This window comes from Arvicanthis niloticus, chromosome 11, assembly GCF_011762505.2.
Source record: "Arvicanthis niloticus isolate mArvNil1 chromosome 11, mArvNil1.pat.X, whole genome shotgun sequence".
Lineage (NCBI taxonomy): Eukaryota > Metazoa > Chordata > Mammalia > Rodentia > Muridae > Arvicanthis > Arvicanthis niloticus.
In genome coordinates, this window is record NC_047668.1 from 36,958,224 (window position 1) to 37,030,312 (window position 72,089).

The 72,089-nt window shown below is 46.4% G+C and overlaps 1 long non-coding RNA gene across 1 annotated transcript; it reads right to left on the minus strand.

Annotated features, from left to right (window-relative positions):
• Nucleotides 1-13,979: 13,979 nt before the first annotated feature.
• Nucleotides 13,980-22,474, minus strand: LOC143443871 (uncharacterized). The gene is made up of 3 exons (XR_013113194.1): nucleotides 22,302-22,474; nucleotides 21,600-21,710; nucleotides 13,980-14,800 (listed from the first exon to the last, which is right to left on the minus strand). It is a non-coding gene; the product is annotated as an uncharacterized LOC143443871 (long non-coding RNA).
• Between the last annotated feature and the right edge of the window lie 49,615 nt (nucleotides 22,475-72,089).

Below are 72,089 nucleotides of genomic sequence, written 5' to 3' on the forward strand. Positions count from 1 at the left end.
ACACTGACTCTCAAGGGGCAAGGAGACTAACTGTGACAATTAGCTGCGATATCCCCCAGTAAGAGTGAATCTACAGAGCACTGTTCACTTCAGCAGTGAATATTTAACAAGGGAAGATGTCATCAGGACAACCCCCACAGCAATGAAGTTAATATTAATGAGGCAAAAATTGAGTGTCCTTTGAACTCTTGGCAGGGACAGTGAGCCATTGACAGTGGAACTCAAGGAGTCTCCGAACTGACCCTCAGCTGGAAAACACTCTGCAGGAGCCTCAGGAAAATCCATTAAATATTCATTGTGGTTCTTCCCCTGGCCCAGCATACAGAGCTCAGGTGCTCCTCATGATGTGTTTCCAAGATGATCTGCTAAAAGGCTGACAGGTTAGGATGAGGGTCAGGAGTGGTTCTGGAAAACTGCAGGGTGCCCATAAGGCCAACACTGTCCCAGGGCCCCACATCCGGTTAGGAGCAGATGGAGCTGGAGGCTGCTGCAGGGAGGGTTCTGATGTGAGGCAAACACCGCTTCCCACAGCTCTGCCTTTTCTAGTGCAGAAGATAATGAGATAGAAAAATATATAATAGGTTGGAATTTTTCTCAACAATAACAAAAAAAAAGCAAGCATGAAAGGCAGATAAAAATAAGTGTGATAAAATTTAGTTAGGGTGTTGATGGAAGTCTCAATGAGATGGTAAAACTAAGCAAGATACCTAAAGGAAATGATAAAGAGGATATAGGGGCTGGTGGAGGGTCACCTGGTGAAGGGGGAGGATGCAGGTTCGTCTGAGTTGGAGAAAAGTGCTCATGGAGGGTTATCTAAGGAAGATGGGGAGGCTGGTGGAAAGTCTGCTTAAAGAGAGAGTGGATGATTGAGGGTCACCTGTGGGAGGAGGGAGTGGCTATGGAGGGTCACCTGAGTGGAGAAGGGAAGATAATTGAGGATCACCTGGGGGAGGAGGAGTATATGATTGAGGATCACCTAGTGGTGGAAGGATGGGTATGAAGAAGGACCACCTGAGGGAGGGAAGAGACTGGAGGGGAGTCACCTAGGGGAGGTGGGAGGGGCTGGTGGAAGGTTAGCTGGAGGAAATAGGGGGAAAGAGACAGACACATAATTGAAGCAGAGAAAAGCATGTGTGGAGATTCTGAATCAGGATACTGTCTGGCTAAGGGGGAGAGGGGGAGAGAGAGGGAGAGAGAGAGAAAGAGAGGGAAAGAGAGGGAGAGAGAGGGAGAGAGAGGAAGAAAGAGGGAGAGAGAGGAAGAGAGACAAAGAGAGGAACATGGAGAAGGAGAGGGGCAGAAGGGGAGAGGGAGAGGGGGAGAGAGGGAGGGAGGGGGAGGGGGAAGGGGGAGAGAGGAAGGGAGAGAGGGAGGGAGAAAGGGAAAAGGAGAGGGAGAGGGAGAAAGGGAGAGGGAGAAAGGGAGAGGGAGAGGGAGAAAGGGAGAGGGAGAAAGGGAGAGGGAGAGGGAGGAGAGGGAGGAGAGGGAGGAGAGGAGGGAGGAGAGGGAGGAGAGGGAGGAGAGGGAGGAGAGGGAGGAGAGGGAGGAGAGGGAGGAGAGGGAGGAGAGGGAGGAGAGGGAGAGGGAGAGGGAGAGGGAGAGGGAGAGGGAGAGGGAGAGAGGAGGGGGAGGAGAGGGGGAGGAGGAGGGAGGAGAGGAAGGGGGAGGGGAAGGGAGGAGAGGGAGGAGAGGGAAAGGGAGGGGGAGGGGAGGAGGAGGGAGGAGAGGAAGGGGGAGGGGGAGGGAGGAGAGGGAAAGGGAGGGGGAGGGGAAGGGGAGGGGGAGGAGGACAAAGACTTAAAATGAGCACAGGGGAGTGATACGAAAAGGAGTAGGAGAGATGATGAAAGCTACATCTCAAAGGACCCTCTTGCTGCAGATACTTTTTCTCTAAACACGCAAGATTTCCTTATCAACCATAGGTGTGACCAAGTCTTTTTTCTTTTTTCTTTTTTCTTTTCTTTTTTTTTTTTTTTTTTTTTTTGATTCCATGCTAGGAACTGATTGAGGTCCAAGGCAGCACTAGGAAGATGGCCCTGAGGCCATCTCCTTTCTCAGTGTAGAGATCCTGGCCTGAAGCTGCAGCTCAGTGAATGATGTAGGTTGCAGTCTGCAATGTGGCCCACAGGGTTTGGTGCTGAGTGGTGCTTTAAGAGAAAAGAAGTGAGTAGGACACTCAGGCTGAGTGACTCATAGGATGGCATTGCCATTGCCTGGGATTTTAGGAAGAGAAATATAAGTAAGGGAGAAACAAGGTATGGACAAGGGAGACCTGGGGTTTGGTTTGGGCATGGAATATTTAGTCCCTCTATGTTTAAGTGAGGCATCAATGAAATAGCTTGATGAATGGACCTGAAATTCACAGGAGGGCTAGGTTGGTGTATCTAGCCTAATGGTGACAGGACTCATTAATGCATGGGGGACTATATCTATAACCACCCAGGTCTGGATGGAATCAATCATATATGGCAGAGTAGAATTCATATGTCTGAAGACTCTGCCCCAATTTAAAGTTTTGAAAAGATGGGGAAGGGCTTACAATAGAGAAAGAACCACCATCAAAGTAGAAGGAAAAACAGGCAGTGAGGGCATGTACCAAGGGGCAGGTAACAAAAGAGCTTCAAGGAGGAAAGAGAAATCTACTGTTGCTATGACTAATGCCATGCCCAGAGAGACAGAGACAGGACTATTATTGAGTTCAATATGGTAGAGGTCATGGGTGACGTTAACAAGAGCAAGTTTTTGGAGATGTGCATTCAGGAGAGTGTGGAAGAGGAGAAGTGGTGGACATTAATGGATATGGGCTACTCTTTCAAGAGCCACTGTTCCAAAGCAAACCAGATAACCAGGATGACAACTTTAGGATGGAGAGATGCTAAGGGAAGTTCTTTGAGGGAGGTTTTTATAAAAAGTAAATCTCATTTTCTGCCATGGAAAGTGAGACAGCAAGAGCTGGAAACTTTATGATGCAGGAGATGGAGCAGAGAACGTGGAGAGAACAACGCCCTTCAGGAGAGCAATCTGTGATCTAAAGAACATGGAGGGTCATGCCTAACTGGAAGGTACCTCCTTAAAAGGAGACCTGAGTGGATGGGGGGATGGGAGAATGGGGGATGGCTAGCTGAATGGAGGATGGACAAATGGATGGATACATGGATGAATAAATGGGTAGCTGATAAACGAATGGAAAATAAATAAATGGGTGTGGACAAATGGATCTGTGAACATGTCACCAGATAGGGATATACATATACACCATATACATACACATCATATACATCATATACATATAATGTAGGCATATATATTTATATTAATGTATTACATACTTATGCACTATCTGGTGGCACCTAAGGCCATCGCTGATAGTTGTAACTTCTCTATCAGAGCACCCTAAATTGTCAAGGACCTAAACCCCAAGGCAGTTGATAAAACATAGCTAATTAATCCTTATCAGCTGACAGAGACAAAGAGGTCACCCACTGCTTTGTTGTGTTTCTGAGCCCTTCCCTTCAGACGTGGCAGATGCTATGGGCCTGCACTATCCCCTGTTTTTGTTGTGAGTAGTCATTTCTCTAAAGTTCTTCTCTTTTAAGGCTAAATCCCTTTAGAAATTTCTAAGGGACCAACATTGGAAATATGTGAAAGAATGACAGACAGTTGAGGAGAAAGCCCTCCATCAGCTGGATGAGTCTCCTCAGGAATTTTTCCTGGACTGGCCTACCTGTCCACAGGTCTTCTTGGCCCCATTCCACAGAGATGGCTAAGGCAGCAGGTCTTTATCTGAAATAAGGAAGACTTCAGGAATAGAACCTATTGGCAAAAACACACAGTTTGCATATCTTCTCTGATACATAACACTGATTTCTTAGAAAAATCAATGAATAAATAAACTACCTTGAAATAATCTAAGGTGGTTTTTGTTGTTGTTGTTGATGATGATGATGATGTTTTGTTGTAAAACAGATATTATTTCAAGTGTTGATGGCCTCAGTATGCCCGAGCCAGCTGGAAGCCTTGGCCCATCACCAAACTCCTGAGCCATAGCCTTTAAAAATAGGGCAGGTGTGCCTGTACCAAGGGGTCATAAGGAATGAACTAGAATGTACCCAGGTACCTAGGGAGGCTTCAGCATAGTGTCAATACTCAGCAAACACCAGTTGTTTCCATACACACACACACAAAGTACTTATTCAGCCCCCTTGTAAGTCCTGAACATGGAATACAGGCCCTTTCCAGAGGTCCTGAGGCCTGAAGGAATGTCCCTGAAATTTCCACCCAGCACTGGGTTTACCAGTGGAGCCAGCAGATCTCAGGGGGGGCAATACCACTAAAAACTAGTCAGATCTTATTACCCACAGATGAAAGATGGAGCAATAAGCAAGCCAGCTTCTGCAGTGGCCACTGGACCTGAGTTTAGGGTGACCAGGCTAATAGAGAAAAAGGAAACCTACAGCTAGAGTGGCCCTGGCCCTCCCCCTTCTCTGTCTTCCTTCCTCTCTCTCCTACCCCCTCTCCCCCATGCTCCCATTCCCTCTGTTAAAATTAAACAAGTTAGTACATGGTCAGTGTGACAGACAAGGTGTGTGGACTTGACACCTGTCCTGAGGCTGTGTACACCTGCATACTCAGAATGAGAATTTCTATCTTTGCTTTCCTGGACCCCCATGCCACAGACTCAGCCACCTGCCCTGTCTCACCCCAGCATCTCCTTTACCAGCATCTACCAGAATATGAGTGAAAAATGACCGTTAATAACCCGAAGCCCATTTTACCAAAGGTGGGACCATTCTGCATAGCATTTTGCTTCAGGAGTATCAACCAAAAACAGTGGCCGAGGACAGTTATCTAATGCAAGCAAGTGTGACCAAAGCTTGCTGAACACATCTTACCCTGGCTCAGACTGGAGTAGTGGGCTGTGTTCTGGGAAGCAGAAAGAAGCCAGAGGCAGCAGCAAAAAGGAAAGCCCCAGAAGTGAACTCTGGGAGGAAAAATTGAGACATGTTACTAAATCCAGAAGGTGCCTGTCAAGTACCACCCTGGCACACTGTGAGCTCTCAGAGTTAAGGCAGACAGGTAGGATGTGATCATCAGGTTGGAGTGAGGATTCAGTCTATGGGCGCTGATGGAATCACGGTCTCCAAAGGCCACAGATACCAAAGGATGTACCAAATCCAGAGGGAACCTGTTGTGACCTGTGGATACCGATGGAGACATGCAAGCAAAGGGTGCTGATGGTAGATGTTAACTATTAGGTAACTATTACGTCCAACTCTGCACTCTCAGCTCCATCTCCCTATAAATTTAAAACACCCCTGAGAAATGAATCAGTTGACTTAAAAGAAAATTGCATTGAGCAGGAGGATCTAACCTTCATTGATAAATTAAAGAATTCTTCGAGACAGGCATCCTGCCCTGGCGGAGGACCACAATCTAGGAAGGACATACTTCTGTGCAGTGGGAAGAGGCAGTTTTCGGTCATTCAGCTGTCCTCCTCCTCCATGTTCAGCTGGACTGCCTGAATCAGCACCTTTCCCGTGTGATGCTGGTCCTCCGATGCAAATATTAACTGCGTCATCAGCAAAGCCAAAACTCCCGTTATTATTATTTTTTTGTTTTGAGTTTTGTATTTACCAGAGAGGAGGCTGGCTCAGAGAATGTGGCAAAAAGTAATAAATAAAGATCAGGCTCCAGGCCCCAAAGTCCCTGTCTGATCTTCCCAGTACTAATTCCATCTTATACTCCACAAAATAAGCTAAGATCACGTGTGTGACACCCTCGTCCTCAATAGCAATGGGCATATAACAATGGGCTCTCTAGTCACCATTTTAAAGGTAACAGTACCTGATTCCCCTTCCACTGTGGCTTTTGGACTCCAATGCTCAAGTTGGTTCTTGACCCTCACCCTCAGCCCCAGAGCCACAGTATAGCCTCTGGACACCTTTCAGCCCCTCTGCTTGTCTTTCCTGCCTCTGCTTTCACCATCCCCTTTGCTGTAAGAGTTCTGGTTCAGCAAATACCTCTGCACTATATAATTAATATTCCATGCAATGCAGCAGCCTACAGCCCCTTGCAGACCTCCAGACTTGGATCTGTTCTTTTTCTCATCCATCCTGGCCACAATCACAGGATGCCTTAACTGTGACAACACCCAAGCCAGGTGCTCCAAGTGATAGAGATAGATGAAATTTGCCAGCCTCAAGGCGGAGGCCTTGGCAGGCCCTGAAATGCCGGACATTGTGTAGCCGTGCTGGCCAGCCAGTGGCTAGCACAGTAGGTCATCCCTGTGATGGCCAAGGCTGGATTATTAGCCAATAGGGGCGTGCTGATACCCAGTCCCAGATTGATGTCCCTTACACTGGCTCAGTTGATTCCTTCAGTTATCTATCGCTGCCTAGTAAATGACTCCATGCCTCGAAGGTTGAAAATGCCATCATTTACTCTATCACAGGACTTACAAGAACTTACTCAAGGCTCAGGTGACCATGGTGGCCATGCAATCTTCCAGGAGTCAGTATGGCCATCAGTCACTGTGTCTGGCATAGTGGGGGAGTGGAGAGAGATACAATGTTATCTCCTGATCATAGTACCCCAACCTCCAAGAGGCCATCCCAGCTGGGAAGAATTCTTTGATTAGGCCAGGAACTCCCACGTTCAAGCTTCCAGGAGGATCAGGGAGAAGTTCAAATTCATCTGAACTAATGTCAAAGGTCTCGTGGCTGGAACACAACTGTAATTGCAGCTTAGAGTCGAGGATGAAGGGATGACTGTGGGTGGTTAACGGTAGCTGCCTTACTTAGAGGGCCAGTCACAACACAATCCTGAGATCAACAAAGAGCAAGAACTCCAGGATTCCCAACGAGACAGGAGAGTGGGGGAGGGAGGACTCTAATATACGGTGATCCTTTACCACACATACAGTGTGGAACTGGCAGAGACTCCTCTATCTGTTCTGGAGCCATGTTGAGAAAAAGCTACAATGCATCGTTTCCTGAGTGGATTGGAGCATCTCACATTAGAGCTGCCTAGTTATGCCAGAGCCATGGACACAAAGCTGGGTAAACAAAGCTGGGGAAGGGAAGAGGAGGAGGAGGAAGAGGAGGAGGGAGGGATGGGGAGAAAATGGGGAAAAGAAGGGGAGGAGCCAGAAAAGGAGGGAGAGGGAGGAAGAAAGGAGAGGGAGAAAGAAAGGGAGGAAGGGAACGAGAGGGGTAGGGTAAAGACAAGGCCTACTGCTAAAACATCCCCTATTGAAATCAGATGATTTCAATTTTAAAACCTGAGGCGTGAACCATAAGGGCTTCATCTTCTACCAAAGTACCTAGAGACCCAGAAAGAAGCAGACCTTCTATGTGGTGTGCACCCCCACTTTGTGAAACCTGGCTTCAGCAAAAACAAGGGGGATATCCCACACAAAGCCAGCTAACCATGGAGAAACCATGAGACCATAGAGGAATGCAGCTTACACCCTGCCAGAGTGGCAGCCCCCTCCCAAGCCACCCAATACTGCTCTGGAGTGGAAGGCAGTTCACCTCCCTCATCTTTGCAATATACTGTGAATTTCAAACAAATCTTGTAGTAAAGACCTATAAAACTCATTGCTTCATTGATGGACTATTTGATGCCAGTTGGAAGCAGAGGGCAAGCTTGGACTAGCCTCTCATCGTTGTCGGGTAGACCACAGGCCACTGAAGATTCTCTCAAATCCCTAGAGTTGGGTAGGTGCACAAATGCCATCATGGTGATCAGAACCATTCCCACACTGACCTTGGATGTAGCTAAGCCCACCCTTGTCTTCCCATGGCAGTCTGAGAGGTGAAGTCTCCAGGAAAAGCAAAACAGCCCTTGTTCAGCTGCTGCTGCCCTTATTGTGGTCTAGTTGGTACTCCAGCTGGTGCTCCCACCCTGCCTCCACCTACCCAGGTGATCCTCCCACTTGGAAGGCGGAGCTTCAAACTCCAGCTCCAGAGCACCAAAAACCTATTTCTCTAGAGAGGAAGAAGTGACAAGTTTCTCTCATAAAATAGGTGCCATGGAACGCATATCCCAACCAATGAGACCTCAAGCGTCCTCAACATCTGAGGCCATTATGTCATGTTCCCAGACAGAATCCCATGAGTTTCCACAGTTCTCTGGGGCTTCTCTTAGGAACTGGCTTTGAAATATTTGTCCTCTAAGAGCTCCTGGCTACGGGCTTGGTTCCCAGTTCAGCAGGGGGCACAGGTGGGACTTTGGGGAGATGAATCCTGAGGGCTCTGAGCTCAACAGTGGGATAATAGATTGGACTTGGGGCGAGCAAGAGTTTTGTTGTAAAAGGAAGCTCTCTCCTGCGTCTGCATGAGGCAAGAACGTGGAGCAGAAACCATAGAGGCACACTGCTTACTGGCTTGCTCCTAGGCTCACCTGCCTAGGGGTGATACCCATGGTAAGCTGGACGTTCCTGTATCAATCAACAATCAAGAAAAGGCCCCACAAACATACTTATGGAGCAATCTGACAGAGGCAATTGCCAATCAAGGGGTCCCTCCTCTGAAGCATGTCAAGCTGGCATTCACGGTTTAGCATGAACAGCTGCTTACGCAGGCTGCCCATTTTTTGTCTCTGTGGGCCAAACGGGAATAAAGTAGGAAGAGGACATATGTGAGCCCAAGGAGAATGTGTGAGTCCTGATTGCTGCTTATGCTTTTGTGACATGTACTCAGGTGCATCGGTGAGCCTCAGTATTCTCATCTCCAAAATGGGGATAATGATGCTTCCCACGTGAGGTTTGTTATAGATACCGTCACGTGATGAGCACCACAGTGAGGCACCTGATGAATGTGGCATTTGTTGATTTCTGTAGCCTGGAAGCCACACCGGGTCATGGCAGTGCACTTGGGATCTATCACCTCCCTGTGGACACACTGTGGTTCACTGCTATATGGCTTCGTCTCTCAGATACATGGCACCATCAGCACCTGTGTCCCAGTGCTCACATTGAGAGATAGAGATGAGAGGGGCAGAGCCCTCTTGGTCTCCCTCTGCCAATCCCACAGAAGGCTTCTTACCAATTCATCAATCACACATACACACACACACCCAAAGTGCCAAGGTCAGAACCATCAGATGCTGGTACCACATAGGCTCAGTGAAATCAGCTCAGACTTGGGCACTAGCATGGGCTACTCACCTGGAAGGAGAGGCCAGTGCTGAATCAAATGTAGGACAAGGCCAGATACAGGGGATACAACAGGTGTATGGTGTGGTGTCAGGTGAGAGCAGGGTTGTCCCAACACTGATAGGAAAAAAGAAGGCACAGAGAGGGCACAGACCTGGCCAGGCAGAATCCGAGGACTAGGGGACAGCTAGAGTTCTAAGCATCTTCCTGAGATCTGTTAGACCTGGCCTCCTCTGTGTGAGATCACAAAGAGGCGTCCTTGGTCTGCTCTGGTGTGGGACTGGATGTAGACAGGAGACCTGAACTCACTGTCCTCTCCTGCCCAGTCAAAGGTGTGCAAGCAGCATCAGAGGCTACTCACATCTGCACACCAAGTGCCATGGTCAACCTGTAATCACAGCAAAAAGAGCTTTGGAGAAGCTGGAGACACGCAGGAAATTGACTCCATCATTTTCCACATTAGCATACAGAGAGATAAAGATGCTCTGCCTTTTCTCTACCATGAGAAAAGTATGTCAAAGCCGTGACTAATCACCTCTGATGATGGAGAAGCTTATCCTGGATGGCAACATTTGCCAAGTGTCTATGCAAAAAGCATCCTCATCAGTCATGATAACATTGTACAACTTGGGCTTTGAGTCCGACCTATGACATTGTACTATTCTAACAGCAAACATCACGTCAACCAGAATGATTTTTAACACGTGGCTCAAAATCGTCTTTGTATCACGTCACCGGGCTTATTGGCTACAAAGTCGAGTCTACCCAGTTTCATCACATGAAATGTAAATGATCAATTAAACAAGAACAACAACAACAACAAAAACCCTAACATTTCATATTCTCTAACCCCACTGCTTGCATCCCGTAAGCAAAACACCTTTTGTATCTCCCCCACTGTAAAGCCTGTCGTTCTCAGATGCATCACTGGTAACCACTTACCATGACTGTACCATGTGATGCCATACTTCCTTCACTGGTGCTAAATGGTTCTCGGTGGTGGTGCTGGTCCCTAAGAAAATGAGCCTTATTCAATACCAGCTCTGTGGGTCACCTGGAAGGAGGAACCATGGTGAAGGCCTCAGGAGAGGAGGCAGGGACAACTATTGCTGGTGAGAGGCAGGGGAGCCATAATGTAGGGTCCGTGGACCTCAGAAACTCACATTCTGTCTTGTTATGGTATGTGAGACGGAGCTCTCAGACAATAACTAACTGAAGAAGGGGAAGTTTGTTCACTTCCCTGAGACCTTCTGGAGACAGAACAGGGGGTGGGTGGCACCCAGGACATGGTGAAAAGATTGTGCAAGCTCTCCAGAATGACCAGGAGGACAAAGGGCCCCATGCAGCAGGGGAGGCAAGGTGCAGATGGGACTAAAACATGCTTCTTCCAGTTAGATCCTGCATAGACTCTTGAGTTCTAAATCCTTTAGGCTTGGACTCAGGATCCTCTGTCATTGTTCTCACTGAGAGCTCCTCCTCTGGGGTCTCTGTCCTCTTCAGTGTCTCTCCAGGCCCCATGTGCATGGCACAGCCTCACTCGAAAGCTACCCCTACTACTTTCTGTTCTCCAGTACCTTATGTCTAGCAGGTCTAGCTAGGCCAGCAGCTGGGTGGGGATGCCCTGTCACAGGCCCCGAAAGATAAACAAGAAGGCTCTTCCGGAAGACCCCTCTCTGGAGCATACCCTTTATGTGGCTGGAAAGAAGGCATTTTCCATTTGTTGATCCCAGGCCTGTTGGCCCTAAGACGTGGCTCTGTGAGGAGGCTCCCAATGATTCCCACCTCCCTTCATCCCATTGCCAGCAAGGTACCTGACGTAAAGTAGATGGGCTGATAGGGTGAGGTGGGGGTTGGGAGAAGTAGAGCCACTAGACCCAGGTAACCCAGCTACTGGTGAGCTGTGTGCCATAGGAAGCCAAATATAAGGGGGTGTTTCATGGCTCTTATTAGAGGCGTGTCCACTGGCTGACCATGATGAACTGACTGATGGAGGCAGCTGTGAGAAGCCAGCTCCACCCACAGGCAGAAGGCAAGACAAGGCTTCACCTGCTATGTTTGGGGTATGGGTGTTTGTGGTAGTGAGTGTAATGGACCTGCAGGCAGAAGAGTATCCTGAGTAGAGATGCAGACAGGCCCAGCTAGTGCTACAAGAGAGACCTGAGTTCCTGGATTCCAGTGAGAGTTTGAAGCAGGAGCCAAGGTGAGCTCAGGGGCACTTGGCTCTTCTGAGAGCCCCAGCAACAATAAGGACTCTCAAGACTTCAGTCTCTCTGTGTGGGGCTCTCTCCTGTCTCAGTGGCACAGTGTTCATTAGCCAGTGGTGTGGGGTCTGCTTTGAGCTGAACTCAACAGCAGTGGAATGCTGCATGAGTTCTTCTCTTGGACACAGGTCAACCTATTCATCCAGGAAAACCACCCTAATGACTGTAAAGACAGACCTCAGTGCTGTCAGAGCCTCACACATTACTACGTGGATCCCGGCAAGTCGCTGCCACAGTAGCAGCCTCAAATGGATGCCCATGGTCTCTTTGATCTCAACTGAGGCCTTCTGGGGAAGATACACAGACTGTGTTCCCACACCACCCTCGTCCACATGCTATGATGAGAAGGGACTACAAGAAAGGTGAGGCTGCAATCCTTTTATCTGTGGGGGAAGGTCTTCCCAACAGGCGAGGCTGGAATCCATGCCGTAAGACCTCTGCTGTGCCTCTTTTCTCAGTGAGAATGCCAATACTGGGTGAGATGATACATTGATCCATTTCTCATTGTGGCGCAGCCATCCATCAGTGCCTCTTTCCTGTTCACAGGGGGCATCTGGATGCCAGGCACACAACTGTTCCCCTTGAAAGCCAAGAGCAGTGGGTGGCTGGTTCAGGCCAACTCTCTATGTAAACAAACCTCCTCCCTGCTGGGCTGGACCCACACCTGTGTGCTCTGCCTCCTGAGAATTCTCCATCCTGGAGAAGGCTTCTGATCTCTGCCTTCCCTCCTGAATCAAGTCTAGGCCGTGGTCTTTGTTTCACGCAAAATGGGCAGATGTCCAAGGAGAAGATACCAGACACTTTGTGGAGGTTCCAGTAGAGATTTTTATTCTACTGTTCCAAGAATCCTTCCTTTAAATAAATAAATAAATAAATAAATAAATAAATAAATAAATAGATCAGTGCTATGGGGCTAGCTCGGTGCTCAGGTGGAAAACTAGCCTAATATGCTGTTGAATTGGCTCCTATTCTAGCACTGCAAAAGCTGATAGACATGGAGATCAAACTATCAGGAGTTTGTGGTACCTACACAGTCCCAGGTTGGCACTTTGGAGGCATTTTGTGCCTAGAATCAGGCAATATAAAAAATAAAAGCAGGTATGCTCCAGGAAGAAGCTGAGAGTATGACCTGAGCTGGACAGCCCAACTGCAGGATTAGGGTGCTGTTCTGGGTCGTGTTTGTCAATTTGACACAAGCTGGAGTTAACTGGAGAGAGAAAACACCGTTTAAGTATTTGCCTCCATCCGATTGGGTGTGCTTCTAGACTATTTTCTTGATTAATGATCACTCTGAAAGGGCCCAGCCCACTGGGGTGCTACCCCTGGGCATGTGGTTTTGGATAGGAAAGCCAACTAAGCGAGCCACAAGGACCAAACCAGTAAGCAGTAGCACACTCATCCATGGCCTCTGTCTTTGTTCCTGCTTTCTAGTTCCTGCCTCGAGTTCTTGCTCTAACTTTCCTTCATGGAGGACTGTAAGCTTTAAGCTGAAATAAATCTTTTCCTCCTTGTTCATGGCATTTACCACAGCAATAGAAAGCAAACTAGGACAGATGGTAGTGCCAGCTCCATCACCTCGTGGATGCTCTATGGAACTCTGAGGCCTTGAGACCCACAGTCACCTCTGTGGAGGGTCAGCCCATTGTACAACAAATGGTTCCATGAAAGAACCTTTGGGAGCAAACTAGAGCTGCCTCCTGGGAAGCCAAGCTTGTTTCTAATAGGCTAGGTGGGGAACTCCAATCCCCAAACATCCAGATCCACCCAGGTCTCTGTGACCACTTAGTCCAGCACCCAATATAGCCCCATCTACCTCTTCCACCAGCTGGGGTGACACAATGATGTTTCATCTACTGGTCATGAAAAGGACCAGGAATCCCTCCACCAGTTCATCCGGTCCATTCATGATGGTGCCCCACATTACACATAGGGAAGCTGAGGCTCCAGGTGGTCAAAGCTGGCTTCACCAGAACCTTGGCAGTCACAGTATAGGCACCTAGGGTCTCCACCCCGGGGACCTGTCTCTCACAAGAATCTATAATTATCTAACAACAAAAATTGAAGGTCCTGGGGTGTGGGTGGGGGGTACATGTGTCCATGTTCACTCCTAAAGCCGGAACCCAGGGCAGCACTGCAAGCTATTCATACTGTGCTGAAGGGCCCAGGGAACTGTGGGTAGGATGAAGGATTCCCAACATGTGCTGGCAAAGGGACAAGTCTAACAAAACCCAGGAGCAAGGGAGCCCTGTGCTTCCTTCAGACTGTTCCCACACACCAGAGTTATCTCCAGAGGGGACCCAGGTAGGCAGACAGCTCTACCCAGAAACAGGGTGAAGGCTTTGAAATGGAGACATGATCTAAAGACCCTGTCACTGGCCGGCTGGGCGGTGGTGGCACACGCCTTTAATCCCAGCACTTGGGAGACAGAGGCAGGCGGATTTCTGAGTTCAAGGCCAGCCTGGTCTACAGAGTGAGTTCCAGGACAGCCAGGATTACGCAGAGAAACCCTGTCTCGAAAAACCAAACAATAAATAAATAAATAAATAAATAAATACCCTGTTACCTGGGCTCACTCCCTTTACTCTAAAAAGAGCAGGTGTATGAACACCTGTGCCAGTGAGAGACCAGTCAGCTGGGAGGACAGAAAGATGGAGACATCTCCAGGCTCCCACAGCATGTCCCCCACATTGGCATGACAGACAAGACAAGCATGGCCTCACTTCAGAGATTTCACTGTCAGCACAGCATGCCTGAGGCTTGGAGACCCTCCTGTCTGGAGGCACTCAAAGAGCAGGGTGTGTCTATGCCTTCCTGTGATTGCCAATGTCTCACTTGTCTCTGACCCCAGCCAGACAAAAACAAGGAGCAGGGTCTGGGCCTGTGCTGGAAAAAAAAAAAAATCTCACATGAAAGAGCTCAAAGTGATCTGTGAGGCTCATATCCTCTCTAAAAATAAGGACAGACAGAGGGGCAGGCTGAGGAAGAAGCTGGGAAGGAGGGGAAAGGATGAAGGAGAAACGTGAGAAGAAGGGAGGGAGAGGATGAAGGGGAAGAGAAAGAGAAAGGGGGAACAGAAAGGAACAGGGGAGGGGTGAGGAAGGAAGAGGGAAAGATTAAAAGGGGGGGGGAGAGGAAATGAAGGTGGGAAAGGGGGAGCCCTGTCCTAGTCTGTCACGGAGCACATTTTGGATGCTAAGTTCTAGCAAGGAGCCTTTCCACCAGCTTTGAAGGCTAACTGTGATGAGCCAGTGAGGATCTTCTCCAGCCTCCTTCTCCAGGCCTCCAGTATGCTATGTGTTGATGCCTGCTTCTCCCCCAGTTCTCACGTATACTGTGTGTTGATGCCTGCTCATCCTTCTGCTCTTTCTTCCTGCACAGAGCACTGTGGGGAACAGAGAAAAAGGGAAGTGAGAGAAACCATGGTGGCATTGTTACTCTTATGTTCCACAAAGTCCCTTCCCACTGACACCAGGATATCGATATTTGTCTTTGGTACCTTTATGAGAACCAAGAGTTAGAGATCTCCAAGATGGTGGGCATGGGGCTATAACACAGCAGCTCTTCCAGCTCTGAAAGGCAGGCCTCTGCTACTAGTGTACTGAAAGTCCACAGATCCAGCCCCAGGGTCTCATCACCATGAGCTGGCTCACCCGACAGAAATGCTGATTGTCAGGCAAACAAGAAGCTCCCAGGTAACCAGAAGCATCCTTGAAGATCTTTGCCACCTGGCCTACTCTTGGCATTGGCATTCTATGCCTCATGCTGCCTGGCCTCCTCTGGGAAGGCTCTCTGCCCCAGTCCATGATAAATGGGAGTTTATAGGATAAATGAATGAGGGGTAGAATGTGGTAGCATTGGAAATTCCCCGTCTCCAGGACAGTTTGCATTTTAATATTTTGAGCATCTTAGATTCACCAAAGAGGAAGCAGCTTTGAGGACAATAGAGAAGGCAGCCTCTGAGGTGGCCCTGTATCCATATACAGCCACCTGGTCCAGGCAGGACTGAACTTTGACTGCACACCACATCCTTAGAAGATCTCAGTGGGTTGCCCCATAGACTTCTAACCTAGAGACCCTTGATGCCTTGGCTTGGAGGCAACCTAGACAATGTCTACCTATACAAGAGTCACACTTGCAGCCAAGGTTGAGCCACTGATCCAGGTTACCCTCTTAGAGATCTCCAACCCGATGATGCTGGTCCTGTAGATTTTGGTCCCCCAGGACCTCTTCCCTCAGGGTTCCTCACCCTTGGGTCTTCCTTGTCCTCTCTCTCCAGTTTCCTTTCCTTTTAACACTCCCCCAAGTTTAATAACCCTTCTTCCCACTAAGTCTCTCCTCCCCCTTCTAGGCTCCAGTCCCTGCTCAGGTTACCTTCCCATTGAGGGTCTCCCTCCCCAGCCAGGCTCCTTTCACTCTATCCCTGTCTTTGTACCTTCCCTTCATTTCACTCTTCCTCCCCGACCTCTATCTTCTCCCCCTTACACTTCCTTCCACCTTCTCTGCCTCCCTCTTCCAAAGTCCTTCCCAATTTGATGTGAAGCTGTGTCCCATCGGGTGTCTCACAGCCATAGGCAGGAAGTAGGAACAGTAGTCTTGTGCTACGTCAAGAAGGGAAGTAAGGAGGAACAAGGGATAATCTGGTCAGGAAACAAGGGAAGAGAAAGATGGCATCCTCCTCTAGCCCAGCTTCTCCCATCAATACAGCTTCCTTCAGCAGCTCCAAGAGGCTGAATCCTGTCTTCCAAGATTGGCTTCCAGCCACGTCCGTAGCTGAGAAGAGTGCTGTAATTAACAGCCCTCATTAATCAGGACTCAAACTGGGCAGAACAGGAGATGGGGGGGCTGGGAGGGGCATTACTGCATTGCACTGACAAAGCCATTGCCACCACCTGAGCCTCAGTGAGGGCCCTTGAAGTCAGGCCTAGGATCTAGTCAGAAAGAAACAGAGGCCAGGCCTGGACCTAAAGAAGAAGGCTACTCTAGGGTCCGGCCACTTTAAAACAGGCCTGTTTTCAGTTACCTTCCTTGTGGAAACTCCTTAGTCATTCTCCCACAGCCAACAGAAACTCCCGTTAGACAACAGAGATGACTAGGTCAGGTCTTCCAGCTCACAGCCCTGTTCTCGTGGCTAGAGCAGACCCACATTCCCAGCTCACTGTGGGCACCACACAATGGACCAACAATATAAAGAAAAAAAATTAAAGACAAGCTGAGTAAGTCCTGCACAGGACTAACTGGGTGCTTCTGGGTCATTCTGTAGAGCCTGCTCTGCCTGTTTTTTCCCAGAGCTCTCAGAACAGGTGGGTATCCCTGCCCCTCCCTCCACCCAAATGTAGGTCTTAGAACTTCCATGTGGGCGCAAGCAGTGTTTTTGTGTGTGTGTGTGTGTGTGTGTGTGTGTGTGTGTGTGTGTGTGTGTCTTTGAGAGGCAGTATCTGTCTTATTAACCCAGCTAGTTTTGAACTCATAATCACAAGCAACCCCCATTTTGTAGACTTTTGAGTAGCTGGGACCACAGCTGCATGGCCAGCACACCTCAACTATGCCACTTAGAATCTGACTTCAGCAGAGCCCTGAAGGCTCAGAGACCCTGCCTCCTTCATCCATGTCTGAACTTATTCCTGTGGCTGTGACCTTCTTCATGACTGTATGATGACCCTGGGCTCATTCAAGGGCTCAGCTTCAAGGGCCAGTTCCTCCTTGCACCTCAAGAAATGGAACATTGTCTCCTCCATTTGCTTGTGGAGAAATGTGGCATGTCCCACACTTACTGTCATCCAAAGAACACTTTCTCACACTCTGGCTGCCTTAAAGGCAAAGATTATTTGACAAGTCCACTGTGACCTCCCCATCCACCCACCCCAAACAATCAGATGCAAGTGAAAAAAAGTTCTATCAAAAAAAGGATTTGCCATTTTAACCAAATTGCCCTGTGCATGCCTGGTCTTATTTTCATAAACTAGAGAGAAGGTGACATTTGCTTATCGTAAATCTGATGATAACTTCAAATAAGTTCAGAATTGGGGGATTTTATAGGTAACTACAGGTAAGTCCAAATTAGCATTTTGGCTTTATTGGGGGGGGGGGGGGAAATCTGTCTTACAAAAGCCTATAATTGGTCTGAGCCAGTGCATCTGTGTGTCTGTTAGAAGCTTGGCCAAACTGGATTTGGACCCCCCTACTCCTGTTCCAGTCACTGTTTCCTATGACATGCACAGTGGGGTTTATCTAACACTGGGAAATTACTTGGGACTCGATATAACTTCATACACACATAATGTTCTCCCACATCTCCTACAAGTGGAGAGCAGCTTAAAGTACAGATTGGCTGGAATATCCTCTTACTTCTGGACAATGGGAGCTTCCATGTCCATCTTCTGCTCAGTGTTTATGTATCTATATCAGCTGGATTTGATGGAGTCCGAGAAAACAAGTCACATGGCTCTTCCGAGAATCACTTTAGCTGTGGAACCATGCAGGGCACCTTGTGATTCCAACCCTCAGCTGGAGACCTAGCTTTACTGGTATGAAGATCTCTCAATCCTTGTCATTTTGCAGGAAAATATTTTGTGAAGTGGCTTATACAGTTCAAACAGAAATCTACTTAGCAAAGAAAACACTCCAAAGAGTGATTAGGTAGGCTGCCTAAAGCAGGCAGCAGTGAGGTAGCTTCTGAATTGTGGATTCTAAAGTTTCTATAAATATTTCTGAGATGGGTAGCAAGTTCATGCTATAAGGTAACCATTTTTTTTTTTTTTTGCTCCCAAATCATGGTAGACCAGATCTCTCTTTTAAAATATTTCTTCTCATTGATCCCCACAAAAGAGGGGGTGCCAAAACTGCAAAGCATGAGGTATCATAATGACATCAGAGTTTTGAAGAGTCAGACACTTTGTTGGCACACATGTGGGAAAACGCCCTGATTACCTTGGTTTCTGATATAGTGGAACTGCCAAGCAGCATCCTCAAGGGGGTTTAACCACAAAGGGGGCTGACCATCAGGAGACACGGCTGCCAGGATACAGACATGGTGTTCCTCAGCTTCCTCATATATAAATCCTTGCCTAACCAGTATCACGACACTGCATTCACTAGACTCTGGAGGAGACAAGGCTTTGAATCGCCTTCCCTATCAGAAAGCTGGTTAGAGGTAGTCATCTCCTCATTCCACAAATCCTGGGACAGCATAAGAGAGACAAAGAGACTCCCTCTGCAGTAAACAGAGCAAGTCTCACCAAATGCCACCCAAAACACAGTGGGTCTCTTCTCCTCTGCTCCTTTTCTGTGAAACCTTCCTGAGTCAGCTTCAGGAGACAAGGTAGACTCTGGAGCCTCGAATCCTCCAGTCAAGCATGATCCCAGGAAAAACGGAACCCAGAGCACTTGGAGGACAACCATTCTTGAGAGAGGTACTTATTTATGTGCACGTATGTGCACGTGTGCATGTTTGTTTGTGTGCTGGTGCCCATGTATGAGGACATATGTGTGCACATAAGTGCCTATGCTGTAGAAGTCAGAAGTCGGCTGTACCTGGTTTTGTCTTTGTTTATTCTTAGATGACTCTAGGACTCTAGGGATCCTTTGCTTTCAGGGCAAGCACTTCACCAACAGCTCCCTCCCATTTCCCTGATTGCTGCCCCCTATTCAGTTGCCTGCTGAGCCTCAGCAACTTCTTTAGGCACAAGGATCATCTGGGAACCAGAGAAATGCAGGCCTGGTGAGACCAAATCCACAGCTCTGTATACTGAGGCCCAGCCACACTGCTTTCTCCTACCCTGTTCCTCAAGTGTTCTGGGAAAGCCTGCTGCAGCATACATTGCAACTGCCTGGGTCTGCATCTGCCATCCTCCTCCAATCTCCCGGGAGGTGTTCAAGCAGCTTCTCCTTGATGCCCATCTTCATTCTAATCCAAGAAAATTGGCTCATGGCTATCCTCACATCAAAATGAAAAAGAATCATAAGCCGTTGATCCTCCTGTGGTGAGGGCTAAGCTTTGAGATGACCATTTCTTGATTGTGCAAAATAGACATCGAGCTCTTTTATCCTTGGTGGTGGTTTTAATCCCCCATCAGTTGGCTCAGGTATTTTCTGAACTTTATTTGCTGCCTCCAGCCAAACACATAATTCGGCCAGGTTTCTGAATCAAAAATTGGGTCAGCAGTCTCTGTCTTCTTTAACCTTGCCATCCCATTGTAGTAAATGCAGGTTCTCTCTCTCTCTCTCTCTCTCTCTCTCTCTCTCTCTCTCTCTCTGTCTCTCTCTCACTCACACATACACACACATATATATATACACACACACATACACACACATATACACACATATACACATACACACATATACACACATACACACACATATACACACATACACACACATATATACACATACACACATATACATATGTACATACATACACACATATACACACACATACATATACATATATACATCATGCACATACACACACACACACACTCACCTCCTAGGTTTTGGAATTTCAGGGTAATGGAAGTACCCTTCATTATGCACTATTAGCCCCTCTCTACGTGTATTTATGCTAATGAGATAACAGAGTGGGGAAGGACTGGGGAGAGGCTTCAGGTCAGGGACCTGCAGATGGAAAAGGCTAGTTTATGATCAGAGGTTTGGACCTTTAGCTTCATTCTTCCACCTCCTTGGGTGGAAGTGAGAAGAATGGAACCCACTGGTAATGGCCAGTGATGTTTTCTGAACCTGTTCCAAGATGCAAAGCCAACAATCAACCAGCCATGCCTGAGAAATGCAACTTTATATGAACATCCTGCAACAGTGTCATTTGAAAAGCTTCTAGATAGAGAATATATCCAAGGACCTGGAGAGAGATGTGACCACAAACAGTGGGAGCTCCATCTCCTGCTTAGACCTGGCCCCATGCATCTCTTTAGTAGGCTGCTTGTTTATATATCCTTCATGATACAGTAGAACCAGAAGCACAGCATTTCTATATTCTTTTTTGAGTTGTTCTAGCAAATTATCAGACCCAAAGGCATCTGTGGCAAACGACATACTCAAAGCCAGCTGACTTTGCAACCAATGTCTGAAACAAGGGCAGTATTACAGGTTTAGGTCTTGACCTTATGAATCACACGAACTCCAAGATTATCCCAGTACTAAGTTTCTGGACACTCAGCCAGCATCCAATACGGACTGCTGAGAATTGTGCTTGTACATGTGTGTGGCTCAGATCCAAGCCCTACTCACCCAGCCTCAAGAGCCCTAGATTTCCTGCTTTGTCCATGGCAGCCCTTTATCTGCTGTGTCCAACAGTCAGTAAAGTCTCACAATATACACTATCCCATTGGGCTCAGCTCACCTTCCTCAACTCACAGCAGTTCAGTGGCTACCTCACAATAATAAGATTAATAACAAACCTCAACCCACACAGATTTCTTGTGTTTGGTCACAAGGTGTGACTTAGAGCTCTCCTGCCAGTGGGCCATAAGCAGAGACCTTCATTAGCTAGGCTGAAAGGGTCCAGATGGCTACATGATACCCAGGGCAATAAGAAACCTCTTCCATGCCCAGACACATGGCCACACCATAGAAAATCTTTTCCCAAAGCCCAAGTCACCACATGCAAGCTGATTTCCCATGATGAAGTTCAAACCACATAAATGGCATCTGCACGCTCAAGGAGATGAATGGACAAGATTGTAGGCTATGCCCTTCCCCCAGTGGCTTGGCCCAGGCTCTGGATGGGTTGGGGAAAGTGGAGGCAGATAGGATAGGGAAAGTGGAAGTGGACTAAACGGAGGTGTATGGATGCTGGCAGCCAGTTCTACCTGAATTAGTTCTTTTCTTATTGCTGTGACAAAATATGTGACAAAGGCAACTTGGGAGAGAAGGATTTAGGAGTACAGCCTACCACATAAGGAAGGTTTAGTGTGAGGACAGAGCCATATCTGCAGACAGGAAATGGGGGGTGGGGGTGGGCACTGGTGTTTCACTTCTTTCCTCCTTTTTATTCACTCTGGGAGCCCAGCCCTTGGCATGGTACTGGTCACATTTAAAGTAGGTATTTTAATCTCAGTTAACCCAGTCATAGAACTCCCTCAGACATCCCCAGGGGTGTTTTTTCATGGTGATTTTTAAATATATATAGTCAAGTTGACAAGATTAACAGCCAAGTTATCCAATACCTTGGTCTTGCCTCTTCAATCCCCTTGTTGAGCCTGGTTGGGGAGTCACGTGGGATAGCTTCACTGCCCAGCCAGGTAGAACTCAGCTAGCTCTCTACACCCATGTTTCTCCTGGTGGGACAAAGAAATGTCATTTATCACACTTGAACTTCAGGTTTTCCCTCCTGTCTGTAGCTTCTTGAGAGCAGAAACCACATATTCGCATGTTGGTAACAATGCCTGGGAAGCAGTTCTCTTCTAAGCCCTACCACCAAGCTTCTAGTTTGTATTCTTCCTGAAACCTCACCACTGTCCTCTTCTATAGACATTCTATACACAAAACATCCTAGGTGGGGAAGGGGGGCTTAGGAGGGGAAAGGGAAGGAAGAAGAGAGGGAGGGAGGCAGAGGAGGAAGGGAAGGAGGAAAAGAGGAAGAGAAGAAGGGAAGAAGGAGGAAGGGAGGTAGGAGAGAGAAACAGAGAGACAGAGACAGACCAGGAAACCACTCACCTAGAGTTTGAACCCAGGCAGAACCCTGACCCAGGGCAGAGACAAGTGAAGCCCCCATCCTTGGCACTAGATACCACTGAGGCAGTTATGACCAAAGCACTGATGGCATCAGCACTCCATCATCAGGGCTAAGCCCATATCTGGTGGCTGTTTCATTAAAAGAATGTCATTTATCATATTCTCAAATGAACTAGTGGCAGATTCACGAGTACCTTCTAGGTAGTAACTAATGAAGTCCAGTCCTTAAGGTCCATGTGAATGTAGAGGAAACGATCTTGCTTAGGGACTGATCCCCTGGTGGCATGTGGAAGAGGAAGAGAGATCGTGGGATTTGAATTCAGGCATGAGAATCTGATTCTGTGGTTCCCAGAAGAAACTTACCACCCTGCATAGAAAGAAGAAAAGTTGTTGTCAATTGAGCTACACTTTAGCTAAGAAAAGCCAAAAAGCAAGCTTTTCTCAGCTGTCAGAGAGAGAGAGAGAGAGAGAGAGAGAGAGAGAGAGAGAGAGAGAGAGAATGAGACGGGGCACAAGTACCTGTTAATTACAATATTTTTCCCTGAGTTTATTCTCATATGCAACTAATACCATCAGCTTCAGGTGGAGTAGAAATGTGTGGGATAGAGGCAGCAGATACAAGTCACAGAAATCTTGGTACATGGTAGGCATGGTACACTGAGGTGAAAATGAATAGCTGCCATGATCTACCAGAGTTGTGAGTGACAGAGCCATAATGAATGAAAATAATGATCCATGGAAGACACGATATTCACAAGAAGTTGTGGTGTTCAGAAGTCATGGTGCATTGTACAGAAATCGTAATGCACCTAAGTCTTTACGAAGAGCAGTCAATATGAACAGAAGCCATGAGGCACCAAATTCACAAGTCATGAAAATAGCAATGTATAGAATTCATGGTATATGGAAGACATGGAACATAGAAACTACGATGCACAGAAATCATAATACACATAGGTCATGATGAACAGAAGGCATAATTTATGAACATAGTGACATGTGGCAGTCATGATGTATAGAAGCCATGGTGTATGGAAGTCATGGTGGACATAAGTTATAGTGCATGCAAGCATGGAGTCATATTATACAGAAGTCATAGTGCACAGAAGTCACAAAGCATAGACATCATAAAGTATAGAAGCTGTAAAGAAGTCATTGTATATGGGAACCACAGTGCATAATTCATGCACGTCATGGTGCACTGAGAACTTTATACTTGGAAGTTTTGCCACACGGAAGTCCTGATTGATACACAGACGTCATGGTCCATAGAAGTCATGTACATGAAAATCACAGTTGTCTTGGTTAGGGTTTTACTGTTGTGAATAGACACCATAACCAAGGCAACTCTTATAAGGGCATTATTTAATTAGGGCTAATTTACAGGTTTAGAGGTTTAGTCAATTATCATCAAGGCAGGAGCATGGCAGCACCCAGGCAGGCATGGCTCAGGAGGAGCTGAGAATTCAACATCTTGTTTCGAAGGCAAACAGAAGTCTGGCTTCCAGGCAGCTAGGATGAGGGTCTTAAAGCCCATGCTTATAATGACACACTTCCTCCAACAAGGCCATACCTCCAAATAGTGCCGCTTCCTGGGCCAAGCATATTCAAGCACCACAAGGATGAGCAGAAGTCATAGTTCATGCAGGCCTTGACTCTTAAAAGCCATGATGTTTAGAAGCTTTGCTATTCAGAAGTCATTGTACCCTTCTCCCAGCCATGAGCAGGCCTGAGAGACCTTACTTACCACAACAGACCAAGTGATAGGATCTAGGTGGAGTTACCTACCTTAGCTGCACAGAATACAGAAGCAGAACTGCCCCTGGGCTTGCCTTGAGATATCTCCAGTGATGACCTAGAACAGATTATGGATTATCCCACCCATCTCTGGCTGAAACCAGGAGGAGTTTTGGGTTGGGCCTTCCCTTTTAAATTGAAAGCTGAACATTAAAGCTTTGAGCCTTAATCAGAGTACTTTGTCTTGGCTTCATCTCTTCTCACCCTTCGTCCCCTTTCATTCCCAGCCCCCCTTTCAGGTGAACCCAGTTGATTCGTGGCCGCAGGCGGCTACAGGTCGTGGAGTACAGAAGTCCTGACAGAATTCATCATGCACGAACATAATGGTCTGCCTAGCTCTTTCTAGGCCCTAGTCCTTGAGTTTCACTGAACATAACCATACTAGGTTCTTAGAGCTTCTCAAGTACATGCCTAGAGCCCTTCAACACCACACTCTGGTATGGACACATCGGCCCACAGTGGCCCTGTAGGGATGATATGGAGGAAGACAGATCCAGAGGCTAAGTAGCTTGTGAGGAGCCGCATTTGCCATTAAAAGATGGCGCAGGCTTCTGCTTCCTAGTTCTTCACGGAAGCTTTACTTGAGAATGCGCCTGTGCATGGCGCGAAAACCGAGTATGACAATTGGATGAAAGATTTGAGCCAATGAGGGATCTGCACGTCTCCCAAAAGCTCTATTTAAGCAGCGGGCTTTCTGAGCTCGGAGTCCTTCCCCTTTTCTCCATCTTGAAGAGCTGTTCAATAAATGCTGTCAGAAGAATCCTGAGTGTGGCGTTCTCCTTATCGTCGAGGTAGCGCTACAGTAGCTCACTCAAGACTACCTGTATGCAGACATCCACCTGAGACTTGAACTCGGATCTCTGGATGCTTTACCCAACTGTCAATCCTTCTCTGATGCTTTGTCCTTCCTCCAACAGAAAGTCCCTGGTAATCCTTCCAGGTCTGATTCTGTTCACTCCCAAGATCAAGCTCTTCCCTGCTCCCTTTAAATGAATGCCTTGTCCTTTAAAAGTACCATGAACCTCCCCATGGTGCACCTAAAAAACAGGTAACAGCAACACTCCTTTCCTCTCTCCTCTAGGACTACCAGAGCCTTGAAAACAAGACTCAGACCTTAAACATCTAAAAATGCATGCATCTAGTATTGATACACACATGCAAAAGATAAAATAAAGTCAGAATGAAACAAGCACTATTTGCCTACCAGCGGGGCTTAGGAGACAGGGCCAGGCAGTGTGCCTAGGGCTGTGGATTTTGTAGAACCCCCCCCCCCCTTTTCCCCTTAGCAATCACTGTTCTCATAGACTACAAATGCTTTCCCTCCTTCATAAAATAGGCCTACATGATATCACAGAGCAAGCTGGGCCCAGGGATACCCCAGGAGAAGTGGGTATTGCTCTGCTTCCTAGTGGCTTTATCTGAGAACATGACATAGGGAAAAAAAAACAAACAAACAAAAAAAAAAAACAACCAAAAAAAAACAGGCTCTGGTGGCAGGCAGACACGCCCTTTCTGGAGTCTGGAGTCTCTAGGTTTTGTTCTAGGAAACACTGCAGGAAAACAAAGAGGCTTGAAAGATGAGATTGGAAGGCTTTGGAGACCAGAACTGCGAGATCAAAGAACTGTAAAGCTTTTGAGGTGAGGTGTATAAATGGAAACTAATTAATCTGAAGGAGGAGTTTGCTGTGGTATTTGAGTTTGCATGAATGCCATCTGCTGGGTGCTCACAGAGGAGGTCCCATAAACAGAGAAGCCCAAGAAAACATTTTGAAAACCTGCATTTGCCTGTGACTGCTACTCTCAGACCTACTTACACTGCAGCATCTGTGGCTTCTAATTGTCTCAGCTCCGTCTTTGCTTTTGGCTAGGAGACAAAGCATCAGAGAAGGATTGACGAGTTGGGTAAAGCATCCAGAGATATGAGTTCAAGTCTCATGTGGGTGTCTGCATACAGGTAGTCTTGAGTGAGCTACTTAGCCTCTGGATCTGTCTTCCTCCAGATCAACCCTACAGGGCCACTGTGGGATGATGTGTCCAAATGACAGCCCACTGCAGAGATCAAAGGTTCTGTAAGTGTCAGCTGCTACTATAGGGCTTGTGTTGCCTCGGTCATTCAGAAATATTGCTGAAAATCTAAAACCATAAGCCCATATTGTGTGAGTTGTTTACACATGTAAACACCACCAGCACTTTGTTACCAAGCCTTCGGCAGATACTGTGGCATCATAATGGTATAGTTTGGCATGTAGCATCACTTACATTTGTGTCTGCTTTGCAAAGTGGAGGGGATGCAGGGAATAGTGTACAGGACAAAGCTGTGGAGATTCCAAGCCTGAAAGACTCGCACCTTCAGTAGCATGTGCAGTATACTGAACACACTGTCTAACATTGGTGACACTGAATGCAAGAGGGCTGCCCCATAATGTCGTGATATACTGAAGACACAGGGAAGTCCTCATGTCATAGCTGATACTAGACAGTCAGGGATATTCTCATGTTATAGCTTATACAAGAGGGTCAGGGATGTCCCCATGACATAGTAGCACTGAAGACACCAATGTTCCCATGGTATAGATGACACCAAGGACACAGAAATGTCCCCATGACATAGGTGACCCTAGAAACACAGTGGCCTGATTGGGTCCTGGTACATCAGGTTCTGTGCAGCCATATTACTCTCCTGACTCTCCCTATGGTGATCAACTGGATCAATGGGCTTTCATAGCAGGAATCTCCCTAACTGCTTTCTTATTTAACTTTGATGGTTAATCTTGGCTGTCAACTTGATTAGATCTGAAATCAACTAATAAATAGGTGCCTGGTTGGGTCTTTGCGGCATTGCCAAGAACAATTAACTGGGGAAAAACCCTCTCCTAGAGAGAGTGGAACCTTCTGGCAGATGACCTAGATACAAAGAAATCTGAGGAGAAAGTCGTGCTGCTTGCTTGTACAACTTCATCCCTTGGTTATGAGTATATCTACCTGGCTGCTAATCTTTTATTCTTTTTTTTAAGTTCTTTTTATATTTTATTTACATTTCAGATGCCATTCCCTTTCCCCATTTCCCCTCCCTAGAAAACCCCTGTGCCATGCCCCCCCTTTCCTTTTTGCTTTTATACAATTTTTTTAAATGTTAATCAAAGGCTTTATAAGTTTGGTATTGCTCAATCAGAAGCGTAACCCAATACCCAACCTAGATATATAAACTATCTTTGACTGGGGAGACATGTGAACATCTGCCTCCATGCCCCTTCTCTCTTTCTCTCTCTCATCACCTAGCTTCTCCTCTCCTTCATCTTCTCTCCTTACTCCATCTCTTCCTCTCAGTACTCCTTCCCACTTAGCTCCTCCTACATATTGCTCTTCCTGTTAAAGTAAAACTTTTCTCTCAAAATACAATTAGAGCATACTTATTCCTAATTGTACCAGTGAGGTACAAGATAGTCCTAATACCCAGTCCATCATTTTGTTGACTAACCAGAACCTCTGTCATCTCTTCTAACTAAAACACTTACTTTTGATCCTGGCTTTTTTTTTTTTTTTTTTTTTTTTTTTTGGCTTTAGAATGAATGTCAGCTGAAAACCATCTACTCAGATCTTTTCCCTCAAAGTAAATAGCCAGGATTGGCTATGAGACTATAGGTCTTCAACCCTGTCAGAAATCCAGAATGACTAAGTTAACTGAAGTTATGAGAAGCACTAAACATAGCTTCTAAAACTTAGCCAATTTATAGAGACCGCTGAACACCTGAAAAGCCCCTATACTACCGAATGTTGGAGCATCAAATCTTCAGCCTTCTGGCCCAGAGTCATCTGACAGACCTTAGTGATGCAGGATTATTAAGGGCTGATTACTCTGTCTAGGCAGATATAATCAGTCGACTATTCTGCATGTGTGTCCTTTTCTGGACAGTAATTCGTCTGTAGATGGAAAGAGGCAATTCTTGCCTAGTGGCTGTCACCACACAACTGGAGTAACTCCAAGGATGCTCAATTTCTTCTTAGAATCCACGACAGGAAGCTTTCAGGAGCAGACAGGTCTCTAATCAGAATGGACATTAATATATAAATATTTGTAACGTCAGTTCTATGGACTTCTGATGTTTTGAAAACCAACTATCCATGTAAGGTAACCTGGACTGTTGTCTGTTAACTCCTCTCAGCTATTTCTAAATAAAATATGGGAAACCTCCTAACAATAAACTCAAAGCCATGAATTTTCTATAGTCCCTTAACTCATAGGTTAACCGTCCCAAATCAGTTTAAAAAGTTAAAGAAGAACTGGGTCTAGGCCTTGTATTCCTAAATGTGTTATACAGGCACAATGCCCATGAGAGTATCAATATTCATCTCACTTTTATATTAATAAGAAGCTCGTACCAATGAAAACCTTAAATTTGAAATCAAAGTAAATTTTGTACCATTTAAGAAATTATAACTTCATCTTGATAATAATTATACAGATTTCTACCAATAGGTTTTGGCTATGCAATAAGTCCTAGCTAATCCTCCCTGTTCCAACAAAACCACTACTTTTCCCTAGAAAGACAGACCATTATTAACCACATTAGTCCCCAAGCCCAGGGAATAATCTTTTATTCTTGCCTTCAAAACCCAGTTTCTTCCACATACCAACACACTCTTCAGGCCATGGCTCTCCAAGAATCGTCCATGCCTCAAACACCAGACTAGGACTGCCAAGACATCCAGTTTCATGGACTGAGGACTGATGGAGCCTCTCAGCTTTTGTAGCTTACACGTAGCCATCATGGGACTATACCTTTTATAATATATGTTCATTCTGTATGTCCTATATCTCCAGAGGACACTGACTAATATAATGCCCAGCCCACATCACAGTCTGTGCTGAGGTGTGAGAGAGAGAGAGAGAGAGAGAGAGAGAGAGAGAGAGAGAGAGAGAGGTGTTTACAGAAAGAATAATAAATTTTTCTGGTGATGTGGAATTCAAGGCCTAATGGATTCTAAGCAGAAGCTCTACCAGAAATTATTAAAGAATTTCTGGACATATTTGTGTTCCGAATCATGCTTAGGGGAAACAACGGCTTCTAGAGGTTATAAAACTCAGCAGCACAGACACTAGAGGCTCTGGGAAGAAAGACTATGGGAGATAGGAGGTGCTCAACAGACCTTTATTTCTTGTAGAACATAGGTTGCTGGGTACCAGTATCAGGGTGGGAGGATCATGTGGGCATAGAGTTGGGTGATGGAACTGAAGCACACAGGAATGGCAGGATAGAACTCAGCAACCATGCAAAGTTGTCTTTATCTCCTGTTGGTCCTACTTCCTTTTCCTCAGATCACAGAGGTCTCACCTTGATAACATGCATCTCCTGCTGTGCTGGTGGCCCAGCTCTGAAGATGGGCCCTGGAGTGCCCAGTAATACTGAAGACCAGTTCATTGTCTACCAGCCACGTCCATCTGGCTGTCTCCTGTACATTGAGTTCATGTCCCCAAATCAAATGCATCACCTTCTCCTGAAATCATGTCATGCTCCAGTCACCAAAGCTGAAACCTGCTCCCAACTCATGCTGCTGCCCTGGCCTCTCTCCCATCACCAACATGTTTAGGCCACACCCAGTCTAGCTAGGCTGCTTTCTACTCCAGCTTTGTACATACACCTCAGCCTGGTTTAGAAACCCTTCACTCTTGAACCTCCCTGCTTGTCCCCAACGCCATTTACCATCTCAGCTGGATCATCTGACTAGTCTGGAAGCTCTCCTTTGATAAGTCCCTCTCTATACAATGCAGCCACTTTTGTCTCAGATCACACCTATCTTGGTAGTACCCATAGGGCCCTCAGTCACTCCTAGCAGACACACCCACCCCTGGACATTGTTCCCTTAGCTTCTCCCTGCCTCCTTCACTGACTACTCTGCCCGGGGCTTCATCCTTTGCAGGGTTATGATGCCCCAGCACCTCAAGTCCACTGTAGACCAAGCTTCTCCACTGAACCCCCGTCTACCCTTCTATAGCCCGAGAACCATCAGATGTCAATTAAAAAGTGAGGGTTGGGACCCTGGTTAGCACAGGTTCTGCTGCATATTCCACATCTAAATGTGGAATATGTGAGAACAAAGTTCAAGCATTGGCTGAAGTTGGCTGAGATTAGTCAGGAAGGAGCAAGGACTCAAAGGTGGACAAGAATGAGAGCCATTGGCCAAACCTAGAAGCCTCTAGCCTACGCTGAAAGACAACCCTGCAGCATGTAGGATGGAGCGCCTGTCACTATGGCGCTCTAACAAACCCACTGTGAGTCCGAGCAGCTGTCACTCACGTCTGTCCCCACTGGGCGATACGCTCCTAAAACCTGCTTTCTGTCTATTTCCGCTCTTCCATCGGAGTTGCTCGTATGAATGGAGTGAGCAGTCCACCCTTCCCCTTTGCAGCATTGTAGGGACAGGAGAACTGACTCATTTATCATCTGTCAGCAACATGTGATTGGGGGGCTGCCCTCAGTCCATTAAGAGGCTCCACATTCACACTGCCTCCCCCTGAGGTTAAGGGGATCATGGGATCTGCAGCACCTACAGCCCACCCTGTCTCCTACAAATCCCAGCAGGTGTCCTGCTCATCACCCAAAAGCAACAACCATGGTGACATGGAGGTCTGGTTACAGACTTCCCCCGCATTCCACCCATGATTACATAATTAATATTAGAACACAGTTCACCCACTGATGAGCCATGTTCTACAATCTGAGACATGGCTTGCTTATGCCTCAATCTGTAGGACTCATTAGATTCGGTTGCTCATGGAATCTGCTTAATTTCCAGCCAGGCCCTATCCTGTAGAGGGAAAAAGATCATCTGTAACAATTACACAGCTCTTGCCTGCTCAATGGAAAATAGATTTGTTACTTCTCTTGCTCAAAACAGCTTTACTTCTAGGGAGGGCTTTGGAGGCTGTGGCCCTCTCTCAGGGACTCACAAGGTTTCCATGGTCCATCTGTGAAGGGGGTCCTGACTGCACCTTACTGCCCCCTGACTTCCTCTTCAGCTGGGAGCTTTGATGGGACATTTCATGCAATGCCTCACTTCAAAGAACATGAAATAGGTTACATAATCAAAGGACTAAAGGCCAATTTGGAAAAGGATCAATTAACAGATGAGTAGGCATATATGGCTGTTGGGGGGGAGCATACGCACACACATGTGCATGCTTATTTTTGCTTGTATGTATGTGTTAGGACACAGTAAAAACTAGGAGAGACTAACTCGCCTTTAGGAGTCTGTTTCCCACATACTGGGGCCAACATGTAGGATGATGCATGAGCCTCCTGGTGTTCCAGGAAACAGACAGCAGTGACTTTGCTTCTTCTCCCATTGGGTGTCCATCTAACAAAAATAAACATGTCACCCATTCATTCATTCATTCATTCATTCATTCATGCATGCATGCATGCATGTATCCACCCTACATTGCCTCTATGGCTCAGTATGATATTGAATTTTTCTGGAAGCTGGCCCGACGAAAGGCTTATTTATATGCCAATGATTCATTAGTGAAGTCCTTCCAGAGGGACCCAGCATAGGAGCAAAGATAGAAGACAAGAAGTGAGGGGGGCCAAACAAAGCTGAGCAGCCAGAGGCTTTGGAGGGGGAGGGACATTGTAGTTCCCCCAGAGCAGAGGCATACAATTTCCATGGTTCCTCCCCTCAATGACTCCCAAAGGAACTTTTAGGATTTGGGATATAAAACCTTGATGACATTCAGTTTGCTGCAGGGTGTAAATAGCAGACTCCTGATGCTCTGTGGAAAGCTGAAGCCAGAACATCGGTGGGAGAGAAAGTGTGGAGACTCATGTGTAGAGAGGTTCTAGGGGTTCAGGCACTCTGGCCCACTGAGTTCCAGAAGCACTGGTCACTCTTGACTTTTTTTTCTCCCTCAGTGACTTTTCTGCAGCCCTGTCCTTTGAGAATTTGCCATGACTTTTTAGGCAGAGGCTTCTGCTGGCCTCACTGGATACCATCCCTCCCAGGATTACTTACACCTGCATCTCCTAAGATGACTTAGTGCAAAGCCTTATGTGTGCTGAATGAACAATCTGTTTTATGAGGGACAGCTAACAACACAGGAACGGACGGTAGAGCAATCAGTGGCCCCTTTGCAATGCCTTTGGGACCTCCCCAGAGACAGGGCATGAAGATCACTCTGGGCTTCAGGGTCTGAGCTCCCTTTCTGGGGACTAGAGCCAGGGACAGGACCCCTATGTGTGTCCCTCTCCTGTTACAGAGGCATTAAGTGTACCAGAGAAATATGAGCCTTAAAAGAAAGACCTGGATGGTTTTAGCTCCTTTGTCAAATATCAACTGACCATAGGTGTATGGGTTCATTTCTGGGTCTTCAATTCTATCCCACTGATCTTCCTGCCTGTCTCTGTACCAATACCATACAATTTTAATCACTATTAGAGGCAGATGCTCGCAGCCAACCATTGAACTGAGCATGGGGTCCCCAATGGAGGAGTAAGAGAAAGGACTGAAGGAGCTGAAGGGGTTTGCAACCTCATAGGAAGAACAACAATATCAACCAATTAGACTCTCCAGAGCTCCCAGGAACTTAACCACCAACCAAAGAGTACACATGGCTCCAGCCGCATATGTAGCAGAGGATGGCCTTGTCGGGCATCAATGGGAGAAGAGGCCCTTGGTCCCGTGAAGGCTGGTTGCCCCAGTGTAGGGGAAGTCGAGGGCGGGGAGGAGGGAGTGGGTGGGGAAACACCCTCATAGAAGCGGGGGAGGGGGAAGGGATAGGGAGGTGGGGGAGGGGGACAGGAAAGGGTATGAAATGTAAACAAAGAAAATATCCAATAAAAAAAGAGAATTATAAAGAAAATTTAAAAAGAAAAAAAGAGCTGGTCCCCAAGTTAGTGATGTCTACATCTTCCTCACCACTCTCCCATCCAGACAAATCAAAACAGAGGAGCAGCCAAGGACAACACTGAAGGCTTCCTGTGCCTCCCTCCTTGGCTCACACCTCACCCACAGTATCCCCTCAACCGGGAAGTAGCCTACCTCCTACCTTCAAGCCATGCTTCTTCTGCCATAATTTTGAGTGATCTCCATCGAGGTCTGTGTACAGCATCCTCTATGCATCTGTTCTAATTCACATTTGCCTGCTTCTCTTCAGGTCCTGCATGGCTTTCTCTGACCCTGTGTTGTGTCCAAAATGCATGTTTAAATGACAGTTTTGTTGCTTTGCTTTACCTGAGTTTCCTACACCTTTGGACCCACACATTAAAGAATGTGAAGTAGGAGAGAACAAGGAATGGAAACAGTATACTGCTGGGAGATAGCAGTGAGAGATGGGGGGTTTTCCTGATGAGCTTGATAAACTTTCTGGGAGGCATCTGAGGAGAAACCCGCAAACAGCCTAAGTCTTCCGGTGACAACTTCCCAATCAGTGAGACCTCGGGTTTCAAAGTAAATGCAGTTATATACACTAAATCTGGGAGCCTCAATATTTCTAGAAGCCAAGATGAGCTCATCTACTTTCATGGGCATTTTCAAGGACCTGTCAGGACATGCACCAAGCGTGCTGAGCTGCCTGGGTTATGGGGACAAGGCAGTTTTTTCAAGTCATCAAGTCATTTCAGAGTTTACAGACACAGCCCTCTGCTCCAGACCATAGAGAACTACCAATCAAAACCTGTCCTAGGAGACACAGCCACAAGGTGCTCTGGAGCAATTTCCTATGCACAAGGAAACCACTAGGGAGCTCCCTGCCATCACTGGGACAAGAAGGTTGCAGGGAAGAGAGGAATCCTAGTTCCTGGCCCACTGAACCAGCAGCCACTCTGACCCACAGGCCCCAGGATACACCTGTTTGCAGCTCTTGGGGCAGATGGGTTTCAGGGAGACAGGCAAGCACAACCAAACAATGCAAGTGATCACAATGACCTTCACAGAGGACTTGAAGCAGTCAAGACCCGGTGAAGGTTTCAAAGCCACCAAAAGCTGCAGGCAGGCATCTTCACTTTTGTACCTGTTGTTCTAGTTTGATTTGGTTGTTTGTTTTGATACGGTGTCTCTTGTACCTCAGGCTGGCCTGTAACTCACTATGCAGATGAGGATGGCCTTGATCTAATCCTCTAGTTTCTTTCTCTTAAGTGCTTGGCTGACAGGCATGCACCCCCACGCCTGGTTTATATGGTGCTGGGATTGTAATGTGGGACTTAATACACACTAGCCAGGCCTCTCCCAAGTGGACCACATACCTAGCTCACACATTCATTGTCTTTGACCAAAAGTCGATAGGAGCAGAGGTGGAAAAAGATGAGTTTGCCTTCCCAGGACTGACATCAGAATAATGACACGAGAGGGGCAAAGATAGCAAACAAATAATTTAGCCCCACATCTCAGATGCTAGGAAGCTTTAAGGTCTAGGTATACAAAGGAGATAGGCACTGAGGACAGGCCCCTTCAGGTGGTGAGTCAGCCTCACAGAGTCTCCAGCTCAATGCCTGGAAGAGCTGAGTACCAGGGAGAGACCTGGCTCCATAAGTCGAGGTGATCTTTAGTGTCACTGGAGGCGGAAAGCCTTGAAGTGCTCTCAGAAGAAAACAGCTAGGCCCATGTCCTTGTTGTGATGAAGGCTGCTAATAGACAAGAGTGAAAAAGATGAAAGGAAGGTGAGATCTCAATTCAGAGCACTGAACCTCTGGAGAAGAGAGACATCCTAGAAGGGGGCAGACAAAGACAAGGAGGAAGGAGTTGCATTTGAGAGTGATGGGCTTTCAGTTTACACATCTCAGATGATGTTGAGACTAACAGCAAAGACAGATGAGGAAGCATGTCGGGTCATACTGGCTGGAGGAGAGAAGGTCTGGAGAACTGCGAATGTACAAGAATTATACACAGGTTTCCAGTAGATATGAACAACCCTCAGCAAGGCCTTGTGGTCTGGAGGCTGTCACTTGGTGCTCTAGTTGAGGTTCTGATCCTTGCTGGGTAACCTTGGGCAGTGAGTGACCATGTGGGTTAGGTGGCCTCCAGTTGGCATGGCATAGCCACACTTAGTATTCTATCTAAACTCCACCTCCACAGTTACCTGGCAACAGCCAGGTATGCTCCTCCCCACAGTTACCTGGCAACAGACAAGTAGGCCTGGTCCACTATAAAAGGGGCTGCTTGCCCCCTCCTTACTCTCTTACTCTTAATCTCTTATCCTCTTACCCTCTTGCCTCTAGCTTCTCTGTCCCCTCCCTCCCTTCTCTTCCTCTCTCACCACGTGGCCATGGCTGGCCTCTACTTCTCTTCTTCCTCTACTTCTCTTCTTCCTCTTCTTCTCTCTTCTTCTTCCATCTTCTTCCCCCCCACACACACACCTTTGCCCTATCTCCTTAATAAACCTCCCCCCCTTGGAACCGTGTGGTCTGGAGTGGTCTGTTCTGAACTGCAGTCAAACATCTAATAACAACTAACACACACAGAGATGCTGCCCCATTTAAATGAGATGCCAGTCAGCACCTAAACCTTGGGTGCTTGGCAGCAGTGTTCAACATAAAGAGGGAAGTGAGGCTGAACTGAGGCTTCATAAAGGGGAGTGATTCATCCATCGCACTTACCCCCAATCGCTACCAATGACAGTCTACAGTGATGAAAGGAAGAAAAAAGTGTGTGAGAATAATGATGCAGAGAAAGAAAGAAAGAAGCAGATCCTAACAGAGCTAAGAATTCAATATGTTTTTTTAAAATGTACCCTGAAACAATAGGCAAGGATTGGCTTATTTCACTGATAGTGTAGGACTTTTGGGTCTCGGTTTGAACTTAAAATTGAAAAAAATCCCAGGACACATTCCAGAAGGAACACATTCCTTAGTCAGAGGACACTTGCTGGATTAACATTCAGAGGAAGAAGGGAGGTGGTCAGGAAGCTGAGCCCTTAATGTAATAAACCTGGGCAAACAGAAGACACTCGTTGTCATAAAAGTAATGGGCAAATCTTAGTCACCTAACCTGGGAAGGTCAGCCTTTGTGGTCCTTTGCTGTTGCCCTCGTGAACTCTGTATAAGAACTGTTCCCAGCTTTTGTTCGGGGGTTCTCTTGCCTGCATGCGAGAGAGCCCCAGTGCACTGGTATTATTAAACCTCATGTTGCAGCGGATCCTCTGTCTGTGTGTGATTCTGCAGGAGCGCAGCCCCTGGTTTGGATCTTAGAGTCCAACATTCCAACAATTGCATTGGGAGGATTGTCTACATGGGGAGACAAACTCAAAATGCAATCTTACTTAATTTTATACCAAAAGATTACAGTTTAAAAAAATAAAATAGGAAAAAAAAAAAAAACCCTATGAACTATAGACTATTTCTATACATTTACTAGACAGTCCAAAGTAGAAAGTAAGGTTCTGGGTTTAGTTCTATTGCAGGCATTTTGTATATGATATCACACAAGCTACTCGGCCCCTTTAGACTTCAAATTTCTAGTCTATGAAAAGAAGAGGAGAAATGCCCCAAAGGCTGAATTAAATACTGCATTCACAGCATTTAGTATAAGCATCTAGAGCAGTGTATTATAAGTACCCACTTTGTGTTGGCTATTTATATTGCAATCATTGTTTGTGGTCTATAAAGACTTGCTACAATAGTAAGGAGACACTTCTTTTTTTGACAAAGCCCGTCTCTGAAAGCCCAGGAATTATAACTGGTCATGTGCTTACTCATTGTGCGCCCCAATTTCCTTGCCGAGCCAGATGAAAAAAGCTGAAGGCCCCTTCTCAGACAGGATGTCACTGAAGGGTCTTGGTGGTGGGTGTAAATAGCAGAAATGGTAAGCTTCAGGCCCCATCCTTGTCTTCCATGAACACAGAAGATGTGATGTCTCTGGGTGTCTCTCAGTCAGGTCATGGGATTGAGAGGGGGCAAGGCTAGTGAAGGACTCCTGCTCCCCTGCTCTGTGCCAGACGGGCAATAAGAAAAGAAGTCTCCATGACAACACGGCAGGTAGGAATTGTGGTCTCCTTTGTAATGGAGGAGAAATCCCAAACTAAATGAGGTAGCCCACGCAAAGTCGGAACTTAGTTGGTGGCAGATCTGAGGTTTGAGTCATGAGGCTGGCCTAGCGTTCTGTGGAATCCTCTTTGGTTAGACATGCTTAGCTCTTAGAGCCTCAAGAGAACCCTGTGGGCAGAGCCAAGCAGCCAGCCAAGTGACTGCAGCACAGAAGATGCCCAAGCAAACTTTTTGTTGACCTTTGAGCAGTGAAAAGCAGGTGTGGGCCTTGGATAACGAAGGAAGCCTAGGATGGAGTGATCCGGAGAAGGCCTCCTCAGTAAACAAACAAAAAAGAAATTTTTTTTAAAAGAAGCTATGCTATTTTTAAGAAGCTAAGAAACATAAATACCAGTACCACTAAAATGGAATTCACCCACAGGGCAGCGTCATGTTCCCAAGAGGAGCAACCTGACCTAGTGGCCCAGATGAAGCCCTGCATGTCTCCATCATAGAAGCTCAGCTTCAGGGAGAAAAACCAAGAACTGTAGCTAAGATGGTCTCCAAGCCTAGACACTGGTTACAGAATCCATGTAACTAGTACACATGTGTACTAGTTACTGTGTACTGGTCAGGGCCAAGAGGAGTGCATACATAGCCCTCAACTCCTGTACCAGGAGAGCCTTCAGGACAACGCACTTGGCGCAGATCCACCTGGCTTCAGTGCTGCCATTCTGACCCTGAACTTAGGAAGAGGAGGCTCAGCGTTAGAAGGAAAGAAATTACAGTTAACCTTCAGACCCACAGCAGAGCTGCCAAAACCAGAGCACTCTCCCTAAGATAGAATACAACTTCACCCCCCAGGAGCAGAGCAGAGTAGGAAGCCCCAGGGAGGCAGCTGAGCAGGCTCCTGCCTCTGCCCCAGACAATGACCCAGGCAGTTAATCTGTTTTCCAAACTCCATTTGTGGGAGTTCCAGTGAGCAATTGTGTTTCTATCTGGTGACTCATCAGCCTCCTGCACAGCGATAGTGCCTGGGGTTTCTCTGCACCTCCCTCTGAGGACCAGCACTGCCCATGCAATCTCCCCCGCAGGACTGACCTTATTTAGGAGATAGAATCTTGTAACCTAAGTAACAGGAGGGCAGCCTATCTGAACGTGACAGATAACATATTTTCTGCCAGCTATACCATGAACCAGTTTCCCACCTCGTTTTTTTAGATCAAAAATAAATGAGGAAATGCAAGACCTCAGGAGATTTTTTTTTTTTCATAAGTGGTGGCTAGGTTCCCCTGTGTGGGAGCACAGTGCTCTGCTGGATGTCTTGAGCATGAAAGGAGCTTTTCAGCAGCACCCAGTAGGCCCTCAGGACATTGACCCAGTTCTAGAGAATTTGATTCTCTCAGCAGGGCCTCCCTGTAAGTCTTGTTTAATAGTGTGCCCCTCTGTTGCCAGTGGAAGCATGTCCTTGGGTTTGTAGCTGTCTGGGGCAAATATCTCAAGATCAAACCTCATCTCCCTTCAACACTACTTACTGATAGTCTCTTCCAGAGACAAACTTCTCTGTTCAGAGAATGACTGCTGGTGGCATCTTTGGGTCTGTCATCAAGTCGTCACCAATACAGACAGGCAAAGCCCTCACTAGAGCAATAACAAGTAGCCGGTGGTTTGAATGCTATCTTCCAGAACCTTACCTATGACCTTAGGCCCAGTGTCAGTAGAGACTGTGGCTCTGCCTAGCCTTCCAGCAAAGGAATTAGAGGGGTACAGAGAATGCAGTATGCAGGCGCTGGTGGTGATGGCTGCTTTACAGAAAGGCATGTGGGCTCCTTGTTCCCAGCCAAGGCGGGCAAGCATTTGTTCTGTGGCACGTATGCTCACAGGGTGGGAGGAAGATGGAGCATTTCCCCTGGAGCACAGTTGGCAGGAGCCTTCTGTCCTGCTGCTTGGCACCCACAAGGTCCTTGCTTCTCACACCAGCCAGATTCCTCCAGATGCTTAAGGCAGGCCTCTCTCTGTCCTGCAGAACATGCAGCATCCAACCAGGTCACTGTGAGCTTCTCTCTTGGCCCTCTATCTCTTCTCTCACTTGGAGCAAATGTAACTGTGACATATTCTTATATTTCTAGCCAGACCCACAGCCTACGCGGAGATTGTACCCACAAATCAAGACTGAAGGTGGTGGCATTTCCTTTTCCCAACACTTGAAACCTGCAACCCAAGCCTCCTTGGTCACACCTGCTACTGCTGTCACCTGAGCCCCACTGTGTTTACATCTTTCTAGCCCTTCCTCTGCTCCCTTTCTCATCTCTGCACCTTCAGCCAGCCAATCGGAATATTCTTCTCCACTCCTCCCTGGTCTCTGAAAGTTTCTTTCCTACCAGGATTCTCTGCAGAAAACAGTGGTTTGGGCACAATCTTAAGATTCAGCTGGAACCTCACATTCTGGTAAAACTTACATCTCTTTTCCATTCAGGACATCACCTATGTGGACCATTGGATCCTTCATTTAGCTCTTTCATAACCTTGTTTCACAGGGTTGTCTGTCATGGGACTCTGTCTCACCCTGTCATGAGTTTCTGTGGGGCTCTCAGAGCACAAGGAAGCCCTCTGCCTCCAGTGCCTGCCCTGTAGCAAGGCACACACCTAGCACATAGTAACTGCTGGGTAGATGGCAAGGATTACTTCAGACCACAGAGGCACCACATTGGGAAATTCAAATCAAGAATCCAATAGTAATTACGCCCTTCCAGTAGAAACCCTGTTTGTGCCAGAGGGGCAATTGGAAACCCAGAAAGAGATGTCTGAGGTTCATTCCGGGATTCACGAGCTGCAGAGACCAGTCGGGAAAGAGACACGCTCATTCCCTGCAGGGAATGCACAAGCCATGAGTTGCACTGATACCCAGCAAGGCATCTGACTGTCAGAGGCTAGGGCTCCACTCCAGCCAGTGTTCCATCTCTAAAGGCTTCTGCTTGCAGTCATTTTTAATTGAGCTTGTGAGCGGTTATCTATCAACATCAGCAATGGGCTGAGCTCTGCTGTCAACTCAAGGAAATGAAGCAAAGAAAAGGACTGTTCTTCTGTCCGTGAGGTCTGTGAGCACAGGACTGTCTGATAAATCAGAATAGCTCCAGGCAAGGTGCACTCTGTGTGAAAAGATGCTTGTCAGGAAGCCATCCTGAGGACAAGAGCTCCTCACCACTTCTAAGAGAGTGGGAACCCAGTATTCTTTAAGTTCGTGTCCCTAATACTCTGAACAGGACTTGTTGAAGAAGGCTGAATTTCAAAATATCAGCAAGCTTTGTCAAAGAGGCCTGACTCTAAGAATGTGGCTGTTTGTCAACTGTGCAGGGGGAGCAGAAATTTCCATAATGCAATGCAAAGGGGAGTCTTTAGTAAACAGGCACTACCATTACAAGGAAACTTGGCACTGCCACTGACCATTCATTAGTCAACCCATTATGTCCTTGCCTATGCATAACGACTGGGGGGAGCACCTGCTTTGTCCTATTTTGTAGACAGTGGAGCCACACAACCTTAGGCAGACCTGTCATTTCCTCAAGGTCACACAAGTGGTATAAAGGAAAGGCTGGAACATCCTTGGTTCTGGTTAGGAGACTCCAGTTCTGCCAGGTTCTACTATGGTAGAATGTACTTCAGACTATGGTGAGAATGTACTTCACTCATCTATCTATCCATCCATCTATCCATCCATCAATTCATCTACCTACCTATTCATTGATCCATCCATCTATCCATCCATCCACCTACCTACCCATCTATCTATCTATCTATCTATCTATCTATCTATCTATCTATCTATCTATCTATCATCTCCTCTGTCCTGCCACAGAACACAGAACACAGCTACTCACTGTCAAGGTTCACCACTGAGCAACCTGGAGGTGGCAAAGCCCCTGGATAGCCACACTTAGGGACAGAGTACACTGCCAGTAGGAGCATTCACTGGTCATGGCAACAGAATGCATGCTGTGTCCTCTATGTCCTTACAGGGAACCAGTGGAAATCCCCTGAGAACGTCAGGGCAGCATGGCTCTGTGACTGCTGAAGTCATCTCCCAGCACATGATGTTCACAGGACTACAAACTGCTAAGGTTGGGGCTCCTCAAACAACAAGATGGCCACCCTCACACCAGTCAAAGCAAGGGCAATGGCTGTACTGTGATCAGGAGACACAGAGTCAGCAGGTCCTAGTGTATTCCATGACCTTCTGCCCTACTGCATATTAGACAAGAAGGACTCAGGAGAACGTGACCCATGTCAGACAACAGGGCCTGAAGTTACTCCTTTCTTGTCTATCCTAGAGTACCCATTAAGACCCAGTGTTCCTTTCCTTTAACATTTTTTCACTCTAAAAATTTTTTGTTTGTTTGTTTGTTTGCTTGTTTGTTTGTTTCAGAAAGGGTCTTACTCTATGGCACAGGCTAGCCCTGAACTCATAGTATTCCTCCTGCTTCAACTTCCCAAATGGAAGGATTGCAGGTGTACCACCACACCTGGCAGCCAGAGTTCATGTTGAACCAGTTAGAATAAATTGTAAGCATGTGGCTGTTGATTTCATGGTTGTCAAGGAAGCACCCACTACTCATACAGTCTGAGTTATCACTTCACACTTGGAAGCAGTGTCCCAAGACACCCCTTAAAGTTCCTAGCTTGTCCCACCAAAATCAGAACTACAGAAGAGAGGAGGAGGACCATCCTGGGCCATTCTCCCTCCACACAGGAAAGGGTTCTTGCTTGCTGCCCCATCCTAAGTGTGGCTGTGATTTCCACAGTGGGGCTTGAGGAAACATACTCTTTCCTAACCTAAGTGGTCCTCAGGTCTGAATCTAAGTCTCTCCCACACTCCCTCATGAGAAAGACATTCAGGCAGCAGAACCGCCTGAGACCCAAGTAATGACTCCATCCTTTTTGGTAAGTCCCTCGTGTCTGCTAAACTCCCCATGTGAGAGACTAAGAGCCAACAGGGTAGACACAAAGCAGAATCTGGAGCCACTGATCTGTGACTTATTGACCCATGTGGTGATGCCAGGAGACCATGGGACAGTGGAACTAAGTGTAGCTTCCTCGTGTTTTAGTAAATAGGATATGAAAGAAGTACCCCAAAGCAGGAACAAGGGTGCATTCACCTGAAATCCATGCCAGGTCGTGCCTTTCAAGCCAACCAGACCTGTCATCTGCCAGACTTTGTTCTCAAAGAGATACTGGAATCAGATACACAGCCACTTAGCTACCACCTAACCCTTACTCACTCACTTCTGGGCCACTGGTACTCTGAATCCATCCCTCCCTGCATTCTACCAGCCTAGTCTAAGGCCTCTGGCCCTCAGTGTATGGGCCTGGCTATTGGGGATTGAACTTTCTCTTGCTCATCCCCTAGGTCCCCTGCAGGGGAGAGCTCCTGATACCCAGCACTGTTCTGGACCCCATAGTGAGTAATCTGAAGGGATCCAATCTGGAAAAAGAGCATCCCAGATGCTTCCACAATGGAAGCAGCACAAAGGGAGAAACACAGGCTATAGAGCTTCTGTAGAAGGGCTGGGGAAGGAGCATGACATTCAGTTCAGAGGAGACGCAGCTCCTGGGGCAGCCGATGCGCAGAGTGTGATAGCGTGTACAGGAAGTAGAGCCTCCTACATAACCATGCTCCACACACCAGTGCTGCACAGAGGATGTGACATTGAACTAAACTGTTTACTTCTAATAACAACATTCTTTATTTTGATGCACGCAGCTCATTCCTATTATCTGGCACATGCAATGGTCCAGAGGCTCATGCTGACAATTCCTGTTCCATGAGCATGTCATGTTTTCTGGAGGCTTCTCCACAGTCTGCTTCACACTGGGCATTAAGGTTATCGGGTCTGAATAGATCATTGCTCCCAGAGAGAGTGGGTTCCAGTCCTTTCATCCACCAGCCCACTACATGCTCACTCTGTAAGGCCTCTATGCACGGCTGACAATGTTCTCCACACCTCTTTGTCCAAAGTCAACCTTGCCCCTCATCACTGGTGCTTTTTTCTAAATAGTTCTTGGTCGTGGAGCTGTCATGGCATCATGACTCTATTGTCATGGTCTCTATATGGACCACCCTGTCCGGGGAGGACTGAACAGCCAAGGCATGTGTGGTCTCAGGTACAGTCAGTAGGAAGGTGTTGAGATGGAAGTTTCCATATTTTCAATGATTAAAAAAAGAACAGTTTCAGAATCCCAGGGACTGATAGTTAAAGGTGTGACTTTGGGGCTTTAACCCAGAAATCTGCTGACCTTTTCAGGTAAGTGTCAGGGAATCTACACACAAAAAAAGAACAGGCCTGGGGGCTGGAGAGATGCCACAGAAATTAAAAGTGCCTACTGCTCTTCTTGTTTCCCAGAACCCACGTGGTGGCTAACAAGGATCTCTTAGTCCAGTTCCAGAGGATCTGATGTCCTCTTCTGGTCACGCATGCACTTAGTGCATGTGTGCTCACACAGCTGCACACTCATCACCATGAAAATAAATATGTAAATATGGTAAATAAAAAGAGCAGGCTCCACCGTCCAGCCCTACGTATCAGGTAGTAGTATAGAGAAGCTCTTCTCATGCAGCTATAGAGCAGGCTGGGATGCTCAGGGAGGGAATAGCCCATCCCTGGGATTAAGCAGAGAGCAACTCAACAACGTTCTGAAGGACACAGGGCTTTTCTCCATGCCTGGCTCTTGGTCTGCCCTCATGTGTTGGGCCCTCAGAATGGCAAAGCCACAGCAGTGTGTTCATGGTAGCACTAGAATAAAAAGAAGACATAGATGGCTGTCTTCTCTGGTCTTTAGGAGATCCTTTTCAAACATCCCCCAAACCAATCAAGCTGGCTCATCTTCCCAGTGTAACAAATGCATTTCGGGACACTCCTGACAGAGGTGAAGGAGTTGCTCCACCTGGCTTAAAACATAATGACTCCCCAGAGCCCAGCTTCCACACAGGAGGATTTGGCTCCACAGCTAAGCTTATTAAGGTGCCCTGAGCAAAAAAAGGACCAGGAAAGCAGCAATGGATCTGGCACTCTGTCTTAGAGACTAGCCCTGGCAAGCCTACCAGCACTGAAATCCAGGGCTTGCATATTCCCAGACTGCGCAGGGGAACTCTGTTCCAAGAGGGAGCACATCGGAGGCCAATGCATCTACTCACATCCCTGAGATCTTCAGAGGCCTCCACTGACGGTGCACACAAGCTGGGTTAGGGGTGGCACAAAAGGCCAGCATCCTCAGAAGCTCCGGCAAACTCCACAAAGACCAAGTGTTGTTCTCTATCACTGACCAGCAGTTTAACTGGCATCCCAAACATGGGAAATGTGTATGCACATGACATGCTGATCACACTCCACATAACAGCTGACTTTGGATGAAGGCAATCTCACGTTTTCTTAAAAGAGGAAATACTATTTATTAGGACAGCGCACACTAGAACAGAATTCTTGGTGAATATTTCAATTGAGTGTCTGTGAGAGAAAGAGGTCAAGTTAGTTATAATTAATCATAGATAATTCATTATTTAGCATCCATCTCACTAAAGAGCCACTGGGTGAAAGACCCAGCAAGGCTTCAGACTCCAAGCCAAGCTCACGTCAAGAAGGAAGCATCCCCCCCTCTCTCTGACAATGACAAAACACAAGTTGAGTATGGGTACTCTGAGGAACACCACCCCTCCAGAGGGACAGGGTATGATCAGAGGTGCACTGCAGTTCATTTTGAAACTCAGCACAGCTCCAAGCTCAGAAGGGATCAAAGGGTCAGGACTATAATTGCCACAAAGCCTCCCACTGTCCTCAGGAGGAAACTGTACTCAAATGCAGAAGCTTAGAACCATTTCCCCTGAATGAGGAAGCACCAGTTGGCATCATGGCAAGGCACTGCCATCCTTCTGAGAGAAGGGTCTAATTCAGTAAATACATGAGTGATAGTTCTGAAAGGAAATGCACCCAGTGACCAGGAAGAAGACACCCACATGCATAGAAAAAGAACAGAAGCCTACAGGCGCTGAGCATTGAGAAGAGAGAAATGCAGCACTCTCTCTATAAGAAGGGCTTGGGATAGGTGTTCTGACACAAGTGTACTTACTGCCTTAGGAGATGGTGAAAGGGTAGCAAACGGGTTTCTTTTGGGAACTGCAGTCCTAGGCCTGGAGGACACCCACATACGTCACCTCCACACCTCCTTGGCTTGTTTCTTATACCCTTCACCACCTCATAGGCCTCTCCAATACTCTGTTGCACACAACCCTTAAGCCTCCCTAAGGGTCTCTCCAGGCCTCAGCATCCTGAAACACATGAGCCTCTGGGGACATTTCACATTCAAACCACAGGAAAGGCTAGGAGATCCCACAGGGAGTAAAACACCTGCTTATAATAAATGTGAGGACCAGAAGGTCAGAGTCCCAAAACCTATGTAAATGCAAAGAAGGATAGCTCACATGGAACACCCGTGATTGGCAAACAGACAGGGAACCCAAGAGCAAGCTAAAACTAGCCAAATCAGTAAGCTCTGAGTTCAACTGAGTGATGTAATGGAGGAAGACACCTGACATCAGCCTGTGGTCTCTGCATTCTATATGTATCCATATATGTGCGTGCACGCATGTGCCCGTGTACACACACACACACACACACACACACACACACGTGCACATGTACAAACATAGATATGGACATACATACCACACACATATACACAAAATCAAGATCAAAATAAAACAGAACAATAAAACCCACAGCATTACCTAAACCACTAGCCTCACAGAAATATTCCAAATAATATTTGACCAAACTATCAGGAGAATGGCTCCACTAGCTAATGTGTGGGTGTACACCACTCCCTGCCTCAGATTCGCACCAGCCTCTGATCCCTGTATTTCATCAACAGCCAATATGTGATTCATGTCTGATGTAGTCCTCTGCTGACAGGTTTTTTCTGTGATGCATTGTGGTCATCCACTGGCATAGAACTCCAGGATCATGGGTCTGCACTGTCACACTTTTCCAGCTAAACCTTCCCTTCTAAATGTGAGCCGAAATAAGTCCCACCCCTACATTGCTCCTGTCGGACATTTCAGCAACCTGAAGAGTGACTAATGCAGATGAGTTTAACATTGACTTGGTAAATAGCAAGTAAAGGGGATTACCCTTTCCAACATGGGTGTTCTTATCCAGATAGTCCAGTTCTTCTCTTAATGACATAATACCACAGACTAGGTAGCCCTATAAAGAAAAGAGGTTTGACTTCTTAAGGTGAAAGATCAAGGGTCATCTGGTGACAGCTTCTTGCTGGCAAAGTTTCAAAGAGGCACAAAGTGTTGGATGGTGAGGAACTTAAAGCTTATACATATACCTTCTGGTCCCTCTCCCTTTTCCTATAAGACTGCCAAGACTTAATAATAGGCATCAACCTGATGACCTAATCCCAACATTCCCAAGGCTGCCGTGTAACACCATGAAGGGACTTCTACTTCCCATACCTCACAGTAGAAAATAAATTCTAAGACAAATTTAAGATGCAAATCATGGCACAATTGAAGGTCTGCCCAGAACAAAGTCATAGGTCCCTGAAATAAGAGGAATTCCACATCAAACCGCCAAAAGCCCTGACCCTTCTGCCAGGCCATTTAGAGCACTCTGGACTTGCCCATCTGTACACACATTTCTAAAATACATCTCTTTCCAGATACAGAGGCTTTTCAACCCAATCAAACTTTATTGGGTTATAAATATCATAAACCAGCCAGGCAGTGGTGACGCACACCTTTAATCCCAGCACTTGGGAGGTAGAGGCAGGTGGATTTCTGAGTTCGAGGCCAGCCTGGTCTACAGAGTGAGTTCCAGGACAGCCAGGACTACACAGAGAAACCTTGTCTTGAAAAAACCAACAACAACAACAACAAAAAAAACCATAATAAGTAAATATAAATAAATAAATAAATATCATAAACCGAAAACTTGTGATACACAATTGACCCACTGACCATTATATCTTAGCCTTTCCTGTCCTAATCAAAACACTCACTTCAGCCTACAGTTGAGGAAACTCACAACATTGATGGTATAAGAAGGAGTTGGCAGTTCAAGTTTTATGCAGAAAGGAAAAGGAAGAACCAAGCATTGGTGCGGGAATACCTTCATACCACCTCAAGTCCAAAGCCCATCAAGTTGAACCCCCCAAGCCATGGATGGACCACATGTCTAAGCACACACCCTACCCATTCTGTTTCTCTGGAATACTCCCCAATAAACTCCCCATGATTCCCCAAATACCAAGAGTTCAGTGACCACAACACGAACATGTGTGTAATTTGGAGAATAAGAAAAATAGGCTGCCTTGCTCTGTCTGACTTAGTGGTCTTCCTGGCCATTGCTGCACCCATTTGTCCTCCCAGCCTCCTTCCCTGCACCCCAACCTAGCCTCACTCCTGTTTCCAGGAGAAATGACAGGTAAATGCTTGAGGCTTCCTTCCTCCCTTTCAGTGCAAAGACAGTCAAATTCTGAACACAAGAGACACAAGATCAGTGGTTCTCAACCTTTCTAATGCTTGCAGCCCTTTAATACAGTTCCTCATTTTTGTGGAACCAGAAAATTATTTCGTTGCTATTGCATAAATGTAATTTTGCTACTGTTATGAATTATAATGTAAATATCTGATATGTATAATATCTAATATGCAACTCCTGTGAAAGAGACATTCAATCCTCAAAGGGGTCATGACCCACAGGTTGAGAACCACTGTTCTAGATAAAATCCAACATGAGGAAGGATCAGAAGAGAGCACCCCAAACAAGAAGGTCATGGTATCCTGCTGGGGCCCCCAAACTGCTTCCATGGACAGTGGAAGAGTTACCTGCCATGCACTTGAGGCTCACGGGGCATCAGGAGGCTCTCCTGCAACAGTGTTTCCATCTCATCCCCAAACTAGAAACATCATCACACAGCCTTTTTGCCTTGAGAACTTAGTGGTCCATTAATGCAACATTTGCTGGTGTGAAGAATGTAGGCAGTGTGGTGGGTGCATGTCAGTGTGTCAGCTTTCAGGTCGTTGAGGAATGAGACTCAAAAAGAAGCGATAATTAGTTCTGTGCCTGAAGACATTTAAAACCTGGTGCATTTGGGCTCAGAAAAGCAAGCACGTACCAACAGTGGTGAGAGACCAGGGAGGATAGCACCTGAGTAAGGCATGTGATGCTTGTCTTGGACATCTGCTGCTTCCCCTCCTTGCTGGCCCACCTTACCACAGAGCTGATGGAGAGAGCTGGCACTCCATGCTCCTCTAGAGAGGGAGCCTGGAGAGCTGTGAATACCTGCCGCCAAGTAAGAGAACAGGGAGGTGTGAACATCTAGGAACAGATTTGGCTCAACAGTACAAGAACGATGAAGCTGGGAAACAGTTCCAGCTGTCCTCTGTGCCAATGGCTGTAGTCCTAGTGGGTGTCCTCCAGAGGGACAAGGAACAAGGGGACAGATTGTACTTAGGAAACCCATAGGAGACTGCCTTACCATGTTCTTAGCTTCTTCCCGATTCTCTGTGGAAAGGGCCCGGGTCATCTCTCTTTTTGAAAACTGTGCTCTGACCCAGAACTTCATAGGAAATTTCTGTTTCCAGGTCACATGGCTCAGTCTAGAGCCACACTGCTGGGAGAACCAGAATCACAGTGAGGGGGTATGGTATGAAGAGATACATGACTTGAATATTACCTAGGCTCTGGGCAAGAACAAGCCACACACCCTGCTCAAGGAGGCAGCCACCAGCTGGCCTGGTGAATGTAGCCTGATTCAGCCACACTCATCCCTGTGAGAAGGTATTTGTACAATGTACATAGCAAAGCCACCCTGAATTCTATCCAGTGATGCAAGCCACCCCTTTCCAACTCAGCCCAGGTATCTGGTTCTACCTTTATTCACACTGATAACATTTATAGAAACTAAATCTGATCAAATAAAAAGTTAACAACAAAAGTTGATGTCCAAATGCTTACACTCAAATTATGGACCTGGAATTTATCTGGGATATAATAAGAGAGACAAGGCAGTTTACTTTTTTAGACCTCAGTTTTCCTAACTGGGAAATAAAGTGATACGGGGTTTGTAACAAGGAGAAAGGAGCTTATGTATTAAACCATGAAGCATAGTACAGGTGTACATGCCTTCATAGTATCAGGATACTCAGTCCACATCTCCTGACTGCAGGGATCAACCTTAGAATCCCTGCTTGTGCCCTATGACAAGGTCACTCATGGTATCTGGCCATACACCAATCCTCCTTCATTGACATTTTGGCCATTTTTGAGATGTTCCATCCATTTTTGCAGGAGTGAGGATACAGGGACAGCTTACATTGCCACATTTATCAGCCAATGTATTCACAGAATTGATTCTATTCCTGTCTCATTGAAAAAACAATTGTGTTAAGAGTTATTTTGTTACCGTCCTACTCTTTGGCACTTTGGCAAAGTCACCATGTCAGTATGCATGTGCTTGTGTGCATGTGTGCATGTATGTGTGCATGTGTGTGTGTGTGTTCATGTGTAGGCATATGTATGCATGTATGCATGTGTGCCTGTGTATGCATGAGTGTGCATATATGTGGATTGTGTGCATGTATGAGTACATCTGTGTTTGTGTACACATGTGTGCATATGTGTTCAGATTTGCTCAATGTATTAATTCTAAGTCTAAATAAGCTCTGAAAACTAAAATCTCAAAGGCACGTTATCACCTTATAATTTTTCTTATAGCAACTACTGAGGTCCACAGGGAAGTGTGGCTTGTCCCCAGCATCAGTACAGCCTGCAAAGCTTCCCTGGGTAACACGGATATCACCAACAGAAGTAATTGGTGCTGGATGGCACTAATGAAAACAGCAGTCACAATCCTAATGATGCCAAAGTCATTGGATCAAAGCATGCAGTTATTAGACAGGAAAAAAAAAATGCCAACAGTTCTCACTGACCACAGTTCTACCAGTCTCCTTTCTGGCACACTCTGCAGAGGGCAGTCTAGGAAAACACACAACCCAGAGGCATCTGGCTAGGACTGAAACTCTACCTCTATGGCTTACTAAGGAATGTGACTCTGAAAGTGTCTGCACTCTGATTCTGGTCCCTGTTTGAAAACCTGAGGTTTGGAAGACCCTGTGAGGCTACTGCACAGTGGAGACTTAACAGCAGACATTACCCAGTTTAGAGCCTGCTACATAGTAGATACTGATGATTGCTCTCTTGCCGAACATGGGGAGATGTATTAGAAACAAAGTCATTGCACTTGTTGTTTTATGCCCCAAAGAAGACGACAGTCTTCTAATATCTGTGGAAAACAAAGAAGAGACAGGGTTTTGATCAGAGCATCCTCTACAGGCAGGTATATGTGAAAGAGATGTAGGGGGATGGAGAGAGAGGCAAACAGCAGACAGACAGACAGACAGACAGACATAGAAAGAGAGAGGGAGAGGGAGGGGGGAGGGGGGAGGGGGAGGGGGAGGGGGAGGGGGAGGGGGAGGGGGAGGGGGAGGGGGAGGGGGAGGGGGAGGGAGAGATTCAGAAGGTAGACAGTCTTGCAGAGCTCTGATAGTAGGTGTATTACCTAGGCTTAAAATCTGACTTCGCCATTAACCAAATGATATCTACAGGTGGCTAGTCACTGTGTATGAATGCATTTTCTCTGAAGACTGGGTACATTTACATATGGGCATTATCTAGATTATACCTTAAGTTCTCAGTATTAGTCATCCATGTAGACCCAAGGTCATCTAAGTCAGACTTCTGCCTGTGTATGTACATATTATAGGAACCACTCAGCCCAAGGGCTTACCCATGAGGACTGCAGGTTCCCCAGTGCTGCAGAACATTAAAGTCACTCCAGAGCTGGCTAGAGCAGTTGCTTGCTATGTGTGTGGAGCCTTATGGGAAAGGCTTGCCAAGCTCTTTTCTAAAGCTGTCACACTTTCCATTTCTATCCACGGGTGACTTAGGATGTTAACATGCAGCCCTGAGTTTGCACAAAGAGACTGCTGCCTAGGCCAGGAGCCACTAAGGGAACCGTTGGTTTATTTCTCATTGTTGGGTTAAAATACCCTGACAAAAACAATGTAAGGGGAAAGGACTTAAAGTTCCAGGTGGATACAGTCCACCACATTGGGAAAGACATGACAACAGGTCAGGGGCAGAGCATGAAGCATGTAGGCAGAATCAGGAAGCTGGCTGCTCAGGTTGTATCTACACTCAGGAGGTAGGAATGTGTGTGTGTATGCCAGTTGTTCAGCTAGCTTTCTATATGCTTATGCAGCCCAGAGACCAAAATTACAGAATGGCCCCACCCCCCAATTTCAAGTTGGGTCTTCCTACATCAATCAAGACAATGGAGACAATCCCCAAACATTACATGAGCCAGTCTTACATAGATGGTCTCTCTTGAAGACCTGCTTTCCAGGTGAGTCTACGTTCTGTCGAGTTGACACAACAGTGGCTAAGCCAAGGCTAACCATGAGATACAACTCTTAGTGTCTCAGGCACACTCCCACCCATGACCTGAGTAACAAGAACACCAGCTCTCAAAACCCTCCTGTCTTTTAGTCTTTGGAATGAGTAACTGAAGCTCGGGTCCTTAGGCATTGCTAATTAGTGGGCTTAATTATCACATTAACACTTGCCACTGGGATTTTCTTCACTTTTAGTCATCTTTTGTGCTGTTATTCCAATTAATTGTGTTGGAAGACCATGAGCCTGAGCTTCAAAGAATAACGTGCTGATTTTTTGAAGTATGGTGTTTGATCACAGGATTGCCTCAGACAGTTCAGCATCTGGAAGGGAGAGTTGGAATATCATGCAGTCCTTTATGTTTATAAGAACTGGCAAGAGAGAACTATTGTATCTATGGGTAAATGTGTGTGTGTGTATGTATATATATGCATATATATGTATATATATGCATATATGTATATGTGTGTGTGTGTGTGTCTATCATCTGTAGACTATCTGTGGAAAACAAAGAGGAGACTGGGTTTATGATCAGAGAACCCTCTACAGGTCAAAGAGATGTGGGGGGAGGGAGAAAGAGGGAAAGAAGATTGGAGGAGAGGTGCAGAGGGGAGAGGAAGACAGACAGACAGGTATATACATACATACACACACAGAAGGGGGAGAGAGAGAGAGAGAAAGAGAGAGAGAGAGAGAGAGAGAGAGAGAGAGAGAGAGAGAGAACATGTTTTTAATCTGACATCTTAGATACCTAACAGAAGATTTTTTTCTATTCCTCCTATTCACTTGCTTGGCCCCATACACACCATCAACATATACTAAAACATAGCCTTTCACTGTTTCTCTTTCCCACAAATCCTAAAGTTGAGACTTTTCCTGATGTCTCCTTAAAGCTCCCTCACGGAACCAGGTGGCCATTTTGACATCATGTATACAATGCTGCAGCCATGGGTCATACCAGGCCTCTCAGTCCTCCTTGTGCATGGTTGGCAGCTGTTATCTTTTCCTCTGTCTGTGATAAAAACTCAACGATGGAAGTAAGTTAAGGAGATTTGTTTTGGCTTACATTCAAGGGTGCAGTCCATCATGGTGGGGAGTCATGGCAACAGGAGCTTGAGGCAAAAATGTCATGTCAGGGAACAAAGAGATAGATGCTGGTACTCAGCTCACTTCCACTTATATACACAGTTCAAGACCCCAACCCAAGAAATGGTGTTGCCTGCATTCAGGTGTTTCCGCTTCATCAATCCTAATCAGAATCCTCTCGCAGACATGCCTAGAGGCTAAACCACTCTTGACAGTTCCAGCTAGATGTGTCTGGAGGCTTCTCCATAAAGTGATTCAGGCAACTTGATGTCTAATGTTAGCCATCACAAAAGACACCCTTCCACTGGCGAACCTCCGGCTCTGAAGGTTTCACCCCATGAAAGGGACCAAGAATTGCAGGCTCATCTATAAGTCCCCAGCACCAGCCAACAAGGCTGAATAACAGCTTCCCATAAGTCTTCAGTGCTGGCCTGAATAGGCTAAGTAAGGCACAGTCTCCTACACTGCGGAGAGACCAGGCAGGATGAAATCTGAGGCTGGGAACTGAGCAACTCAACATTTTCCCAAATCACAACAGTCGACAGCAAGGAGGATTATTAGTAATTGCCTCTGGGAAGTAGGTACAAAAGAGGCCTGGAGTGGAGAAAGGTCACCCTACGTGCAGGAAACGAGCAAAGTTCAGACCCACAGGAGAAATCTCAGATCCAAATCCCAAAGCCACCTTTGCCTGATTTGGACCCCTGAACCTCCCAGTGCTTTTCCAATGAGCCATGAGAGGACTTCCATGTCACCTGGCATTCATCTCCTTCCCTAAGAACCTAGCTTATTTGAGGTCAACAGTGTATTTCATTAATTATACAGATTCTCTTCACCGTAAAAAACTGAGGTGACATTTGGATTGCTTTATAGCTGAAAACTCTCAAAGTAATCAAAATGGTGTGGGGGGGAAAGGTGAAGAAACAGGAAAAAAGTAATGTTAATAGACAAATTCATCTTAAGACCAGCAGCAATAAGTTGCCAAGATTTGATCTTAAGTCTATCGACATATTTTCATATGACCTAATCTAATTTTCTGTCTCTTTGTGAACTGAAGTTCTCAGACATCACCTACTTGGGGGAGGATACTCTCTAGAGGTGACATTAGCTCTAGGGGAGACATTGGCCTTAGGATGACATCACCCCTGGGGGTATCAGAGGCCCTGGAAAGACATCACCCTAGGGGTTGGGGTATCTGCTTTGGGCAGGAAATTACTTCTAGGGAAGATATTGGCTCTCAGGCCCATCACCTCTCCAGGAAACGTCAGCACTGGGAAGGTATCTCTCCTTTGAAAGTGATTCGGACTCGAAGACATGAAGACAATGACTCAGTCAGACAACCAAAAAAAAAAAAAAAAAAAATGCTAGGAAAGGAAAGAGGCAGAAGGAAAAATGAGAGCAAGCATGGGTATTTGAAGGACACCGAGGAGCCTAAGCATTGGGAGATGAAGGCCAGGTGGGAGGAACTAGATGGACATGCTGGGGAGGGGCCTGTAGTGCTAAAGAGTTCACACTGGCCAGTGGTGAGGAAGGGTCTGATGATGAGAAGAGATGAGATGTTACCTATGTTATAGGAGGCAGAAAATTTAATGTAGGGAGAACAGCAGTCCAGCCCTGGCCCAGACTGGATAAAGGCCAGGCATAGAGAGAGCACTGTGCAGGGAGTGGCCAGATCACAATAGCTTTGGAGGAAAGGGGTTTATATGACCGGATGGGTCAGAGGGCAAGGGTGAAGGGACCCAAGGTAGACCAGCACATCTCTGGTTTCTATTTGAAGAACTGGGCATCGGTGGTGCCCCTTGGCTGGATGTGCTGAGCACTGTAACTTCAGACGCTGATTATCTATCTGTGCATGTCGCAGCATGTGTCACCCTCCAAGTCTGATAGCTTATTAATCACTCTGAATCCCATCTCCCTGGGGATAAAATTATAAGCTCTATTGTGGGTTCAAGACTGAGATGGCAAATAGAAAGGTGACAACATGCAACAGACACCCGAGAAAACTTGTCAGCCTCGGGTTCCAGTGGAGTCTGCAAGCTTACAGAGGGCTGGCCCACACCTGGACACAGCATGCTGCCTGCTGCCAAAGTCATAGCTGCTTGGTGGGAGGTCAGGGAGAGCTAGGCACACCCAGGCACATTCAACAAAGATGCCTAATGGGCCTGCCTACTCCTGTTTTTGTGAGGGGTTGAGTCCTCCCCCCAGAGAGCACTTGCAAAAAGAAGAGAGGGGGTTATGTGACACTGTCACTTAGAGATAGCTCCAGGGACAGAGTCTCACACAGCAAAATGTCAAAATACAAGTCCTGTGTCATAGTGAAAAGGTAAAAAAAAAAAAAAAAAAAAAAAAAAAAAAAAAAAAAAAATAGAATGAAACAAAACAAACAAACAGAACTCTGAAAAATCAGTCCAGAGTCTGTAAGACCTAGGTGAGAAGCCCTTGTCTCCACTCTGTCGCCAAATATTTTCTACCAGACTCCTGAGTGTTCCTAAGCTTCGGCATGCGCAGCAGAGCACCTGTACAACAGAGGTGACCAGCCTAGGTCAGGCCTAGCCTCCAGCATGCAGCTACCTACCTGGCAGGTCCAGCAGAATCTGGGTGCTGGAGGAGGGCTGGCCTTAAAGGCACAGAACAGAGGATTAGCCAGAGTAAACAGAGGGTGTCCTGTAAAGGTTGAGGGAACCACAACACTGTGTGGTGGGGAAACAACTACCAACCATGCTTGCTCCCTTAGGGACCTGTTAGTTCAGGGGAGCTGCCCCCCAGAAATCCCCAAAGATACCCCGCTGGGAGAAAAGCTCCCAGCAAGAGGTGGGCTCTACCTGCCCTGAGGCTCCAGACAACAGCTGCCAGTGATCAGATTTCACCCTAGCCCAGGAACCCTCCAGCCCTCAAGGGACATTGTGTCACCTCTTCTGCCTGGGTTCCAAAGGCAGGTTTGCTCAGGTTTGTGCTAAGTCAAGATGCCTTTGTTTCAATGGAAGATTTCCACCTTAAATCCCTAGAACAAAATAATAAATACATCCTAAGAGCTTTGTTCAGCCAACTCCCACAAATGTCTCTCTTGAGTAAGTACCCATACAGAGGGTTTCAAAAGATCTTTTACAACGAAGGAGCTATTTGTGTGTGAATGTGTGTGACTATGTACATGTGTGTGCATGTGTGTGACCACATATGTACATGTATATGAGTGAACATGCATGTGTGTATGCATGTACATGTGTATGAGGGAGTACACATGCACATGTGTGTATGAAAAGTGCACATGTACAACTGTATGTGTGTGTGGATACAAATGCATATGTCATGATGTGTGCGTGTGTATGTGTATCTTGAAGGTTCCATATAAATATATGCATACATGTGTGAGTGAGTGCACATGTAGGTATGCATGGGTGTACATATACATGTATATGAATGTATGTGTGTGCATATGTGTATGAGTGCACATGTACATGTGTTCTTATGTATATGCATGCACATGTAGGTATGTGTGGGTACCATGTACATGTGTGTTCATATATGTAGATATACATGTACATATGGGGAGTACATGTGCGTATATGTGTACATGTATATGTGTGAGTGAAGGGCAGAGGAGGAGGCACATGTACATGGGGGGGGAGGGGTTAGGGGAGAACCTCAAATGTCTTTTATTAGGTGCAACCTTGTCAAGTAGGTTACTCTGTCTGGTCAGTGAATGGGATGCTCCTGTCTCCACTTCCCCAGCTCTAGGATTACAAGTATATTGTAATATATAATCTCCACTCCAAGAACTCACCTCAGTGGAAATAGGATGTACCATGTTAGCCAAGGCTGTAGGCCTATAAATGGTTGTGGGTACAGTCCTCTGTAAAGCCTTAATTCTATGAGCCATTTTAATCTGTCCAGAGATACAAGACCCAAAGACCAGGAGCTTAAGGCCCACTGCTCTAGTGCCTGAACCCAGGAGGGGCATAGATTCTCAGGGCTACTTTAGATTCTTTGACCAGTGTGAAAGTCCAAAAGGTGTAAAGATCTGGGACCAGGGATCATCTTTCTCCATCTGTACACACAGCAACATAGAGCGCCACAGAGAAAGGCAGCCATGCAGACTCGAGAGAGGAAGACAGAACCGCTTGGAAGTCATCTGTCTATGAGTGTCCTACCGCTCACACCACTCTCCAGCTCTGAGTCGTCTGCACTAGCTGCCAATGGGGAATCCATTCACGCTCATGTTGACTCCAGTCTTCTTTTCTCAAGGCTTTTCCCAGCCACAAAAGAGCTGCTGCATGAACAACATACTTAGTGACAGTCGGACTGAAAACCACTGTGTATTCAGCACTGAATATTCACCACATGCAGTGAATGCACTGTGTGTTCACCACATGCAGCAGGTCAGTGAGTCCCACAATCCTGTGCCCTTCTGCTCCCATCCACTCTTACATCCAGGGAGTCTTAGCATGATGACTACGCCTCCCCAGGTCAGAATCCAGGTTTCAAATCCAGACTAGCTTGTCCTCAAGGCTATGCTCTCAACTACCAACAGCAGCAACGTCCATTGGCAGGTAGGAGGCCCAGCTGCAAAGCTTGATCCTAGGCATTCTCTTTCTCCTTAGAGGTAAAGTAGATTGCAGGCTACCTGCCTTAAGCTCTCCTTGACTCTCCACTGAGTATTAACTGCCAGGGCCATTCAATACACATATAGTTAGTGTGTGTATTAGGCAGGGTTCTCTAGAGGACCAGAACTGATAGAACGAAACACAGGCACACACACACACACACACACACACACACACACACACACACACACAAGGGATTTATTATAGTAGCTTACAGGTTGAGGCTCAGCTAGTCCAACAATGGCTGTCTACTAAGGGCAAGTCCAAGAATCCAATAGTTATTCAATCCATGAGACTGGATGTCTCAGCTGGTTTTCAGTATATGATGGAATCCTGATGAAGTAGTTTATAATGCCAGTAAAGGAATGGACTTGTGAACTAGAGCAAGGGCAAACAGGCAAAGAGCAAAATCTTCCTTTCCCCATGTCCTTTATATAGGTTGCTGCCATAAGATGTGGCCCAGATTAAGGTGTATCTTCCCAGCTCAAAAGATTTGGATTAAAAGTGGGACTTTCCACTTCAAGTACTTCAAGAAAAAAATCTTTCACAGGAGTACACAGCCTCTTAGGTTTCAGTTAATTTCAGATGCAGTCAAGTTGGCAATCAAGAATAGCCATCACAGAGCTGTGTCTGGCCTTTGTCACCAGGGTTCAGGACCCCCAGAACAAGTTTGCAAACACTTTCAGTAAAGCTGGAAGGAGCCAGTAAGTGGTAGGAAATTCTGGAGACTCAGGTCTGAGGCTGAAGGGCTCTTCAGGATCCACCTCCCTGAAGCCCACAGTCAGAGGAATATCATAGCGGCCCCCATCATTTTCTGCTAAGGCCTAGCGACCACTGCCCTGAGTACGGTGACATGGCCAGCTTCCCCAGCACCCACAGGGAACCCCCCCGAAGGTTCTTCCCCCATTTGCTGACAAAAGTTCCACTGCTGCCCTTTCATATCCCTGCACACACCTTCCATCTGCCAAACTATGCCATGATCAGCCAGGAGAGGCTTCCCAATCCCATGGTGACATTCCCCAAAAGCTGCAGAAATGATCACTCAGACAGGTTCCTCCATCCTGTCAATATTTTCAATAAACAGCCCTTTGCTTGAGTGCTCTCAGAAACATGATTAACATAATTCCCTTCCCTTCCTCAAAATTTGATGTTTACAAGGCTATTCTGGTGAGAGCAGAATGCAGGCTGACTGGGGCTGTGTTGAACCTGTATTCCTGTTTACTCTTAATGTTAGCACTGTCAGGGCAGAAGCTAGAGAGTCAGAAACACTTACCCTTGCCTCACAACTTCTCAGGGGCATTTTGTTGAGAAATGCAGGTATCTCCCTAGGAGGGAAAGGAGCCAATAAAGTCTAGGGAATCTGCAAGCTGAGCCAGCATCTATTGTGGAGACAGGCTATTTATTTTCCAAATGTCCGCTCATATTTTACCTCATCTGAGAAGCCTTTCCTGGCTCTTCCTTTCACTCTTTACCAGTGGAGTTGAGTCCTTCTCTGAATCTCATTAGAATTCTTATTCGTGCTATTATGCTCATAATATTTTCCAGATATAAACGAAGGTCTGGGGAGACAGCTTGGGCAGTAATGTGATTGCCTTGTGTCATGGTTTGAATATGAAATCCTGTCCCCATAGGCTTGTGTGTTTGAACGCTTGGTCACCGTGATGCTGTCTGGGAAGCTTATGGAACCTTTAGGAAGTGGAGGGTTGCTGGAGGAAGTCTATCACTGGAGGCAGGGTTTGAGGTTTCATTGACCTGACTCAACTCACTTCCTGTGTCCTTTCTTTGCTTGTTGATCTCATCTGCCTTACTGCCATGCCAGCCTCATACTGCTGCCGTCAAGTCTCCCCCACCATGATAGATTGTATGTAGCTTTCTGGAACTCTAAGTCAAAATAAGCCCTTTCCTCTTTAACTTGCTGCTCTGGTTTGAATGGCAAGGGCCCCCATAGGCTCATATGTGTAAATACTTAGTCCTAACTTGGTGGAACCATTTGCAAAGGATTAGGAGGTGCATCATTATTGGAAGAGGCATGCCACTAGGGTAAGTGTGGAGATTTCAGAAGCTCACACCATTCTCAGTGTCTCTCTGCCTCTTGCTTGTGGATCAAGATATGAGCTCTCGGGAGTTTCTGCTCTCATGCCTTTGATCGGCCATTATGGACTCTAACCCTCTGAAACCTCAAGTCCAATTAAATGCTTTCTTGTATAAGTTACCTTGGTCATGGTGTTTTCACATGGTCATCACAGCAACAGAGAAGTCACTAAAACACCAGACAAGCACCAGGACCTGAGGCCAGTCTCCAGAATCCATGTAGCAGTGAGCTGGGTGTGGTGGTTCACATTTGTCATCCCAGCACTGGGAAGTGTAATGGGGTAGGGGTGGGGGGGAATCCCTGGGAGTCACTGGCCAGCCAGACTAGCCTACTAAAAGAGTTCTAGGCCAGAGAGAGACTCTGTAGTGGGGGAAAATGTGCATCAAGTCTAAAGAATAACACCCTAGATTGTTCTCTGGATGCCACACATATTGTACACATGTAAGTATAGACACATTCATGAATGTGCCAGCACACACAAGAACATTCACACTAAGTGAATGTGTGATACTGATACTGATACTCACTTATTACCCACAGGCCAAGAACAAGTTATTGTGGTTCTAGCTTCCAACTGTGGTGGATAACTCTAAATATCTGGTTTTGGTCACTTTCCACAGTTCTAGTGTCTGCTTCCATCATGCTCCCCTGGCCTTCTACATAGGCTGGGCTTAATGGCTTCTCTAACTCAGTGGATTCTGTAGCTTAGCGGTTTTGTGTTTCTTACCCATATGCTGTCCCTTGGAACCCTCCAAGAGAAAGCTGCCACCATCTTGGGTCAGCTCTGAGATGTTCACATAAGAGGGCATCAGCTTGCTGTGAGCAAACAGACAGCATGTAAGGTCTTGAAAGGGTCTTCTATCATATTAACCCAAAACCGCAGCTGAGCAAGCCTGTGATTCCCTGGGCTACAAATGGCCCCTCTGACTCTGTGTCTTTATGTGATGTCTCAGCTTTCAATGAAAAAAAAAATCACATCTTCTGATGGAAACAAGACCTAACTTTTGAGACTTTTCACTTGTCAGGCTAACAGCATGTGTTTCATATGATGCTAGGTAGTGTTCACTCCCATTCAACTCTTGGGCAATAACAGGAACCTGAAGATGCAGGGCTGCTGAGCCAGGTTGTTGGTAGGTTACATGCACTAAGTGTGGCTTGAGCTTACAGTATTTTCAACTTGTGGTGCACCTATCAAGAGGTAACGCTATTGAAGTGAAGAAAGAGTCAAGTGCAATGCATGTGTTTTATGTGCCTAAGCTCTGGAGTAATGTGTTACACCACTGTACTCACTGTATAACAACTGTTTATTGCTGCTCTGAACACCGAGCTGTGTGAGGCACAGAGGCACTAGAACACACAGGTATTTTTTTGAAACACAAATGAGATCGTTTTAAAACAAATGATATCTGCTTCTAATGACTTTCAGGTCATATGGGCTTAATGAGACTAATGGGCAAATCTGAGACTAATCTGGCCAAATATCCCCAGATTTGAACCCAAGTTGGTCACACGTGGACCCATGGACCTCAGAAAGTAGGTAACTTCTCTGAGTCTTAAGGGTAACTGTTGAACCCCAAACCTCAGCTTATTGTAGGAATTGCTCCAAGCTAATTTTAGCAAATATTCACTAAGACAGGCATGGTAGCACAGGCATGTAATCTTAGAACTTGGGAGGCAGAAACAGGATTGCTAGCTTGGGAAGCAGAAACGGGGTTGCTAGCTGTTCATGGCAGTCAGAGCTATATAGCTAGACTCTGTCTCAGAGGGAAAGAACGCAGTATTTGCTGGCAACATTGATTTGCAGAGCCTCTCTGGAACTTCAGCTATATAAAAGACAATATCACCTCTGTCCTTGTGATTTCAAGGTGTGCAGTTGCAGGGCTTGCATGGTCTCCATGACTCTATGTGATCCATAAACATTCTGTGTGTGTTCCCTCCTTGGCACCCAGCTCTCATAAGAAATTCAACTGTACAAATACAAAATAAACAAAGCAAAATATCCTTCTGTTTCCAATGGCTTCCGCATAAGACACCTAGATGAAGTCATCAGTTCCCTGTCACTGAAATGCAGAGCTGGAGAAGGGGTCCCACTATAACGGAAATACTGTGTGTCCAGCATACAGTGGGGTTTTAAGAATGAGTCGGTATTTGTCAAGACTCAAGAAAGCCATGTGGGATGATGTAGGAGGATCATGGGTTCTTGGTTAGCCTAAGCTACAGAGTTCTAGACCAGCCAGGATGATACTTGAGACCATGCTTTTAGAAATAGAGAGGGGGAGAGAGGAGGGAGAGGGAGAAGAAGAGGGAAAGGGGGAGGGAGAGAGAGAGAGAGAGAGAGAGAGAGAGAGAGAGAGAGAGAGAGAGAGAGAGAAATCTGCTGGGCTAAACGATGCCCATAATGTACTGAAGAAAGTCACAATAGCCTGAATTGCTGCAAAGAACAATTGATGTCCAAATCTGTGACTCAACAAACTGCACTACCATGGCTCAGTGGGAGACATGGATGCTACTGCTGTCCTAGAACAATCGGCATCACCTGTCCTAGGTTGTCACACATATTCTTGTCACCTTTGATTTTAGTCTGTTGAATGTTATAGCTAAGAAGTCTGACTACTTCCTCTATGATAAAGAGATTAACCTTGGGAAAATATTCTTGTCTGCTATATCCAAATGAGAAATGAGAGCCATTTCTACCCACGTCTGAGCCAAATAAGCAAAGCGCGGGGTCCTAAATGGATTAGTGCTTTTCCATAAAGCAGAAAGGCGATTACCCAGCATGCAGGGCCTGCCCTGCCCTACATGTTAGCAGAGTGGCTTATCTGCCTTCTCACTAGCTGTCAGTGAAGTTCCTTTGATAGGAAGTCCCAGTGCAACTGGACGCTGGAGTTCTAGAAAGGAGAGGTAAATAGACCCTAGATAGGTCAGCTGCAGAGATAGCCACAGCCTCCTGGATGGCCTTAGCTTACTGCTATACTTGGTCTGCCTTGGTAACCTTCAGAAACAAATATCCTGGCTCCTTCTATGAGTAGATATATCTCAGCTAGGAGAATATTGAGTGGAGAGCCCTCAGACCTCTCCCATGAGCTGAGGACCAGTTATATATGGTAACAGAGGGTTGGAGAGAGAGCAGGAGACACCTTGATGCTCTAAAAGGAGAAGACTGGAGAGGAGGCACTGTGACTGCTAGTCGTAGGAGTGTGGGAGGCACAGAAAGGGGTCCCACTGCATTTCTGGAAAACCAGGACAGTAGGCACAATGAAGGCAAGTTTCTAAAATCGACTCACTGGAAGTAATATTTACTCTTATACTAATTCCTTTTGTTCTACTCTGTACAGCCCTTGAGGAGTTGGAATGATCAGGCTTTGGTATTTGAAGATAGGTCCAACTCAGCTTTCAGTCTCATGAGAAGAGCCTAAGTACATGCTCTGTGGGCTGCTGGCTCATCCCTGCCTGGGACCACCAAACTCTCTACACAGCACCAAGTGTAAGACTTTGTCTGAAGTAAAGGTTGGTCCCTCTAGAAATGGGTGTCTATGCCTGCATAGAGCATAGACTCTAGAACTGAATCAACTCCTGAGAAAAGGGGGTGGTCAGGGACTAGTCCAAGAATAGGCTTCCAATCCCATCCTTCTCTGCCCATGAAACTTTAGGGTATTGAACATCTATCACCAACGAGTTCAAAAGGATCACAGCTTGGCAGGAAAAGACAGGTGTTTATAGCCCTGGTCTCTCAAAAACCCTACTTAAACCACAAGGGAGGTTTTAAAGAGTAGAATGTAAGAGTCACTTTTATTTCCCTGATGTAATTGTCATCCTGGAGGCTTACTCCTTCCATCTGCTAAGCTAGGTGTAGTCCTGGAAACTTCTAGACTCCATACAATTTAACTGAAGCCTGGAATGTTTTCAGCCTCTGACACTTACTGCTGAATAAGCTCACCCTTTCTAGCTCTTTCTGAACTCTGGCTGGCTGTTCAACTCAGCTGTTGTGACTCAAACTTCTCCCAAGCTGCTTCCCCTGAATTGCTCTGCTGGGTTTATACTAACCTTGGCAATCTGTTCTAATCTTTTGATTGGTTCTCATTCTCTGGCTCACTCTGTCTTCAACGTGTCTCCATAGAAATCTCCCAGTAAACATGCCTCCTTCCTCTTTTTATCTCTCTTCTCTTTTTTCTGTGCTGCTCTTACTTAAGTAACTTCTTTATCCTCTCGTGTAACTTCTCATGAGAGGAGGGCATATCCTATTTTGTCAAATCTTTGTCTGCTACTCAATTAGACATCATTTTCAAACATGGCTGTTTCTTCTACCAAGTAACTTTCCCTTCATTGTTTGGGATTAAAGGTGTGTGCTAAGGGCTGAGGCATGCCACACCTAGAAACAGGTTTGTTTGTTGTTTTTTTTTTTTTTTTTTTTCAGTAAACTACACAATCTCAGGGTTCACAGTGTGATCAAATATCCTGCAATGGAAGAAAGCAAGAAACTGGGGCATAAAGGGCAGGAAAGAAGAGAATAATACCAGTGGAGAGAAACTCAAAGAGTTTCTAAAAGACACAGGCCACACTGGGTGTAGCTTGAACATAGATCACAAGACCTGCCTCCACAGTGACACCCTTCCTTCAACAAGGCCACATCTACTCCAACAAGTGCCACTTCCTTCGGCCAAGCATTCAAAACCATGAATCAATGGGGGCTGTACCTATTCAAACTACCACACAGAGTGAGGCTCTAATCCAATAAGATTGCCAACTGAGGAAGAGACACCAGGAGACGCATGCACTGAGGAAGGGGAATTGTGGCAGTTTGATAGCTTTTATAGGTCCCCATAGACACATGTGTTTGAATGCTTGGCTATAGGAAGTGGCATTATTATGAGGTGTGGCCTTGTTGGAGGAAGTGTGTCACTGTGGAGCTGGAAGCAGGCTTTGAGGTCGCTTATGTTCAAGTTATGTCTAATGACACTCTCTCCTTTGCTGCCTGCGAATCAAGGATGTAGAACTTAATCTCTGCTCCATCTTTATCCCTGCACATCTCTCTGTAGGCCAGGCAAATATTGGGTCAAAGATTTTGGGAGTGGGTTGTTGTCCCCCTCCTTCTACTGGAGGAGGTGGCCACTTCATACTTTATATATTTCATACTCCTACTGCTAGGAGTCTCAGCTAGGGTCACCCCTACCTTCCAGGAGCCTCCCCCATCCCAGGTATCAGGCTCATTCCAGAGATGCCCACCCCTCACCAACTTCCCTTCTCTTTCCCAGCCCTCTCACCATCCACCCCTGCTCTCCTTACACATGATCCTTCCCTGCCTCCTCTCACCCAGTTCCCTCTCTCCATCCACTTCTGATATCTATTGTATTTCCCCTTCTAAGTGAGATCCAAGCATCCTTCCTTGGGCCCTTTTTGCTTACCTTTGGGTCTGTGGATTATAGCATGGTTATCCTGTACTTTATGGCTAATATCCACTTATCAGAGAGTACATACCATGCTTGTCCTTTTGGGCCTGAGTTACCTCACTCAAGATGATATTTTCTAGTTACATCTATTTGCCTGCAAATTTCATGATGTCCTTGTTTTTAATAGATGAGTAGTATTCCATTGTATAAACACACCACATTTCCTTGAGATCGACCATCTGGGAGAAGACAGCCCCTGACACTGCTATTGATACTCTGCTATGCTTGTAGGCAGTAGCCTAGCATAACTGTCTCCTGAGAGGCTTCATCCAGCCACTGACACAAACAGTTGCAGAGGCCCACAATCTCTTAAGCAGAGCTCAGAGAGTCTTGTGGATAAGTTGAGGGAAGGATTAAGGAATCCAGAGGGGTCAAGAACAGCACAAGAAGACCCACAGAGCCAACTTAACTGGGCCTACTGGGTCTCACAGAGACTAAACCAACAACCAAACAGTATGCATGGACTGGACCCAGGCCCCCCACACATAAGTAGCAGGTATACAGCTTAGTCTTCGTGTGGGTTCCCCAACAATTGGAGTGGGAGCAGTCTCTGACTCACACACTGTTACCTGCCTTTGGATCCCTTTCTTCTTGCTAGGCTGCTATGTCTGGCCTCAGTGAGAGAGGGTGTATTTAATCCTGATGAAACGTGATGTGCCAGGGTGGGTTGATCTGGGAAGGTTCCTTCTCTAAGAAGAAGAGGGAATGGAGAAAAAGGGTAGGAGGGTGAGACTGGAGAAGAGGAGGGAGGGGGCTGTGATCAGAATATAAAGTAAGTAAATAAATATATTAATGAAAAAAAAAGATGTAAAACTCTTGGCTTCTGCAGCACCATCTCTGCCTGCCTGCTGCCTTTCTTCCCACCATGATGATAATGAACTAAACCTCTGAACTGTAAGCCAGCCCCAATTAAATGTTTTCCTTTATAAGACGTGCCGTGGTCATGGTGTCTCCTCACAGCAATGGAAACCCTAACTAAGACGCTCAATATCCCCATCTAACCTTGACTACAACCTTAAAAGCTCTGTCTCAAAACACACTCACATTGGGAATTAGAGATTCAATATACAGATTTAGAGAAGGACACAATTTAGTTCATAGCTCTGGAGGAAAGCATATGTATGTGCACACATTTGTGTATGTGTGTTCAAGCATTCGTGTATAGTGTGTGCATGTGTACATTTTGGAAATGCATCTGGATGTGTATGTCTATGTACATAAGCTTATTTGCCCTTATTTGTGGTCATTTTGTATTTTGTATGCACATGTATATGTATGTAGATTGTATGTTCTCATATATGCACAAATATGTGCACATGTATATGTATGTAGATTGTATGTTCTCATATATGCACAAATATGTGCACATGTATATGTATGTAGATTGTATGTTCTCATATATGCATGAATATGTACACATTTGTGTTTTCTGTGCACTTATGTTTATGAGAATGAACGTGCATATTTATTAGCATGTACCTATAAGGACATGTGTGGCTATATGCACGTGGGTGTGTATGAATGTGTTCATGAGCATGAACTTCAAGAATACTCATGCACATGTACATGTTTTTATGTTTGCTAGTGATGTATATGTTTGTAATTGTGTTTGCATCTGTTTGTATGTGTGTGCATGTATGCAGGTTTGTGCATATATGCATTTTACAGTGTACATGGATGTGTAGAAGCATGTGTGACAAAATGTTTGTGCATGTGCACATGCACCTGTATTTTTATGTGTGCATGTGCATGCATATGTAAACACACATGCATAGATTACGATTTTGCACATGTATCTGTATATGAGTTCATGCACAGGTATATGCATATGCGTATATTTGTTTATGTGTATGCACTGGAACCTGTATATTTCTATGTGCATAGGTTTATGCACATATGTACATAAAAAAGTCTGTTTCCTGTGAATCTGAGCATCTGTTGTTAACATGCACATATACACTTATGTGTGTGCATGCCCAAATTTGTGTAAGCATTCATACGTGCTTGTGCATGTGTGAATATGTGAGTTACAACTATATATTATGCACGATGCTTTGTCTGTAACATATGTGTGTAAATATATTTGTGTGTTCTCCTAGGCATGGATATATAAATACAGATAATACAGTTCTTTCCTGGTCGAGTTTTGAATCAACTGAGGACTATACAGACACTAGCAGTTAGGCCTCAGAGTAAGCAGTCAGCACCAGCAAGAGTGGCTCCTGAGTCAGAACTGTGAGCCAGATAGAAGCATGGGAAATCCCAGCTGCCTACACAGACCTGTTCCATTAAAGTGAAGGGCACAGAGAATCTACACAAAGCATGTGCTTCCTCAAGAAACTCTCAAGGAGGGAAGTAAAGGGCAGGCTTTATACATGTCCTCAAGCCTCTCTTGAAGTGAAGCCCTCATGAGAAAGGAGCAAATGGGGATGGTAAGAGCTCTACCAGGAGTGGGGGCTACTGCTTTCTCTGATGCATATAGCCAGACGTTTGCGCTCTCTCTTTCTCTCTCTCTCTCTCTCTCTCTCTCTCTCTCTCTCTCTCTCTCTCTCTCTCTCTCTCACACACACACACACACACACACACACACACACGAGAGAGAGAGAGAGAGAGAGAGAGAGAGAGAGAGAGAGAGAGAGAGAGAGACCCCAGAACTGGGGACTATTGCTTCCCCTGATGTGTAAGACTTCATTTTATGAACTACCTGCACATATCATTTTGCTTAAAGCAGCCATCATCTTGAAAGCAGTTGCATTCAGAAGCTGGTTTGTATATCATCCTCCATCACCTCCACCTGTGGTCTCCTCCTCCAAGTGACTGGCACTGCAGCTGGATAGGTGAATCTGAGATCTGCATGAAAGAAGTAAGGGCAGCCGGCCTCTGACTGGTAGTGATTGGAAGTATCTGGGTCTTTGCTCCACTACCATGGGAACAAACTCATACCCTACAACCATTCAGTACAGCTCAGGAGAGCCTCTGCCTTGCATTGGGCAAAGTCTAGAATCTGGGACTAGTGCTCTTTGTCCCTACCTGCTTTATGAGGTGCTGGTGAACTATAAAGAGCCCTGAAACCACATCCGGCTAATATGACTATCATGGCTATGATCAGCAGCCCCAGGCCTGGCGCCCTCCCTCAGCTGTAGTGGCTTGCTCACATAGACACCCTTAGAGCATGGAAAACCAAGATTAATGAGCAATTAGTATACAAATCTTGAAGAAATCTGAAGTAATTAAGTAGCAGTAGAGTTTTAAGGAAATCCCACCCAGGCTTCAGGTTATTGCATACTCAGACTCATGCCTTGTTTGGGGAACAATCTGAAAATGTAGAAGCTTTTTTATTTATTTTGTTTCTGGGGGTGTGGGATTGGGTGTGGTAAGTATGTGGAAGCCAGGAATTAATGATGGGCTTTGTTATTAATAACCCATCTCTGCCTTTACTTAGTTAGTTAGTTAGTTAGTTAGTTAGTTAGTTGTGACGGTGCCTCTCACTGAATCCAAAAGCTGCTGATTCAGCTTCACTAGCTGGCCAGCAAGCCTCAAGGATCCTTATATCTCCATTCCCTTTCAAACCAAATACATGGGCAGCTAGAATTACAAGTACACACTGCCACATCCAGCTGTTTTTACATGGGTTCTGGGGCCTGAACTCAGGCCCTCATGCTTAGGCATGGGAGCATCTTACTGAGTACTCCAGCCTGGGAACCTCTTTAAACAGGAAGAAAAGCACACTCAGCCCTGCCTAGTGTCTAGTGGGTCCAGCACAAGTGTGTCTTCTGGGATGACCTGGGATGACAATGAAAACCTAGCTCCCTGCACATCCCATATACTCAGCCTTGCCTGGACTCTGAAACCCACTAGATGTGTCTGGTTTCTCCATTCATTTGGCTCTCCAGCAGTCAAGTCAGGCCTGGAGCATCTCACTCATAAGCTCTGAGGCAGGTGGATTTCACTGTGTAATATAACTTTGAAACTAAAGCTGGTGGCACTCATCTCTCAGGGAACAGATGCAGGAGGCTCGTGACTCCAAAGGCAAACTAGGCTACATAAGAAGCCTTGTCTCAAAAGAAAAAGAAAGAAAGAAAGAAAGAAAGAAAGAAAGAAAGAAAGAAAGAACATAAAAAATATCCACCAGCAAAGATGTCAGCTAACTAGCCACTAGACTTTGAAGATATTTCAGAGAAAGAGGAGAGCCTTTTTCAGAAAGCCAGCAGGACAGGTGAGCTGGGGGGGGGGGGGAGAAGGAGGAGAGGGAAGCAGAGTAGACTTGTCTCTTTCCCAAAGTCACATGAGCATGAGACTCTTTAGATAGCAACCCAGAGCTTTTACTTTCTCTCAACAACTGGAGAGCAGCCCCAGTTTGGGGACCTGAGTCTGTTGTTCTGATCACCATAGCCAATTTTTCTGGCTTGTCTTGTACAAAAAGGCTTAGTGTGAGACCCCCCCCAAACCGCCACTGGTAGCCTTGCTATTGGCAACCAATATCCAGGTTTCAACAACTCAGAGAGGGTACCATACTATCCCCACTTTTACATTCTTCTGTAGTATCATGGCCCAGACCTAACCTTAAAACTTCCCTTATGCTTACCCTTAATCTAACCCTAAGCATAACCCTAAGCATAACCCTAACCCTAACCCTCTAATCCTAACCCTAACCCTAACCCTAACCCTAACCCTAACCCTAACCCTAACCCTAACCCTAACCCTCTAATCCTAACCCTCTAATCCTAACCCTAACCCTCTAACCCTAACCCTAACCCTTACACTTAACCGTATCTTTACCATTATCTTTATACTTACTCTTATTCTTATCCTTATTTCTACCCCTACAGCTACGCCAACCCCTACAGAACCTCCCAGGGTCAAGAGGAATCTCCAAATACTCAAGGATTGTCATGTGAAAGATTTCTATGGATCACAAATAACAACTGGTTTTGCCTTGTGGCTTCAACAAGGCCCCTTGGTAAATCCAATCAAAGCATGCAGATTCAGCCACCTCAAGCCAACAGAGCTCCCCACAAACAGAACACTCCGGCCAAAGTTCTAAGTGTCATTCCCAGCCATATAAGTGCTCGGTAGCTTTGGGGACAGACTTTTCCTCTCTCAGTTTCCTCTTCTGCCATGTGCAGGACAGATCTGGTGACAGGATGTGTGGTGTTTCAGGAGCTCCCGGGTAGCAGTGACAGGCTGAAGAGCGCAGAGCTGGAAGCCAGGCTGCTCTTTGGTTTTCTCCTGCAGACGCCCGCCCACGCCTCTGCAGATAGCTCTCCTGGCCCCTTCACTAGTTGCCATGGGAAGATGAGAGCAGAGAGCTAAGCTCTGTAGGCAGGCGTGTTACAGCAGCTTTTTGAGGTTCCAGTCCCCACAGAGGAGAGCTCAGCAGGATGGAAGCTGGCTCATTAGCACAGAGCCCCTGGCCAGGTCTACTCACAGCCTCTCTGTACATGCCTGGCCCCCAGGTTTCAGCTCCCTCCTCACTCAGGCATGACACCTGGGCAGATTCAAGAAGATTGCTGTTCACACTTCTACTTTTTCATTACTTTTAATTTGTGAGTGCATGTTCGTATGTGCGCGTGTGTGTGCCCCCATGTGTTTGTGGGGTGGGGGTGCATGCCTGCGAGTGCGCAGAGGCTAGGAAAGGACATTGGGTATCTTCCTCAATCACTCTCAACCTTATTCTTTTGAGACGGGGTGTCTCGCTGAATGAAAGGCTTACCACTTCAGCTAAGTGGCCTACCAGCCAATGCCAGGAATGTTCCTGGCTCTGTCCCCCAGCACTGAGTTTGCAGACATGCATAATCATACCCAGCTTCTTATGGAAATGCTGGAGATTTAAGCCTGGGTCCTCAAGCTTACAGAGAACATATTTTTACTCAGTGAGCCATAGCCCTACCTCCCATTCCCCATTTTCTCAATGCAAATCTCACTCCAAAAGATCTGAGGCTGAGTATCAGGCCCAAGTGGGATAGGAGAGTGCAGGATGTGGAGGCTGGCAAACCCAGCTCAGCTGAGGAGAGCCACAGCAGCAGCCTTCCCCAGGGAGCCTCTGCTCACACGTACATGGCCTCAACAAACCAGGCAGTAATTCTTGCAATGTGAGCAGGATGCCCACCTTGTGGAGGGATAAACTGAGGCTCCCACAAGTAAGAAATGAACCTCTGTCCAGATAGCTGGGACCATTCTCCATCCCAGTTCCCTGGAGCACACGCAGCTCATGTGTGACATGTAGTTCCATGCAGCTCATGGATTGTGGTGTCACACCAAGCTCAAGTCTCCATTTGAAGTTCCATATCTACCCTATACCAAGCCTTCCTTTATGTTATGGCTTCTAAGTATTGCAGGTCTAGGTTCCTGGAAACCAGGGGAAAGGGCATCTGCAGATGGTGTGAGGACGAGTACTGTGGTCTAGCAGTCGGGCCCTGGCTGAGGCATAGTGTTCTTACGAGAGACTGTCAGGAAAGTGAGACCAGAAGAGGTTGTGTAACCATAGTGGCAGAAATTGGAGGGATATAGCTATAAGTCAAGCTGTGCTGGCAGCCACAAGATAATACAAGAGGCACAAGATAATACAAGGTTCTGGTTCTAGCCTCTGGAACGAGCAGAGAGTACATTGTTTTTATTTGCTTGCTATATTGAGGTTGTAGCCAGAAAGACCCCCAAACAATGGAGCCAACGGACCAAATCCAAGCTCAGCAGAAGACAGCAGCACCAGCAGCATCCTCTCCCCAGGGTGCGGCATGTCAGGCACTGTACCAAACTGCTTACAGGCACGGGCCTCAGTAAACCAGATGGTTTTCTGCCCTTGGCTGACCTTGCAAACACACACCTGTATTTTCTTTTATGCAGATTTGCAGGTGAGTCACACTGGGGCCGAAGAAGAAGAAGATATGCACTCCAAATGTCCACTGCTGTGTCCCTGGTCCACCTCCACCCACTCCTTCCACTGAGATGACAGGAGCTGGAAACAGAAGGGAAGCCCAGGAATTACCAGCTTCAGCTGATTTCACAGCACATGGAATGAGTGAACTGTCTCCTCCACCGCCAACCTGGCTGAGCGTTCTATTCCTGCCAGAGGCTCGTGTACACAGAGGCAGAAATGCCAGTCTCTCCAGGACACCATTCTTTCCCAAAGCACCATGCATGCCTCACTCTGCTCTCTTTGCTTCATTCACCTCCTAGACACACGGACAGTATGGCCCCACAGCTCCTGTCTCCACGCACATCTTCAGTGCAGAAGTGGGATTCCCATGGCTGTAGCTCAGGGAAACACAGAACTCAATTCTGTTTACTTGCCCAGTCCCTTTGCTTTCTTAGACTTAGCTCCGTGTAGCCCAGTCTCCAAAGCTCCCCCCTGTGCTCTGCAATGATGGACAGAAAGCTAGCAGTCAGCCTAGGACACTTCTTGGGCTGTAAGCACCAAGCCCCAAGCTCTCAGAATGCAGGCTGACTCCAACAGACATAAAAGCAGCCTGGGTTTCTTTTTTTAATCTGTGAGAGCT